General features: G+C 42.7%; 1 protein-coding gene and 1 long non-coding RNA gene across 4 annotated transcripts in view; one reads left to right on the top strand and one right to left on the bottom strand.

Moving 5' to 3' along the window:
- The window catches only part of PPP1R3B (protein phosphatase 1 regulatory subunit 3B), a 12,077-nt gene extending 10,924 nt beyond the window's left edge, over window positions 1-1,153 (top strand). For all 3 annotated transcript variants that reach the window (XM_059882217.1, XM_024986252.2, XM_059882218.1), the window contains exon 2: window positions 1-1,153. This exon is cut by the window's left edge and continues 3,740 nt beyond it. The gene's annotated coding sequence lies outside the window, so the exon portion shown is untranslated.
- Window positions 1,154-53,656: 52,503 nt separating this feature from the next.
- Window positions 53,657-58,128, bottom strand: LOC104976076 (uncharacterized). Its single transcript, XR_009493144.1, has 3 exons — window positions 58,021-58,128; window positions 57,688-57,807; window positions 53,657-57,084 (listed from the first exon to the last, which is right to left on the bottom strand). It is a non-coding gene; the product is annotated as an uncharacterized lncRNA (long non-coding RNA).
- Window positions 58,129-72,089: the final 13,961 nt, after the last annotated feature.

Below are 72,089 nucleotides of genomic sequence, written 5' to 3'. Positions count from 1 at the left end.
AGTGGTGCAGCTGTCCAGGGGCGGGGAGGCAGCTTCATTTCTGTTTCACATTTATTCCCCCATATGTCCTGGGGAGCGTTTGCAAATTAGGTGCAATAAATAAACTAGGTGCTCTAAAGATAGATTTTATACAATAAGCTTTCAGTGTTTCTTGGAAGATGGCAGCATTTGGGCAAGACTGTTTGTTTTTTTCTTCAAGTGTTCTTGTTACAGGTGAAAAACAGTGAAGTTACGTAGTTCTCCAGAGATTAAAATGATTTCAGAGTCAGGGTAGAGTGTATTTTCTAAGATTGAACGGTGGCAAAACATTATTCTTTCAATGTTTTTTCTAAAGATGTAAATTTTAAACTGCTAAAAGAATGTTTTGGGGTTTTGATCTTTGCTTATTATTTGACATTTTTAAAAACAAGCATTACTTGTAGTCACTGGGATACTAAATGACTTCTGTCTATATATACATATGTGTACAAACCCCCCAAAAGTATTGGCTCACTTTTCAGAAGAGCCGTGGGCTAGGGTTTCCCTCTTAATGGACAGTGAGTGAAAACTTCAGTATCCTTCCGTCAAAGCCCTCGACAGGATGTGATTTGCTAGAGAAAGCACCATGGCTTCTGCCCTGGGAGGTCCTGACGTCCTCGTCTTTCCTGAAATGACCACGGACATTGGGGCTAAGATGTTATACTTACAGTGGGATCTCTCAGGTCATCTGAAGACACTTTGCCAGTGTATCTTCACTTCCTGAAGTGGGACACATCTGAACGGGGAGGGACAGACAGCCGTGCGGACGGGCAGCTTTTCCTTGTTAGGGTTGTAAAGCATTGGAGTGCAAGTTGTAAAGCTGTGGATGCTTTTAGTCTTGTTTATCAGTTTCTAAAGTCGGCTGGACCTGTGAGGACTCCAAGAACACAGCTGTGGTGGTGGCAGTCTGCTCTTACTTCTATGTGAATGTAGAACCGGAGACTCAACTTCATTTTCATGCCTAAAAGTGCCTTGTCGAGAAAGTTCCACAGGTTTTTTTTTTAATACATATTTTTGTACAAAAAGGGGAAATGCACTTTAAAAATCACAAGAATGGATGCCTTGTGTGTAGTATAAGAGAGTGGTTTGTTTGGATCTCAAATGCAAAAATGTAATAAAGGTAGAAAACCCAAAATGGAAAGTGTCCTATTTTAAAACTGACTCTCTTACAGTCAGAGGTTGGGGAGGAACATTTTCAATCAGTGTGTTTCCACATATAGAAAGCCAGTTTCCAAAAGGGCTAGGACACAATCAGTGGCTAAGCTGAAAAGCTGGAAGATGCAGAGAAAGGAGTAATTGCTTTTTAAGCTGTTAAAGCAGCCAAGGCTGATTACAACTAAGAAAGTGATTGCCAGGGAAGAGGAACAGGGGCCTGAGTTGTTATAAATCGTTTTTAATGATCTCAGGGTAGATCTCTTCCTACCCTCTCACTTGCTCTTGAAGAGTATTTTTGGTTTAATGTATGCAACAGTGGGAAAACTAATAAGCAGCTATCATAACTTGGAACTGTTTAATCAGACAGACTTTGCAACCAGCAAACCACACAGCTCCTAGTGGGGCCCTGCCTCCAAGGGGTGCAGGACATTCACCCTAAGTAAGAGTTCAGAGATGTTTTATTTCAAAGTTCAGAAGATGGGATGCAGGCGAGGTCAACTGCTGCCAGATGTTTCCTGCCAATCAGTCTCAGCTACAGGGGAAAGGCAGTGGTGTTTCTGCCATAGAAAGAGTATTTTCAGTCTTAGCTCCTGGTCAATAAGTGCCCAAAGCGAGCTACAAGTGTAACCGTCTTTCTCAAGCCTGGCAAACACTGCCCACGTTTTGGCTTTCCAGAAATAAGGGGAAAAAAGAACACTTGTTTTTATGAATGTCGACTTGAGATACAATGTGGTTTTCATAATCATTACATAATTCTCATTTGTGAGATGGACATTCAGGAGATATCTAGAGTAAAAAGAAACAAGGAAAGAAAAAAAAAAAGCCAAACCAGTTTTCTAGAGCAACATCCCCAGAATAGCAAATATCCAGCTCTGTGAATAATTCAATGGAATATTTGTTGCTCATGGGCAAGGCCATTTCTAGGTACTGTTTCTTTTTTTTTTTTACCTTCAGTTTCGGCTGTACCGGATGCAGGGTCCACGTTGCTGCCTGTGGGCTTTCTCTAATCGCAGTGATCCGGGGCTACTCTCTAGTTGCAGAATACGGGCTTCTCACTGCAGTGGCTTCTTTTGTGGAGACTGGGCCCCAGGCAAGCAGGCTTCAGTAGTTGGGAAACATGAACTTAGTTGCTCAGTGGCATCTTCCCGGACCAGGGATCAAACCTGTGTCCCCTGCATTGGTAAGCGGGTTCTTACCCATTGTGCCACCAGGGAGGTCATCTAGGCACTATTTCTACTCAACCCTGTATGAGACAGTCATGTTTTAGGTGAGTCCTCTAGGAGCCGTGGAAACTGGTACTGCCAGGGTATCAGTAGTGGGTAAGCCTGGCGCCTGGCCTTGACCCTGCCGCCCCCTGTCAACTGCTCTACTGAAGGGGTTCTGAGTATTTTTAGCAGGAATAAGGTAACCAGGGGCTCTGGCAGTGCCCTGAGTACTTCTTAGAGTTGGCCAACATGTTTGCTTTTAAAATGCTTCTAAATATAAACTTGTAAGAAGTGCCATGTACACTTTGCATTCTTTGTGAGGATCACAGGAACAAGAGCATTCCAGACGATGGTGTGGTCGGAAAACCATCAGTGTTCACGCTGGAAGGGCTATCTGGGAGCTCTTTTTATGGATTAAGAGACAAAGGCCCTTGGTGTGTTCCCAAGAGTCACAGAGCCGGTTGGTGACAAAGCTGAGTGAACTGCACATGAGAGTCTCTTTTTCTTTTTCCAAGAACTGTCCCCCCAAACTGGAGCCTCTCTCATGGAACCGAGACTAAAATTCTGAAAAGACGTTCCTCGTGCTAGAAAGATGTGATTCCCTGGGGAGGCATGAACACCTGCATCTTTTTTTTTTTTTTGGCTGCACCCCGTGGCTTACAGGATCTTAGTTCTCTGACCAGGGATCGAACCCATGCCCTTCCTGCAGTGGAACCACAGAGTCCTAGCCACTGGACAGCCAGGGAAGGCCCTGAACACAAGGGGCATATGGCAAGGACCATTGACCACGTGGAAGCATGAAGGTCAACATTAAAAGATTTGGGTATCCTAGGGCCTAGCTGGACAGCAGGGTGTGATTGATTGTAGGAAACCGCCAATGGGCCCCATCTACCCACTCATCTAAGGATTCGGAGCCCACACTGCCTTCCACCTGTGGCCCAGGACCCCCTAACCCTCATTTCTTCCCCTGTGACATCACCCATTCCTGGAGAGGAAACAAGTAATCTCAACAGAGGTCTTCGTCCACAAGGGGTTCTCCGGTAGGTGACACTCCCCAGACACTTCCCCAGTATCAGACCCAGTGCCAGACTTGAGTCGAGACAAGGTAGGAAGAGGATGCCTAATACTCAGTCTTCTTTGGAGCCAAAGACAACAATGATCCAGGACCCTGGGCCTCGACGCCAAATGCAAGATCAGGTGGCTAGATCAGGGCTTGGCAGCCTTTTCCCATAAAGGGCCAGATAGTCATTATATTAGGATTTGCACATCATGTTTTCCTATGTCACTATTCTTTAAAAAAAAAAAAAATATATATATATATATATATAATAACCATTCTCAGCTGTGTTCCAAGAGCAAACTGGCCAAGGGCTGTAGTTTGCTGACCCTGGTTGAAGAATCACATAGAGTGAGCCCTCAGAGGAGACTTGTAGCCCCTCAGCTGAGGCCTGGAGTCAACTTTCTAGTTTGTTTGTTTAAACACCATGTAATTTATGGTCTAAACTGGGATGCTTTTCAGAATGAATGGGGGGCTCTGAATGACCCTGGAGAACTCATGGAAACCAGCAGCTGGGCAAGCCCTACTGTGTCAGGCCTGCCAGGCTCACCTATCCTAGACTTGAGGATCTCCTTAGACCTCAAGGAACTCCAAAAGCCCCAGCCATGGAACTTATAGAACTTCCCTGGCTGTCCAGTGATTAAGACTACTTGCTTCCAATGCAGGGGGTACAAGTTCAATCTCTAGTTAGGGAACCAAGATCCTGTATGCCACTAGGTCAAAAATAAATAATAACTAAAAAATTTTAAAAGCCAGGAGAAACTATTTTTTAATGCCTTAAAAAAAAAAAAAAAAAGGCAGAAAAGAATGATTAAAAAAGAGAGAAAACCCCAGTGAGTCATGGGCCAGAATCAACTCTGGCTGGATAGTGCTTTTGGGGAGATGGCTTATATCAGAGTGGTGATTTTGTCTGTGGTTTCGATGTGTTTTTGTTGGTTAGGTTTGTTTCCTAATGGTAGTGTTGATGGCCAAAAGGCCTCTGGAAACTTCAGCCAATTCACTCTTAAAAGCAGAGAATTTAAAAGGAAAGGGGTTATTAATGGTTTGGGCTTACGTCCTACGTCTCTCCACCCCCACCCTGGCGCCCCAAAATAGGGCACGCACAGCCTAGCTCCCCAAGAAAGATGTTCACTGTGGACTGAGACATAGGCTGAGTCTCGCAGTATTCCAAGCCCCAGTCGCCAGAAAGTATTTACCACTGAAGTGCTCCCAGGAATTTTGCAAACCACAGAGTCTCAGCTCATCTAACTCTGGCCCAGCACATTCAAGAGGCCTTAAGCACCACAGAAGACCAAACAAGTAGAAATTTATCTCCAAAATGCTCTGGGTGCAGACTCTGAAGGTCCCCTCTCCCTTGCCAGTGGCCATCTTGGTGATGTGGACACACAGGCTCTTCAAGTTTTGTCACCTCCTGCAGCCAGCAGTCAGCGGCACCCAGTGCTGCAGGAAGGGTGACAATGGGGAGAGGACCCCAGTATGAGTGCTGCGGGGACTGGGAAATGTCTTTATGAAGCCCCGATTCATCCAGCGTGGGCGGGGTTCAGCTTTCCCCAGTTCACTCCTTTTCAGGGAATGTGGACACATCACACGTCACAGCCTGCACTGCAGAAAGAAAACGACCCCCCACCCCCACACCTACTGGGCTCACTCCCAGGGCCATCTCGTTCAGTGCCATCGTAGACATCTTGGTCCCATTTGAATGTGGAATTAGCCAGGTGGCATTTTGCAGATCTTATCACATCATTTTATTATAATTTATTTTAGTATTAATTATTCACCATTCATCAATTGCCTATTGAAACAAACACTGAAATATCTGCCAGATATTTTCACAAATTCTTTTTTGCACACTGCTTTGCACATTCCTCATGCAAGAAGCATTTGTTAGTTTGAATTCTCCAGTCTCCAGTTGCTTTTCTTACCGACTGATCGGTGACCTCACTGTCTTGGGTCCTCCCGTCTTATGTTTCTCGTATGTTACCACTCCAGTATTCTTGCCTGGATAATCCTATGGACAGAGGAGGCTGGCCAGTTACAGTCTGCAGGGTCGCAAAGAGTCAGACAGGACTGAAGTGACTTAGCATGCATGTACATGTTATGTTACTACTACTGCTACTACTCTCTCACACACACACACACACATAGACTGCAAAGAAAAATAAAAATGTATTTTCTCTGCAAGCATCCTTTTGCAACTGGTTTGTTTTCCTACTTTGAAATGTGGAGTCCCTACCCCAGAGTTTCTGCAGGCGGTGTGTTCTGTCCCAGTGTTGCAGAGGCAACACTAAATGCACAACACAGTTGGCAGTGGCTGCAGCAGGAGAGACAGAATGCCGCCAGGCACTGGTGCCTTGCCCCCTACACAAAACCCTCACCGCTATCTGCTAGGCCTCTGCACTCTCTCCCCAGATGGGGGATTTGAGACACTGGGTTCTAACTGCAACTTCAGCCTCAAGGAACGGTGAACCCCTGGCGGTTCAAAGGTTTTATGAAGCATTGTAATCTGTTCTTAAACCAAATTTTACAAGAATCCAATTTGCAAAATAGACAGAGAGGAAGCTGCCCAAGGTAGATACTACAGGAAGGGATCAACAGCCCTCTGCCCCCACCCCAGATTCCTGAGACACTTCCTAAGGGCCCTGAGCTTCTGAAATAGAAGCAAGGACCTTTGCCTTCAAGCCCAGAGTACACTGCCCCTGCTTCCTATGCTAGTGAATGTGGGTCAAGGATACTCTGTAAAATAAAACAAAAGAGAGCTAATAAGCAAACCCTCTATGGAAGGAAAACACAATGATTTAACCTTATATTATGCAAAAGGACTTTGGTTATGTTACGGTTATGTTATCAAGGTTAATTACCATCCATGTTTCACAAAAATCATTGGCTTGTTCACACAGAACCACATCTGACTTGCATATTATTGTACCTGCATGTCTTACACTTAAATACAAAAAAATAAACTGCTCGACATGGCAACTTCTACTCCTTACTGACAGTGCTATGTACAACAAAATGACTGAGTGCTTCTACGGGTAAGATTGTGACCGGGGCCAAGCACTCTGGCAGATATAGAAAGAAAAAGACATCACCGTCACCAAGCTATTTATAATCTCTCCAGTGGTTATTCAAGTCTTTTCCCAAATTGTACATCTTTTTACTCCATTTACTTGTATCAAACTAAGCCCAAAGAGAAGCCTAATGTTTCTTTATTTTAAATTAAGCTTTGTTATTTTGAGATAATTGTAGATTCACATGCAACTTTTAAAAATAATAAAGAGAGCCCATGTACTCCTTACTGAGATTACCCGAATGGGAACATCTGGCAAAACCATAATACAATGTCACACTCAGGATGCTGACATGGGTAAAGGCAGTAGAGAACCTTTCCACCACCACGAGGCTCGCTCATGTCCTTTTAAAGACACAGCCTCTCCTTGCTCTACCTCTCCCTACACTCCCTGCCCCCACCCGCTGAGTCCTTGACCCTGGCAACCACCTCTCTGTTCTCCCTCTCTATAATTGTGTCATTTCGAGAAACGTTATATAAATGGAATCATACAGTATGTAATCTTTGGGAACTGTCTTTTCCCACTCAGCATACTTCCCTAGAGATTCAGCCTACTTGTCCCATGGATCAAAAGTGTTTCTGTCTATTGCTAAGTATTATTCCATGGTATAGATACCCCACAGTTTGGTTAACCATTAATACACCAAAAAGCAATTCCATTGTATCTAATCTGGGGCTATTAGGAATAAAGCAGTTATGAATATTCATATACAGGTTTTTCTGTGAACTTGTTTTCACTGATCTGGGGTGAATGCCCAAGAGTGAAATTACAGGGTCACATGGTAGTCCTGTGTTTATTTTTCTGGATTTTTGTTGTTGTTGTTTTAATTTTTTGGCCACGCAGAGTAGCATGCAAAATCTTAGCTCCCTGACCAGGAATCAAGCCCTTGCCTCTACAGGGGGAAGCACTGGAAGTTCAAAGTCTTAACCACTGGTCTGCCAGGGAAAAGCCCTAGTTTTATAAGAAACTGCCAAACTGTCTTCCAGGTGGCTATGCTATTTTACAATCCACTGGTGATGTATCCCATTTCTCTACATGCTCATCAGGTTCTGGTGGTGTCACTAGTTTGTATTTAGCAATTCTAATAGGTGTATGCTTCTGCGTCACTTCAGTCATGTCCGACTCTGTGCGACCCCATAGATGGGAGCCCAGCAGGCTCCCCCATCCCTGGGATTCTCCAGGCAAGAACACTGGAGTGGGTTGCCATTTCCTTCTCCAATGCATGAAAGTGAAAAGTGAAAGTGAAGTCGCTCAGTCGAGTCTGACTCTTCGTGACCCCATGGACTGCAGCCTACCGGGCTCCTCCGCCCATGGAATTTTCCAGGCAAGAGTACTGGAGTGGGCTGGTGGCTTTAATCTGCATTGCCCTAATGGCTAATTCTATGGAACATCTTTTCATGTGCTTATTTGCCATTATTATCTTCTGTGGCAAAATATCTGTTCATGTCTTTTGCCCATTTTCGAATTAGATTTTTGGGAATTCTTTTAACTGTTGAGTTTTGAGGGTTCTTTTTATATTGTCTATACTAGTCTTTTGTCAGATATGTAGTTTGAAAATATTGTCTCTGATTCTGTAGCTTACCTTTTCACCCTCTTCACATGGACTTTCCCAGAGCAAAATTTTTTACTTTTTATCAGTTTAATTTTTCCCCTTTATGAGATCACGCTTTTAGTGTCAAGTCTAAGAATTCTTTGACTAGCCCTAGAACCCAAAGATTTCCCCCTATTTTCCTTTAAAATTTTATAGTTTCACATTTTAAATTCAAATATTCAATTCACTTTAACTTTTATATGAGAACCTTAGCTCAGAGTTTATTCTTTTTGCCTATAGACATCCATCTGTTTTACCCCCACTGGCTGAAAAAGCCTTCTCTCCTCCATTGAATTAATTTGCCTCTCCATTGAAAAGCAGTTCGGCATATTTGTGTGGTTGATTTCTGGGTTCTCTATTCTGCTCCTTGATGGATATGTCTGTCCCTCCGCCAATACCACACAGCCTTGATCACTAGCTGTATGGTCAGACCTAATACCAGGGAGTGAAACTTCCCACTTTGTTCTTCTTTTTCATGATTATTTTAGCTATTCTAGAAATTTTTTTTGTCATAAAAACTAAAAAATAATCTACAGCAGCAGCTGTAAGTGTCTTTCTATAGTTCTTTCTGTAATTGCAAGCGAATGTACATACACACACACTGAAAAAAAGAGGTTTAGGTTTGAGCATCGGAGAATGGTCTTAGTGTTATCATAAACTACACTTTCAGTTTTCCTCATCAGTTTGCTTGTGTTCTCATTCAGGATGTGTCCATGAATCAAAGTATTTCATAAGGCCCGAGTAAGGCAACTGTAGAACCAGGGGCTGTTAGGAGACCATGAGTTCCAATCTCCAATTTTACAAATGCAGACAATGAGGCCCAGGGAGGTTAGGAGACTTGATGAAAGCTGAACAGAAAGTTCTTGAGGAAACCCAGCCTACCACCAGGGCTCTGACTGCAGTCCTGAGCCTGGATGTCCTGTCACTTGGCTGGTTCTGAACTTGAGAAAGCACAGTTCAGCAGCAGGGCTATTTACCTACCAAGATCAGAAGTCTTTTTTTTTTTTTTATAAAAAATTTTTTTATATTTATAAAGTCTTTTTTCTATATTTATAAAAATAAAGATTTTTAAAATGGTTCACATTTTTAAAATCTTTATTGAATTTGTTACGATATTGCTGCTGCTTCTTTTTTTTTTATGTTTTTGTTTTCTGGCCAAGAGGCATGTGGGATCCTAACTCCATGACCTGGAATTGAACCTGCACTCCCTGCATTAGAAGGTGAACGCTCAGCCACTGGATCACTGTGGAAGTCCCCAGAAGTCATTCTTGCATCATCTTCTGCTGGGCTTTCAATCAGGGGCAGGGAGGGAGGCAAGGAGGAAGACAGGACAAGAAGATGAAATTTTAAAAGCTTGATTTCTGCTTCTGCCTCCCTTAACCAGCTCAGAAGTTTCCAGATTTCAGTCCTTTCTAACATGTGAACAATGGAGGTGACTAGAACATGATAGAAAAATAGACATGCTCCCCCCAGTGTTAGGTCTAACTGGGTGGAGAATGAGGAGAATAACACCTTGATTCATCAGTCACTGCTGCTGCTGCTGCTGCTGCTGCTGCGTCGCTTCAGTCGTGTGCGACTCTGTGCGACGGCAGCCCACCAGGCGCTAGTCAGTCACTAATTACAAGTCACTGTGGGTGATTCCGTAAGTAACCATCCTGTCCCTTGCCCTCAAGGAGCTTACAATCAACTTGAAAGGCTTGCAACTACTAATTGCCCAAGTGACAGGAAATGTGAACTCATAATGAGGTAACTGTCATTACCAATCATGGGAATACATTCATTTTCTGGTGCTTATTTCAGCAGAGGTCAAGGCCACTTTGGGGGCAGAAAATATAACCTCTTGGTGAGAACCACTGAAAAAAATCAGTTGTTTGTTTTTGTCCTTCTTTCATTAGGCACGATACATGTACAGACCAGCCGACAAGCATTCTGTGCTGACAGTCCTGTCCCTGTTATTACAGCCAAGGCCCAGATGCAGCACAGAAGGCACAGGCAGCTGCCTCCTCCCCACCTCCTGGCCATTATTACAGTCCAAAAGTGGACTTAGAGGCACTTGAGACCCTCTAATGTCAACAGTTGTACCATACCCGTGGATGGCCTAGTAGTTTAAATCCTAAAGTGAACAAAAAAGCAACCACTGCAGGTAATTTCCATTTAGCCTTTGCTTACTTTTTCCTTCTAATCTTAATTAGATTTTCTTAAAACAAAAATGTGCTTTTCTTCCCTTCCATCCTTATTCAGTCCAGCAGTCATTGCGTAGACACAAGCAAGGGGTTAACAGGGCCTGGGAAAGGATGGTATTGAAGCAGGGTGACAGGGGCAGCCTGCGCTAGCTAGGAATGACGATCTTTACAAAGACGATCAAGGCATGGCGGAAAGGCAGACTCGTGTTGGCAGGGAGAATGGCTACACACAGGGGATTGAGCAAATAAATATATTAAGGATAAGGGGACCCAGAGAAACAGAAATAAAGATGTAAAGATATGCATGTATTAATACATACAAATGTATGCCTGCATGTGTGTATAAAAATGCATACATTTCCTAGCTCTGTCCTCTGGGATGGCCTGGGAGAAGCAATACCCTGGTAGCATTAGGCACACTCAGCATCGAGATCTTGGCTTCTAAATATCATCCTCCACGAAAAGGACCAAGGTTCCTTAGAGAACTGACTGATTCAAAGCTGGGACAGGGAAAGTACAAGATAAACCAGAAATAGCTTGTTGTGCAGGCAGTGGTCAAGAATGCTGGGCACAAGTCAAAATGACACATAAGACTGTTTCTCAGGGCTCCTTTTGTCAAAATCTAGGTCAATTTGAGCACCAAAATAATTAATGAAAATAATGGATTATAACTCATTGAATAATAGACGATAATGAATAATAACTTATTTGTTTATAAACAGATACACTTACAAATGGGAGATGAGAATTCCTCCCTAAAATACAATGCCTACTAGTAAATGTGTAAGAAGGATGCAATTTAAAAATTACTATTTGGCAAACATCAGGGTAATAAATTTAGGCAAGAAACATCAATGGGAGCTAAAACAAGTATGTGAGAGTGGAATGAGTAATGGGATATTTATATGATAGTATTAATTACAAAAGAAAAACGTAACTTTCCATTGGAGAAATGGGACACACTCTCTTAAATCAAGGGATCAAAAGCTATCACGGGGGCACAAAGTTAATGGGACAATACGAACACAATAGCACTTTCCTGATATTCCTGCTCCAAGGGCATAACCTGGGGCTAATCATGAGGAAACACAGGATAAACCTAAGCTAGGGATCATTCTGGGAAACGTAAACTTCATAAAGGTCAAGGGCATGAAACTCAAGATCTAGACAGACTAGATCATGTGGTCGGGAAATGGCGTGTTTGCTACCAAGCACATCATGAGTGAAATGCGGAAGGGTTTCACTCTGTGTGCAATGTACACAATTCTTTGTTCTAATCTTCCAACTTTTTTGTAAGTTTGCAATTGTTACAAAAAAATTTTTTTTAATTAAGACAGATTAATAGTTATAGGAAAAGAGTGGGATAGACTGGGAGTTTGGGATTAGCAGGTGCAAACTATTACATTTAGAATGGATAAACTATTAGGGTCTACTGTGTAGCACAGGGAACTACATCTAATCTCCTAGGATAAACCATAATGAAAAGGAATGTTTAAAAAAGAATGTATATATGTGTATAACTGAGTCATTTTGCTGTATAGCAGAGAGTGGTACAACATCGTAAATCAACTATACTTCAAGAAAATCTTTAATGACATTAATAGTTATAGATTAGAAACATGACATAAGTGACAGTAATGTGTGTGTCAAAATGCAGTCTGCAGACAGAGCTTGGTCTGTGGATTTCACCACCCACATCAGGAGAAAGGGCTTGCGCCACACTGCATATCAACGCTTCACAAAACATGCTGTGGTTCAGCAGACGGGTTTTTCAAAGCCTGACTTTCTCCATGAAGGAAGTAATACATTGACTTACATTCTGCACCAAGCCCGTCATATCATCGGAGACCGTCACTTATTAATAGAATAGCACTGGTGTAAATGACAATGAAACATGGATTAAAACTGCACAGAGCAGGCTATTGGACTGGAGTTCTCTCCTGTGAGTCACAGTTAAAAATAGTCATAAGCGTATGCTTCTCAAGTGTCCAGTTCAGAACATACTCTTAGAAGCATTTTGGATGAAAGTGGTCATCACCCACAGGACCCAGAGTGAACTGCAAGTACCAACAATCTCATAGACTTTTTCTGTTCAAGATGGTTTCTATCTTGGCGTCTATATGGCCCTCAAAAGACGGGAACACCTTTCCATACTCCCACAAACTCACTGTTAATTCTTACCAAATGAACACTGATCTGATTCTTTTTATGGAGAAGAAAAAATACTAACTGAGGAAACATGTCTAAGTGAATTAACAAAGGAAAAAAAGTTGCATGAAACTTCAAGGAAAACCTCCCCTGTACCTAAAAGAGAGGTCTCCTACAAATATCATGCTTAGCATTTGTGTCTAGAAAACTGGAAAAAAGCATCTGCATTCAATTTTAAAGATTCTTGGTCTTCTACTTGTTAGTAATTCTACTATTTGAACAAAATTTCTACTGGGCGTGTCTCTCTTACATGGCTGGAGACAGTTCTACTTGCTAGTTTAACATTTTGCCTTTTGGGTGGATTCTACTTGCTCATTCCAAAACAGTGAGTTTTTTTTTTTTTTTTAACTTCCTGTGTTTATGCACCAACCCATACTGTTTCACTTCTGTTGCTGAGAACGTGTGTTGCCAGGGTAAATATAATCACCTAACTTCCACATTGCAGTTCAGAGTAGGAGGGACTCCAGTAGCTTGGGGAGTGGCACAGCATGCTGGGTCACATGGCCTTTGGGGCCATCCAAGTCTGCCAGCTGGAGGAACCATCAAAGAACCAGCAGGATATTTGATGCCAGCCCAGCACTGTCAGCAACTGTGGCACATCCAGGAAGAACACAAACACCACTACCTTGACCCAGTAAATCAAAGGTCCTTCCTGCTCCAGCTCCTCTGCAGCATTTGGAGGTGACATCAAACATGGGGCTGTCTGCTCTGCGCTGGTTATTCCCTCCTGGATCACGTTCCTTGTCCTGGTTCTCCAGGAACAATCTCATCAGCACTGCTAAGTCTGAAAATGTGAGCAGCACGCATGCAAACAGAACCCTGGGGATCGTGAGGAACTCTGAAAACCACATCACATCCATGGAAATGTAGTGGCTGCTGGGGTAGTGAGAGCCCTAGGGATGAAGCTATGTCTGAGATACCATTTGATTTCCAAACTTAAAAAACACTGTGTCTTGATGCAGGTTCTCCATCATCTGGCTTCTGCCTACCTCTGAAGCCACATCCCCTGCTACCTACTGACTCAACTCCTGCTGCCTGCTGACTCACCCCCTACCAGTGCCAAGTTGCCTGGTAGTCTCCACATTTCCCACACTATCTCCTACCTCCTAGGTTTGCTCATAAAATTCTTTCTGCCCTATTGGCTAAAGGCCAGTGTTTGGCTTGGAGTCAATACTCAGGATGGGCTGCCCAGGTGGCTCAATGGTAAAGAATTCACCTGAAAATGCAGGAGATTCAGGTCCAATCCATGGGTCAGGAAGATCCCTGAGGAGGAAATGGCAACCCACTCCACTGTCCTTGCCTGGGAAATCCCATGGACAGAAAAGCCTGGTGGCTATAGGGATCGCAAAGAGTTGAATGTGACTGAGCACGCACGCAGGTACGCAGGTACTCAGGATGGTGTTGAACTGAGCTGATGAGACCCCAAGCCCCTTTTCATTCTGTGGACTACACAAGCCGCTGCCGCCTACTTGTCCATTCCTTAAGGTTTCTTGCTGGTCTGTTTTCCCATAAATGAAAGATCTGACACATCTCAGCAATAGGTTAAGCCCATCTCAGAGACATAAATGCTGATCAGAATTTTAACTTGGAGAAAATAACCCTTTGCATCAAATTAACCAACAATACAACATAGCCCATACACACGTCTCAGGTAATGAGGGGAACCGCCTCATCCAAACTAAAGAAAACACCCAGGGTGTGACAATGGCTATTCTTGTGCTGTTGTCATTTTTCAGTCACTGAGTCACATCTGACTCTTTTCAACCCCATGGACAGTAGCACACCAGGCTTTCCTGTCCCTCACTATCTCCTGGAGTCTACCCAAGTTCATGTGCATTGAATCAGTGATGCCATCTAACCATCTCATCCTCTGTTGCCCTCTTCTCCTTTTGCCTTCAATCTTTCCCGGCATCGGGGTCTTTTCCAATGAGTCTTTGGAAGGACTGCTGCTGAACCTGAAGCTCCAATACTTTGGCCATCTGATGTGAACAGCCAACTGTGCTAACAAAGCACTAATCCTCATGATTCTCAGTTGCTATGGTAATTGTCTCTGTTGCTGTAACTCCCATGGGTGAAGATATTTGACAAGATGCTGTCATTTCCCATCATTCAGTTCTGTTCAGTCACTCAGTCGTATCCAACTCTTTGCAACCCCATGGACTGCAGCACTCCAGGCTTCCCTGTCCATCACCAACTCCCAGAGCTTGCTCAAACTCATGTTCATCAAGTCAGTGATGAAATCCAACCACCTCATCCTCTGTCATCCCCTTCATTAAGGCAACCTTATAATTTTTCACCCAAACTAGGACATTCCTGAAGGTCAGAGGATTAATATTAATAATAATTTCAATACATATATAAGTAGGACATTTCTGGGAATTTGGGATACACTGCCACACTACCCATCAGGCTTCATGGTATCCCACACAAAGAGTCCCTCAGTGATGTTTGCTGACTGAATGGACTTTAGTTTTTCCTCCTCAGTTTCAGTGTGAGATCCTTAAGTGCAAAGGTGATGTCTAATGCGCCTCCGATATTACTCATAATGTTGGAATTATAAGAACTGTTCAACAATAGCTGTTGACTGACTTACGGTGAGACATGCTTCCCAAGTGAAAATTCCCAGTGGGTAGCTGAAAATACAAGAATAGGACTCTGCTGATAATATTCTGAAGGAGATCAGCCCTGGGATTTCTTTGGAAGGACAGGTGCTAAATCTGAAACTCCACTACTTTGGCCACTTCATGTGAAGTGTTGACTCATTGGAAAAGACTCTGATGCTGGGAGGGATTGGGGGCAAGAGGAGAAGGGGATGACAGAGGATGAGATGGCTGGATGGCATCACTGACTCGATGGACGTGAGTCTGAGTGAACTCCGGGAGTTGGTGCTGGACAGGGAGGCCTGGCGTGCTGCAATTCATGGGGTTGCAAAGAGTTGAACACGACTGAGCGACTGATCTGATCTGATCTGATCTGATAATATTTTAAGGCTAGAATGTTTGCGTGGCTCTTTAGTATAGAGAGAGCTTCCCTGATAGCTCAGTTGGTAAAGAATCTGCCTGCAATATAGGAGATCCTGGTTCGAATCCTGGGTTGGGAAGATCCCTAGGAGAAGGGAAAGACTACCCACTCCAGTATTCTGGCCTGGAGAATTCCATGGATTGTGCAGTCCTTGGGGTCTCAAAGAGTTGGACAGGACTGAACCACTTTCACTTCACTTTAGCATAGAGAAGATGTGTTAGCTAGAAATAAAAACTCTCCCACCAAGGAAAACTCAAGTCAATGATGAGACCTGAAAGACTTCTCTAGAAGGATGAAACCCACCTGTCTTCAGCTGACCTAGAACACGACAAAAACACTAACTGTCGTGCTTTATGAAGTGGGAGAAGGGGAAGAGTGGAGCTTGGAGATGAATTTGTTCAGAGGGAAAAAGTAATGAAATAAATAATTTTAAGCAACACCAACTTTGATAATGATAACTGAAAAGAGTAATAGTAAAAAGACAGACTTACACTGTTGAAATAGAAAAGGACCTTGGCTCTCTCTGACTCTTATGGCCCCATTTCACAGCTGAGAAAATTAAGGCCCAGAAAAGTAAAATGGCATCTGGTTACCTTGTCCCCTTCTGGGAAATTCTTGCCATGAGAATTTGACAGTATTTAATTATTCACCGTGGTTGCTTCAGCAGTCTTGGGAAAGCTTAAGTCTTCCTTCTAAGGCAAGAATATTTTCCCTCTTTAGATAAGGAAGTGGAAACTTTTCAAAAGTTTTGCCAAGATAAGAGCCTTCTCTTCTAATTTGGTGACTTCAGTCCACAGATTAGAAACTATGGATAAGAGCCTAGAAGTGGCAAAGAGGTGAAGACGGAAAGGCAAATAGAAGTCATCAGCAAAGTGGCAACACCTGGCCCCTCACGTGGGCCCAGCCGGTCCTTGCCGGCTTTGGCACACAAACTGTGAAGTGTCAGCCTCTGATTTAGACAGCCCCAGAGTGAACTGGACAGTTTGGTCTCCGAGCAAATGGAGGCCATAAATTGATGACAAACCAGAGAGTCCTATTCAAATACTGTTACCATTTTAAGCAGTGACCAGAAATGTCACCCTTGTAAGGTCACTTTCTTTTTCTGAGATTCTTGCAATATTTCAAGGGTCTTCAAAGTGAAGTCAAAGTGAAAGTCGCTCAGTCGTATCCGACTCTTTGTGACCCCGTGGACTATACAGTCCATGGAATTCTCCAGGCCAGAATACTGGAGTGGGTAGCCTTCCCCTTCTCCAGAGGATCGTCCCAATCCAGGGATCAAACCCAGGTCTCCCGCATTGCAGGCAGATTCTTACCAGCTGAGCCACAAGGGAAGCCCACTGTCACAAAATTGTGAGAGGCAACACCTTGGTACCTATCATTCACACATGGACCACTGAAAGATTGAATTCACTTCCTACAGCTATGCAGTGAGTCAAAAGGAAAGTTTATGCTCCTCCTATGAGAACCATTTCTGGAAAGATAAGGATGGTGAAGGTCTCCACCAGCTCTGACCCAAACTGTCATTTTCAAAAAGACTGTCTGCACACCAAGTCTGCAGAGGAATAGTCTTCTATTCCATTTTTTCCGTCCAAACAGGATGATTTTTCTAGCATGATTATTTCTTTTAAAGGCAATGCAGAGACTTCCCTGGTTGTCCAGTGGCTAAGACTCCATGCTCCCAGTGCAGGGGGCCCAGATTTGATCTCTGGTCAGGAACTCGATTCCACAAGCTGCAACCAAGAGTTTGCTTGCCGTAACTAAAGATTCAACATGTTGAGACTAAATATCCTGCAAGCCACAACTAAGACCCCGGTGCAGCCAAATAAAAAAATAATTTTTTTAATGCAATGTGGGGGTGAGGAAGGGACAAGGTGGGCCCTACTGATTCCAGAAACTGACAAAATTCTGGTGCCAGGGAGTCATTTCAATCAAGACTTGAATTCCAAAATGGATTAAAGATCTAAACATAAGACCAGAAACTATAAAACTCCTAGAGGAGAACATAGGCAAAACACTCTCCAACATACATCACAGCAGGATCCTCTATGACCCACCTCCCAGAATGTTGGAAATAAAAGCAAAAATAAACAAATGGGACCTAATTAAACTTAAAAGCTTATGCACAACAAAGGAAACTATAAGCAAAGTGAAAAGACAGCCTTCAGAATGGGAGAAAATAATAGCAAATGAAGCAGCTGACAAACAACTAATCTCAAAAATATACAAGCAACTCCTACAGCTCAACTCCAGAAAAATAAATGACCCAATCAAAAAATGGGCCAAAGAACTAAATAGACATTTCTCCAAAGAAGACATACAGATGGCTAACAAACACATGAAAAGATGCTCAACATCACTCATTATCAGAGAAATGCAAATCAAAACCACTATGAGGTACCATTTCATGCCAGTCAGAATGGCTGCAATCTAAAAGTCTACAAGCAATAAATGCTGGAGAGGGTGTGGAGAAAAGGGAACCCTCTTACACTGTTGGTGGGAATGCAAACTAGTACAGCCACTATGGAGAACAGTGTGGAGATTCCTTAAAAAACTGGAAACAGAACTGCCTTATGACCCAGCAATCCCACTGCTGGGCATACACACTGAGGAAACCAGAATTGAAAGAGACATGTGTACCCCAATGTTCATCACAGCACTGTTTATAATAGCCAGGACATGGAAGCAACCTAGATGTCCATCAGCAGATGAATGGATAAGAAAGCTGTGGTACATATACACAATGGAGTATTACTCAGCCATTAAAAAGAATACATTTGAATCAGTTCTAATGAGGTGGATGAAACTGGAGCCTATTATACAGAGTGAAGTAAGCCAGAAAGAAAAACACCAATACAGTATACTAACACATATATATGGAATTTAGAAAGATGGTAACAATAACCCTGTATACAAGACAGCAAAAGAGACACTGATGTATAGAACAGTCTTTTGGACTCTGTGGGAGAGGGAGAGGGTGGGATGATTTGGGAGAATGGCATTGAAATATGTATAATATCATATATGAAATGAGTCACCAGTCCAGGTTCGATGCACGATACTGGATGCTTGGGGCTGGTGCACTGGGATGACCCAGAGGGATGGTATGGGGAGGGAGGAGGGAGGAGGATTCAGGATGGGGAACACATGTATACCTGTGGCGGATTCATTTCGATATATGGCAAAACCAATACAATATTGTAAAGTTTAAAAATTAAATAAAAAAGACTTGAATTCCTTAATTTACCTAATGAACACATGTAGATTGGTGGATTCCTCAGAGAACAGGCCCCACATCCAGCCTACTGTGCTGTGAGTCTAGGGCTGGACATGGTGACTGATATGCAGGCGTAGAAACTGAGCCCCACGAAGTGACTGGAAATGTAAACAACCTTTCCTCCCATCCTGAGCAGATTAAGCAGATAGCTTTTCTTCTGTTAGGTGGAAAGCTCAACCACTCAGCTCTAGAGCACAGACCACGAAGATGGATGACTGCTGCACCCTCAAGTTTGGTTCATTTATAAGAATTAGAGCCCTAAAAGCCAAAAGTGACCCAGCCAGGATCTTAGCACACCCAAGAAATGACAGATAGGCCAACAGCACTGAGTGGAACATGACAGATGCTGCAGGGAGGCGGGCTATAGATGGAGTCAGAGATTGAAGAACACTATGTTAAGAATGAGAGATCCTCGTTCTATTATTTGAGTTAAGTTATTGGAAGATATATGGGGATTAAAGATATCAAGGACAGTTACCATGGATACTACCAAATTTATGGTCAACAGGTAAAACTTTGCCAAGAGACTTCTTTCTAGTTCTTGGCCACCAAAAATAAACCTGAGAATTAGGCAAAGTAGTTTTGGAAAAGACCTCAGAGTTCCTCCAGACTTACTGATGAGGAAGTAGAGGTAAAAGTTTAAAAAAAAAAAGGCAAGATGAGTTGCTCAACCTCACACCAGAAGTAGGCAACAATGACGGCTATAGTCAGATTCCTTGACTCTCAGATGAAAGCAATCTTCACCATCCAGAGGGGACTCCTGGCACTGCAGGGGCCACTTGGACCTAGATAACTCTAGGTAACTCTCCCTACATAGGAATGAGACACGGGAATCAGAAAGGTAAATATTCAGGGTATATATTTACATGGTCATGTTTTGTCTACAGGGAAGGAGAAGTAAAACCCATATCCACCCTATGCTTATAAGAAAAGAGACCTTAAAGATCCAGACTTTAGTATTTTTTCCATACACTTTCAGCTATGTGTGTGTGTGTGTGTGTGCGCGCGCACGTGTGTGCTTAGTCACTCAGTCATGTCTGACTCCTTGTGACCTCATGGACTGTAGCCCCCTAGGACTGTAGCCCCCTAGGCTCCTCTGTCCATGGGGATTTTCTAGGCAAAAATACTGGAGTGGGTTGCCATGCCCTCCTCTCCAACTGTGTGACTGGGAGACAAATTACTTGATCATTTTAGGTCTCACTAACTCACTTGCATAATGAGAATAATAACTGTACCTAATTGAAAGGTTTTGGAGAGGGCTAAATGAGATAATGCTTATGCAACATTTAGCACTGTGCCTGGCAAAGAACATATGAGCTGTCATTATTACAGGCAGACCTCATTTTATTTTGCTCCACTTCATTGTACTTTCCAGCTATTGCACTTTTTATAAATTGAAGTTCTGTGGCAGCCCCGCATTGAGCAAGTCTATAGGTGCCATTTTTCCAATGGCGTGTGCCCATTTTGTGTGTCTGTATCACATTTTGGTCATTCTTCCAATCTTTCAAACTTTTTCATTATTACCGTATTTCTTATGATTTGTTATCAGTCATACTATTCATACTACTATGACTCACTGAAAGTTCAGATGGTGGTTGGCATTTTTTAGCAATAACATATTTTTTAATTAATGTACATATGTTTCTTTAGATGTAATGCTGTATGTGTGTGTGTGTGTGTGTGTGTGTGTGTGTGTGTGTGTGTGTGTATGTTTCTGTGTTGGTCGCTCAGTCATGTCCAACTTTTGCAACCCAGTGGACTGCAGCCCACCAGGCTCCCCTGTCCATGGAATTCTCCAAGCAAGAACACTGGAGTGGGTTGCTGTTTCCTTCTCCAGACATAATGCTGCTGCTAAGTCGCTTCAGTCGTGTCCGACACTATGCGGCCCCATAGACGGCAGCCCACCAGGCTCCCCCATCCCTGGGATTCTCCAGGCAAGAACACTGGAGTGGGTTGCCATTTCCTTCTCCAATGCATGAAAGTGAAAAGTGAAAGTGAAGTTGCTCAGTCGTGTCTTACTCTTAGCGACCCCATGGACTGCAGCCTAGCAGGCTCCTCCATCCATGGGATTTTCTAGGCAAGAGTAGTGGAGTGGGGTGCCATTGCCTTCTCCGGATGTAATGCTACTGCATGCTTAATGGACTACAGTATAACATAAACATAATCTTTATACCCACAAGCTAAAATATTAGTGTGACTCACTTTATTATGATATTTATTCTACTTAAGTGGTCTGGAACCCAACCCACAACATCTCTGAGGTATGCCTGTAGAAAACAGTAGGCCTAAATCCAACTGTAGGAAAAAATATATTAAATACTAGTGGAATACACATACCAATTAAAAAGTAGGACTTGTCATAATGGATTAAAAAAAGAAAGCAACACTGTCTACTAGAGATGCACAGTAGATATAAAGAGAGATGGGTTGTGACCAAATGTAAAGTAAAATGATGAAAATAGGTACACCATTCAAAAAGAAAGCATACTAAGGCCAAGTTGCAGTAACATCAGATCAAGTTGACTTCATAATGATAGAAGTATCAATTTATTAGGAAGACATAACAATTATACATGTGTATGCACCTAATGGTGAGCGACTTCACTTTCACTTTTCCCTTTCATGCATTGGAGAAGGAAATGGCAACCCACTCCAGCACTCTTGCCTGGAGAATCCCAGGGATGGAGGAGCCTGATGGGCTGCCGTCTGTGGGGTCTCGCAGAGTTGGACACGACTGACACGACTTAGCAGCAGCAGCAGCAGTGGCTCAGTGGTAAAGAATCTGCCTGCAAAGCAGGAGGCCCAGGTTTGATCCCTGGGTTGGGAAGAGCATGGCAACCCACGCCAGTGCTCTTGCCTGGAAAATGGGACAGAGGAGCCTGGCGGGCTGCCGTCCACAAGATCGCACAGAGTCGGACACGACTGAGTAAGCAGCAGCAGCACCATGCACCTAGTAACAAGAGCTTCCAAACATACAAAATGAAGGAGATGTGACATTTTATTGTCTCTCATTTTATTATGAGAAAAAAGGTGATAGGAAGTGTTGATGGCAGGTGGAGGGGGACACCGTGTTTAGGTAAGCACAGGGGAAAGCCTGGCTCATTTCCTATAAGCATTAGGAACAATTCCTATGTTCTTAGCCTCTCTTTGATATGATTTTCACAGCAACCTGGGCATCATGTAGAAATATTTCACTGGAGTATGAGAATAATTGTATATATTGGTAACTAGTAATTTTATGACTTTGGAATCAACAGACTTTCTTGAGATCTTTGAGAACTTGCTCTGTGCCTGCCAATTGTGCTGCATACTACAAACTCTCTGACTTCAAAAAGCTTAAAATACATTTCAGGAGATAAGTAGGAAAGACAAAAAAGCAATTCCTAACAATACAAGGCATAACTGAAGTTTCAAATAACCAGTGCAGATATACAGTAACCTATGTAAAAGGGTATTCAAGAACAGGAAGAATTTGGAAAGAAATAAGTAAGGGATTCAAGGGGAGCGTGTGTTGTAAGCAAAGTTTCAGAAGCAATGATCCTGACTCCCCAGGAAACAAAAATCGTATCAGACTGGCTGGAAGAGAGCTTCGTCTAATAACCCTGCCCTCCAGATGAACGAAACAGATCAAGACAGCAGTTATTGTTGGCCCTGTCTTTTGCCATTCAAAAAACAATGCACACGTTTGGATTAAAACTCTGCAAACAATGGTCAGGGAGTGTGGGCCAGATGTACCCTGCAGGAGGTGGGAAGAAAGCAGAAATCCCTCCTCATTTCATGCGGGGAAGATATGTTTTTTTATGCCAAGCAGAGCCCCTCAAATGGTGTGAGAAAGCCAAGGTCTCTGTGGTTGGTGTGATGGATTACCCAGGCAGGGGAGGACAGAGGCACTCTTAACTTCTCTCTGAAACAAAGGAGAATGATTTGCCCCCAAGAAGAAGCAGGCCAGGGATAAGGATTTAGTGGCGATTTAAGGACGTAAATGAATAATATCACCCTGAGCCATCCTCTGGAGTTCATTCTCTTACTTGAGGTTCCCTCGGCATTTCTGTACACCCCTGGCCTCTCCAGAAGGCACTTGCTTAGGTAACATCTCGGGATTTTCCTTCTCATTCTTTCGGGTATGGATGCCTCACCACTGCATGGTGACTAGCTGCACAAAGTCAGGGGCTGCTTCCTCTTCCCCTTCAGGTGTCCCTAAGGTGTGAGACCCTGCAGTGCCATGGACTAGTGCATGAAAGTGGAAGTGTTAATCACTCAGTCCTGTCTGACTCTTTGCAACCCCACAGACTGTAGGCCACCAGGCTCCTCTGTCCATGGGATTTTCCAGGCAAGAATACTAGAGTGGGTTGCCATCCCCTTCCCCAAGGGGATCTTCTCGACCCAGGGATCGAACCGGGGTCTCTCTTATTGCAGGCAGATTCTTTACTGTCTGAGCCACCAGGGAATTCCTGAATGAATGCATAGTTAATGCCAATTAATGAATCTGGAGAGAATTGCCTACCCTGCAGTTTTTACTACCCGGCCTGCACGTGTAGGCAGACTGGTTATGGGCTGAGATAACCCACTGGTCAAATGGGGCTCTCAGAGAGGTGTCTGCTGATAAACTGGCCCCTGCTGTTTTGTTCAGTGTCTGACTCTGAAAGCACAACCGCTTCCTCCTATCTCACTACAGAAATTCCATGGTGCAAGAGAACGGGTCTAGCCTTGAGGCCCAGCTCTAAAAAAGGTAAATAGCAGCACCAGAGGAGGTTATAGGTCAAAGTGTTACAAACCTGGGTTCTTGGATTCTTTAACCAATAGAAATGGATAAGAGGCCAGATGAGGAATTGAGGCAAGGCTTTATTGGGTCTCAGGAGGGAGAGAAAACAAGTAACAGATTCCTTTGTTCACTCCCTAGGCAGAGGCTGAGCATGTTCCTTAAATGGGCCGAGTAGGGGCTGGGTTGGTGGCTCTGGCCAGAGGAGGGGCTTAGGCGGTCTGCTGTTTGGGGCCAGAGTGAGGCACTCCGCCTGTGGCAAAGGTCATGAGGAAGGAGGCTAGACATATGCAAAGGCGAGGTTGAGCCTCAGGAGTCCCCCTGGAAATCCTCGAGCATCTACCCCCATAACCAGAGCCTGCCTGCTTTACTACTTGTGCTCCCACCTACACCTCTGACTTTAAGGGGGGCTGTCCCCCACCACCTCTTTCGGAGAAGGAGTTAACCTAGAGCTCCAGTTAATAAAAACTCCTGGGCGTGACAAGAGTGTTTTAACCTACAAACTCCTCTGAAGGTTCTCTGGCCTGCCTGACAGGCTTGTCCGGCCACATGTGATTGCTCACAGCCTCCCAACGGTGAGAGGCACGAGATGCTTTAAACCTTCTAAAAACAGGTTCCTTAGAAAAGTTAGAAAACTATTAGTATAAGTATAATGGGCTGATTAGAAATTGTATTGGTGAAGGGTTTTTCATTTGTTGAGCCAATGTTTGTTGCTAAGTCTCCACATCCCCTGCCCTTACACACGTTAATGAATATATAGAAGAAATAAGTATTAACCTTTGATATTAATCACGTTAGACCTTAGGCTAAGTAAATTCTTTCCTTAACTAAAACCCACTACACCCTCACCCTATAGGAATGTAACTTTATTTGGGTGGCGTCTGTTTTCAGAATAATCACCCCTGGAGAAATAAGTGTCCTGGTTGACTGACCACTGTCACAAGGAGAAGGTCATAAATTGTCAGCAGGCCCCCTGGCCAGAAGATGATGTAACACCCCTAAGACCTCTGTATACATTTGTATGAAGCACCTGACTTTGATAAAAGCCAGGACTGCTGACCCCACGTGACTTTTGCATAACATCTCAGTGTATAAAAGCAGACCATGGAAAATAAAGAATTGGGATCAGTTTCTCGAAATACTGGTCTCCCCATGTCGCTGTCTCTCTCACTCTGGCTGAGTCTCCATCTGGAGCGCGGAACCCGCCATGCTTACTAATTAAGCCTGGGCTTCTAAGATCTGACCGGGGAGGCCTCAGTGTCTCCTCTCCTCCGGGAGAACGGAAGGATGCCTGTGGCCTACGTAAGTGGTGCAAGCTTCTTGTCTTGAAGTTTTATTGGTCTCCCGCGTAAACCAAGCTACTCAGCCTCTTTTCTCCACTGAATTTTCCTACTGAGCTATTCTCATTCTATTACTCTTTACATCTCTAATCAATATCTAATTGAAGCTATTGTATCCTGATCTTTGCCGACGCTGTCCCCGCTTTGAATACCCTGGATCAGCTGGGGCTGGACCCCGGCAGTCTGCCCACCTCCTTGGTGGTGCAGCGTACAGGGTTCATGGGCAGTACCCTGCTTTTGTTCCTGACACTTCAGATATGGCAGTAGAATTTGGGTCTTTTTGTATCTTATTTTTCATAATTTGCCCCAACTTTGCATGCATACAGTTATTTTTATTCCCTTATAGTTTCTTTGCATTCTGTTGCTGAAGGAGACATTTGTCCAGGTACAAGTACTGCAGTAAAGGGTCCCTGGTTCCAGTCTGTCTCAAAAACATTCAGTTCAATTCAGTCGCTCAGTCATCTCTGACTCTTTGCGACCCCTGGACTACAGCTTGCCAGGCCTCCCTATCCATCACCAACTCCTGGTATTTACTCAAACTCATGTCCACTGAGTTGGTGATGCCATCCAACCATCTCATCTTCTGTCATCCCCTTCTCCTCCCATCTTCAATCTTTCCCAGCATCAGGGCCTTTTCAAATGAGTCAGTTCTCATCAGGTGGCCAAAGTACTGGAGTTTCAGCTTTAGCATCATTCCTTCCAAAGAACACCCAGGGCTGATCTCCTTTAGGATGGACTGGTTGGATCTCCTTGCAGTCCAAGGGACTCTCGAGAGTCTTCTCCAACACCACAGTTCAAAAGCAACAATTCCTCAAATCTTCAAATTGATTCAAAGAATTGACACAGTCCAAATCAATTAGATTTGGACTGTGTCAATTCTTCAAAAGCATTAGTATGTAAAAAAGAAATCACCATGCAAGGAAAGGTAGCTAAGCAAAAAATATTCATTTAACTATGCAACTTTCAAAAGATTAGTTCTAATCTATCATTTGAACATGACAGCTACAGTAATGATTGTCTACATACAAAAGCACCAAGCTAGGGGCTGGTATTGTTGTTTAGTTGCTAAGTCATGTCTGATTCTTTTGCAGCCGCATGGACTGTAACCCACCAGGCTCCTCTGTCCATGGGATTTTCCAGGCAAGAATACTGAAGTGTGTTGCCATTTCCTTCTCCAGGGGATCTTCCTGACCCAGGGGTCAAACCCACATCTCCTCCATTGGCAGGAGGATTCTTTGTCACTGAGCCACCAGGGAAGCCCTAGAGGGGTTGGTATAGGACGCTGCTAAAAACTCAACACTGGACTTTGGAAACAGAGTAGAATTGGCCTTCTAGGCCTGGCCATACGTCAGACTAAGAAAGTTTTAACAAAAGTGTGTTTAAATGCATAGGTGAGCTCCCAAGAAAGAGTGAAATTCTCATTGCCCAAAAATGCAGTGGAAAATTAAAAACAAAACCAGAAAACATGAGCGAATAACATTGTCCCTTCTCTAGGGGAGAGACTGGAAGAACGAGCATAATATGACATGGTGATCCAGGGCAGGGCTTCTCAAACGGTAATGTGCACATGAATCACCTGCGATCTTGTTAAAATGAAAATTCAGACTCTACAAATCTGGCTGATGCTGAGATTCTGTGTTTCTAATGACCTCCAAAATACTGCTGGAGGTCCCTGTGCAGCACCGGGTTTTAAAGTAAACATTTAGCTTGTGTATTTGTGTACTAGATCTCAACTAGGCTTTGTGCCTGATAGAGATATGGAGCTGGGAACTTAAATTCCTGCATTAAGATGGGACCCTAATAGAGCGCCCTCCTCGGGTAAAAGACTGGAAAACTCTACCCATCAGTACCACAATATTGTGAGAATGTTTTTCTGTTTCTGGCTGGACTCTGGGTGGGGAAATAAAGTCTCCCCAGAAAAACAGGAACTCTAGCCTGTGTCTTACATGGATGAGGGATTCAGATTTATCTGTATAACCTGCTGCTGCTGCTGCTGCTAAGTCGCTTCAGTCATGTTCGACTCTGTGCAACCCCATAGACGGCAGCCCACCAGGCCCCCCCATCCCTGGGATTCTCCAGGCAAGAACACTGGAGTGGGTTGCCATTTCCTTCTCCAATGCATGAAAAGTGAAAAGTGAAAGTGAAGTCGCTCAGTCGTGTCCGACTCTTAGCGACCCCATGGTCTGCAGCCTACCAGGCTCCTCCATCCACGGGATTTTCCAGGCAAGAGTACTGGAGTTGGGTGCCATTGCCTTCTCTGCTGTATAACCTAGAAGAGCCTAAATTCAGGAATTAATGTAAAAACATAGTCCTGGGCCAATGATACCCAGAGTCTTCAGCAGAAACAGAGCAACCATGAAAGAGATGTTCTCAAAATCCATGCCACAATAGCTTTTCACAATCTTCATCAGAAATTAAAAAATTTTAAAACACATAAGGAAACAACCCACCAATTTTGAGAATGAGAAAACAAAATGGAGAATTAGGTGTTACAGAATAGAACAGCAATCTGAAAGAGAATCTAAAAGAAATATCTAAAGTGACTAAATACAGACCCCTCCCTAAAATGCCAAAGCTCCAAGAAAATATTAGGCATTAAAAAAAACGGGAAAATATTTGAAATTTTTTTCTTAAAAGGAACAAATGTCAATATTAAGATTAAAATGCAATGTACAGTTTAACTGAAGATTAGCAAAACTGAAGAGAGACTATGTGAATTGTAAAATAGGTTGCTACAATTTGTAACTGGGAAATAGATACACACAGATTAGCTACTATGAAGCCAGAGATAAAGAGGTAGAAACTATTAGAGTGTTACAAGAAATAAGAGAAAAGAAGGACCAACATTTCATTTAAGTTTTGAGAGAATAGATAAGGATTCATATTTGAAGATATGAAGGCATCAGTCTCAAACAGAACAGAGGAAAATAAACCTACACCAACCAAGATGACTTAGGGTGAAGCTACAGAACACACACACACACACACACACACAATTTTTAAAAACTTAAGCACAGCTGAAGGAAGAAGTGAAAGAGGAAAAGAAAAACCAGAGGGAAGAGAAGAAAAACAATGAGAGAGAAAGACAGATATGCAAAGGACGACAATTAGCCTGGTAAAAAGCTGTTCCCTGGCTGCAGAAGATGCTGGAGGACGGCGGAATATTGCCACATGCCCCAGGACCATTCTTTTAATCTAGAATCTATACAGGGCTAAGGCACCAAACAAAAGTAGGGATGAAATAAAGATGTAGAAATAAAGACTGGAAGACTATAGCTAATCATGGCCCCTCAAGGAAAAGGGCGAATTTTGAGAAGGAGATTAAACCCAAACGGAAGAAGTTAAGTCCAAACAGAGCTGAAATCTGAATCAATGACAACATAACAACGGGTGGGTGAGATATGGGTAAGGGGAGTCCGGGGGCATTTCTGGGGAAAGAAATTGCCGAAATGCACCCAGTAAAGATTAGAAAAAGCAGATACTATCTCCCCTTTCTCTGTTCTTTCTTTTTTTTCAGTCTTCTTTTCACTACCTGTCATTATACACTTTGTTTCTTCACTTTCTCTCCTACTAGAATCTAAACTCCCCGAAGGTGGGGACTTTATATCATCCCCTAGCACAGAACTGATGCTCATGTTTTACTGAGAACAAGATAAAGAATCAGGTTGTGCAGAAAGCCTCCAAATGTGTGGGGCCGAGACTGTCTTCTTTCAGGAACAGGCGGAATGGGGTCAAGATGTAACCAGCATTTCTGAACATCTCTCAGGTTCTGGGCTCCACACGACTCCCATCTTCTCGTTGTACGTGGACTGTGAGATAACAAAAACCATATGCCGGTGAGGGGCTTCCCAGGTGGCGCTAGTGGAAAAGAGCCTGCCTGACAATGCGGGAGACTTAAGAGAAGCAGGTTCAACCCCTGGGTCGGGAAGATCCCTTAGAGGGGGAAATGAAACCCACTCCAGTATAGGGTCGCATAGAACTGGACACGCCTGAAGTGACTTGGGACACACACACACACACACACACACACACACACACACACACACACACATGCCGGTGAGCAAAACTAACTGGTCTTTCATTCTGATTTAAAACCCAAGCTGAGCATTTTTTATCTGCGTTTAGTGTTTATAGACATTTCTGCCTGTTTCCAAGGGAGACACAGGCTGTGATCTTACATCCAATGTAATATCCTGTCTGACTGAGGCAGTAAAGATCCTGTTTTGTATTCTGGGGGAAGCTTTCACACTCTGGATATAGCCACACTCAATACCACCCAGTGACCCAGTAATTCTAGTTCTCAAACGCCTACCTGTGTAGACCCCAGGCCACAGGAACCCTGAAATTCCGGTTCTAACAATGAATCACTGGAAATCAAGAGGCCCCATCTTGAGCTCACAGGCAGCCCTGCCTCCTTGTCCACAGGCTTCCCGTTCTTTGTGCTCTCAGCTGCACCTAAGGACACCCTCCTTAGGCCCCTTGAGGTCTGCTGTTGGGTGTGACAGCCAGAGAGACTCTCCAGTTCTAACCACCACCCCGACCCCACCCTCAGCAATAGCCCTACAGCCCATGTGAGGGGCACACTGACCAGACAGCTGCTCTGATGAACAGGGTCGGACACTGCGTCCTCACTTGAGTCCTGACAGCAGGGGATGACCCCGTAAACACAGCCGAGGGCAAAGAGCAAGAACACATTCCCTTCCTCCATCACGGCAAACAGCTATGCACCTGTTCTTCGAACACCTTCAAGAACAGGTGCAGTAGCTGCCACACAGAAAAGTCACTAGTTAGCCATCTATAGATAAGAGGACGAGGAATAATCCTGAGAAGCACACAAAGCGTGGCCAGTGCTGTCGCAACCCCCAACACGCTGTCTCCTTTCCAGTGGAATCACATTTGCTGCCCCTCTCGTGCCTTTTCCAGGACCTGCAATCTCACCTCCTCCACTTGCTTCCTTCCTAGAACAGAAACAAGCTGAAAATCAAACAAGCAATTTGCTCTTCAGCATCTTCTTTCTCTGTTTTCTCACCTTCCTTGAGCCCCTGTCAAAGTGTTTCTTGCTTCTAAACATCTAATTGCTCTCCTGACAACCCCCAAAACAGCCCAACATCATATGTTAAGGGTTCTTTCTCAGTCCTTCTAAAATTTCAATGGATAAGTCTTTTCTCCTAGATAGTAAGCTCCATTGGAGAAGGAAATGGCAACCCATCCCAGTATTTTTGCCTGGAGAATCCCATGGACAGAAGAGCCTGGCAGGCCACAGTCCATGGGGTGGCAAAGAGTCAAACACGACTAAGTGACTAACATACACACACAGTAAGCTCCATGAGTAGAAGGAGTACTAGTTCCATGCTGACTTGCCTTGCTGACCCAGAGCATTGTCCACGTTCGATGCCCAATAATTGCTAGAAGGAAGGGAGGCTGGTTTGGAAAATGATATCATTGCATATAGCATTCTTTCCGAGGAGTGAATCTCTGACCTTATGAACCTTGGAGAATTTTTAAGGGATCTGGTTTCAGACCCACTTGGAGAATGTCAAGGCAATGTGATTTCAAGACTGTCAGCCCACGGTCCCTAGGTTGATCAAGCTGGCTGAGCTAGACCCCCCTTTCCTCTCTCACTGAGTGTATTCAAGAAGTGGTTCTGCTGTCACTTGGGGCCACCTGTTCTTGCCCACAGTTCACCAGTCCGCTAATGGAGGTCACAAGAGATGCTACCAGATTCAGAGAAAAGGGGAATGCCAGCTTGCACCTTCTTCCACATTCTGAAGAAGATGGGAAGTTAGAAAGTAGCTCATGTTTTCTCAACACCGACTAGAGTAAGTAGGTAAAGACACAGACTCCAATTCTGATGAGCTTTCACTCTCATTTTGCAAGATTAAAACCACAAAATAATTTATGAACCATGCAGACAACTTGTAACCAGCACAGTAATCACTACAGATGGTAGAGAGCAGGGTTGACAGGACAGTTAGGGAGAGCTTTGTGGAGGGAGTGGGGTTGGGCACTTGTTCCTGTATTCCATGGACTCTGGTGGCAATTTCCAGTCTCTGACCCTACATAAAGCCACTAAGCAGACTCTTCCAGGGATCGTTTAGAAGGTCCTAAAGGAGGGAAGGATGTTACAAACACTACAGACACTTTCTATGTCCCTTCAAAGGTCCAGGGGATGGGGAAGGGGCACCTGCCATGCTGTTCAATGGAGAAGAGGGGCCAGTCTCTCCTACGATGTGGAGACCTGGGCTTTCTGCACACAAGAGACAGAGCAGGAGGGCCGCCTGTGATGAGAACTGATTTCTTCCTGAACCCAGCCATCCGTGTTTTGGGTGATGGTTTCCCTCTAAACGAGAACTCCCCTGGTATGAAAGCAGAGCTGGTAGGCGCACCCGGTCTGCGGGCTGGGCTGGAGTTTGCACACACACGGGAAAGGGACTGACACGTGAGGATGCCTCTGGTGATAGCGAAGGTTATATTTAGTCCGGAGCTCGAGTAAACACGGGGCCGCCTGCAATATGTATGAAGGGAGCTCCAGGAACAAACACAACTGCGGGGCAGTGAACATAAAAGAGCAAAGTGCAGGACTGGAAAGAATAAACACACGTGGGCTCCAGCCCCTAGATACGATGGGGCAGGTGGGGCCCGTCACTGACGGCAGGGTTGGCAGAAATGAGGGTGACTGCAGGAGGCCCCTTTTCATTGTCTAGTGCTCAAACCGTGAGAAAGGATCTCCCAGAAGGTGCCTTCACAAAGCACCCGCATCGCAGCTCGTTTACCTCTCAAGGGCAGCCGGGACTTAAGGAACAGCCTCTAAATCCCAGAAAAGTCACATCACCAGGCCCCAGTGCCTTCATCTATAAAATGAGGGTGTTGAGTCACACAATACCACCAATTGCCGGCCAGCTTCAGGATTTTTCCAGCACACCTTGCTAAATGCCTGGAAACAACTTATTTATGTTCCAAACATAACGAGATCCAATTGTTATCTTGATCACATCCACTAAGAGATCAGTTGAGCAAAGAGCACACTTTTTTTTTTAAAGGACTGGAGTTGATCCACTTTAAAGTTTAACAGCCCAAGTGCTAGAGGGAAATTTGACATTGTGTAGCAGGACTACATGGGGCTGGCAGCCAACACAGAACATTTGAACAAATTAGAAAAAATGAGCCCCCTCCAGGTAGGCAGAGTTTTGAGGGCCTCCCAGATGGTAAGGGGCAGGCCAGCTGCACTTGTTTGCTCCGCATCCCATCCCTTACACACCACACACACGTGTGTGCATACACACATCCTGGCTGGCACTTCAGTCCTGGCAGAATCTGTGCTGTCTTCTCCAGCAATCGAGCAGCGGGCTGCCACTAACACACGAAAGTCAGGAAGGGTATGTTTGGATTCCTGATCCTTTTCCCTGCAATGATTGTATCGTGTCCATCTCCACTGTAGCAGTCTTCTAGGAATCTTCTGCTTTCTTCTTCACACACCAAGCTTTCTCTCTGATGTATGTAATTACTGGGGTAACACACAAATCACAACACATTGCAGGTTTTTTATTCATTACTCGAAACTGTAAACTTCTTAAAGGCAAGGAGGGACAGAGTTAATCTGTATAAAATTCTTGATCCATACATAGTGGGTATTCAGTAAATATTGTTGAATGAATAAATGAACGACTAAATGAATGAAAAACAGTCTCATGGTGGTTCTGAACTGTTTTTGAATCACGGAGTTTTCTGAAATCTGATAGAAGCCAGGGACATTTCCCCAAAATGCACAGGTATAAACATACACAATTTTGCCTGTTGTTTGGGAGGATCACCACTCTCAAGCAGAAAAGGCTTTAGATTTTAAGCCAGGATGAAAATTGTGAGTCCTTTCTAAAAAAAAAAAAATGAAATGGAAAATTAAACTAGAATCTGACACTCATTGAGAACCTAAGGCTTTGACTTGTAATTGTCTTTAATCCTCAAAACAAACCATTGAAATAGTCATGATGATCTCTATTCTCTACAGGTGAGGAAAATTAGGTTTAAGTAGCTTCTCCGCTATACAAATCAGACCCAGTATTCAATCCAAGTCTGTTTTATTCCCAAACTCGTGTTCTCTTGACTCTATCATCTGCCTCCAAATATCACAGACTCTCAGGATTCCTGATACAATTTCCATCTATTGTGTTTTGATGGATGAAGCCCTCTAAAAAACTATGATCTAAACTGAGTAAAAAAGACATACATTTTATATGTAGTCATATACTTGGATTCGACACGATAAATGATCTCTACGGAGTTCTAGAATAATCCATAAAAATGAATTCTAAGTGTATCTTGCACATTGTATTAATATTTTGCTTGGATTTTTAGACTAATGGTTAAAACAAAATGAAACCAGTGTCTTAACTAAAGAGAACCTCTCTTGTAGGCACAGAATGTTCTGCTTCCTACACCCCTCCCCCCACCCCCAGTCTGAGAAGAAAGCAAAGCATAAGACAAGTGTCTTGACTTTAGCATCTGCTGGCTTAGTCTTACACTGTGGTTATAAACACAAACTTGAGAGTCAGAAAGACCTAGGTTTAGGTTCTGCCAGGTGGCCCTAATGGTAAAGAACCTGCCTGCCAATGCAGGAGACACGAGACCTGGGTTCGATTCCTGGACTGGGAGGATCCCCCGGAGGAAGGCATGACAGCCCCCTCCAGGATTCTTGCCTGGAGAATCCCACGGACAGAGGAGCCTGGCGGGCTGCAGTCCATAGTGTTACATAGAGTCAGACACGACTGAAGCGACTTACTATGCACACACTTTGTTAGTAGGTCAGAGACCTCGGGCAAGTTATTCAATTTCAGAAAGTCTCAGGTGCTTCTTCTATACATGAGGCTAAATCATAGTGCCTACCTCACTACCTCGGAAGGTTTGTTGGAGGGATTAAGAAATAAGGTGCTTAAAAATTCTTAGCACAATGCCTGGAGAAGGAAATGACAACCCACTCCAGTATTCTTGCCAGGGACAGAGGAGCCTAGTGGGCTGCTGTCTACGGGGTTGCACAGAGTTGGACACGACTGAAGTGACTTAGCAGCGGCGGCGGCGGCAGCAGCAGCAGCAGCAGCAATGCAATGCCTAGACTATGGGAAACAAACACTAAACGTTAGTGATTCTTTTCCTTTGTCGCCATCTTCGTCTATGTCCGCATTATCCTACAGTAATCTTACATGAACAGAATTATGGCCTGGAGGTCCAAAAGACCTGGCAGTTCTTTAAAAAACCAAACATAAATTTACCACATGACTGAGAAATTTCACTCCTAGGTGTCTACTCAAAGGAGATGAAAATGTATGTCTACATAAATACTAGTATTTATGGTTCAGAGTAACATTATTTATAAGAGCCAAAAAATGGGAATAAGCCAAAGGTCCATCAACAGGTCAACGGATAAGCTAACTGGTATATCATGTAATGGAATACTGCTCAGCAGTAAAGAAGGATGAATGATCAATATGTGACACAATACAGATGACTCTCAAAATCAGTATGCTGCAAGACTTCCATGGTAGTCCAGTGGCTAAGACTCTGCACTCCCAAAGCAGGGGTCCCAGGTTCAATCCTTGGTCAGGGGACTAGATCCCACATGCCGCAACTAAAAAGATCCTGTGTGCGAAACTAAGACCTGGCACAGACTAGAAAAAAAAAGTAAATAAATATGCTTTTTAAGTATGCTGAAAGAAGCCACATGCAAAAATATATACTATAGGAGTATTTATTGAAAATTCTAGAAAATGCAAGCTAATTGGCACTTGAAGCAAGGGCTAAGGGAAGGAGAGAGGACAAGAAAACTTTGGGGGGCATAAATATGCTCACTATATTGTGATGATGATTTTCTGGGTACACACATATGTCAAAACTCAGCAAGGTATATATTTTAAATATGTGCAGCTTATTGCCAATTATACCTCAATGAAGCTATTTAAAAATGTTTTAAAGTCCCCTACAATGGCTTTCATTGCTTTCCTAATGAAATCCATGCTCTTTACTGTGTATTCAGTCCAGTTCAGTTCAGTTGCTCAGTCATGTCCGACTCTTTGTGACCCCGTGAATCACAGCACGCCAGGCCTCCCTGTCTATTACCAACTCACAGAGTTCACCCAAACTCATGTCCATCACGTCAATGATGCCATACAGCCATCTCATCTTCTGTCGTCCCTCTCTCCTCCTGCCCACAATCCCTCCCAGCATCAGAGTCTTTTCCAATGAGTCAACTCTCTGCATGAGGTGGCCAAAGTGCTGGAGTTTCAGCCTCAGCATCAGTCCTTCCAATGAACACCCAGGACTGGTCTCCTTTAGAATGGACTGGTTGGATCTCCTTGCAGTCCAAGGGACTCCCAAGAGTCTTCTCCAACACCACAGTTCAAAAGCATCAATTCTTCAGTACTCAGCTTTCTTCACAGTCCAACTTTCACATCCATACATGACTACTGGAAAAACCATAGCCTTGACTAGACAGACCTTTGTTGGCAAAGTAATGTCTCTGTTTTTGAATATGCTATCTAGGTTGGTCATAATTTTCCTTCCAAGGAGTAAGCATCTTTTAATTTCATGGCTGCAATCACCATCTGCAGTGATTTTGGAGCCCCCAAAAATAAAGTCTCTCACTGCTTCCATTATTTCCTCAATCTATTTGCCATGAAATGATGGGACCAGATGTCATGATCTTCGTTTTCTGAATGTTGAGCTTTAAGCCAACTTTTTCACTCTCCACTTTCACTTTCATCAAGAGGCTTTTGAGTTCCTCTTCCCTTTCTGCCATAAGGGTGGTGTCATCTGCATATCTGAGGTTATTGATATTTCTCCTGGCAATCTTGATTCCAGCTTGTGCTTCTTCCAGCCCAACGTTTCTCATGATGTACTCTGCATAGAAGTTAAATAAGCAGGGTGACAATATACAGCCTTGACGTACTCCTTTTCCTATTTGGAACGAGTCTGTTGTTCCATGTCCAGTTCTAACTGTTTCTTCCTGACCTGCATATAGGTTTCTCAAGAGGAGTATTAGGTATTGCTTATTTCTTCTCTCTTTTTTTGAAATCTCCCTTCTTGCTTACTAAATGTAAGAAAGAATTTCTTCTGGGGAGAGGCCAGTTGTGTTTGGTTCACCATTGGATTCCTCAGGTCCCCATACAGTGCCTGCTCCAAAGGCAAACTGTTTACAAGTGAAGAAGGAACGGAAAATCATTAAAGGCCAAAAGTGACGGCCGCTTAGTCACGTCCGATTCTCTGCAACCCCATGGACTGTAGCCTGCCAGGCTCCTCTGTCCAGGGAATTCTCCAGGCAGAACACTGGAGTGGATTGTCATTTCCTTCTCGAAAAGGTCAAAAAGTAATATGGAAAATATGTATTCTACTCTACTCTACTCTAGTATACTATACTCTACCAGTGGAGGGAGAAAGAGCCGTGTGATTGAATTGTCATAAAAGATTTCACGTGTAGAGAAAGCATGAAGTGTCCTCAAGGACGAGAAGGTGTAAACAGTAAGCGAGGAAAAAGGTACCTCCAGGGGGAGCGACAGATGGAGCCAAGGCACAGACGTGATGGGGCCACAGGTAGGAACAGGAGGCTTGTCTAGATTGGGGCCACCCTAATTCCCATCCCAAAGGCGGTATTCAGGACATGCAGGATGGACTGGTGAGACCGAAGGAAACAGACTGCAGGCCTCAGACGGAGAATGGCAACAGAGGGGAAGTGACAGGCACTTCAAGGACAAAATGCACAGGGCTTTGGATTCACTCAGGGGTCTTCTCACAGTGAAATGCATGACCCAAAGTCAAGATGCTGGACTGCACTTCCCAGGCTGGCCCCAGACCTCCACATCCTCTTCCTTATAGTAACGTTTGGCATGATACAGCGTGCTACTGTCCAAGTGTGTACATATGTGTTCTCCTGGCATTGCCACCTCCTTCCACGTGGGTAATGCCCTTTACCCCATGGAAAAATGTGGCAATTGTCTTGGGGGTACTTGGCCCTGGTTTAGGGCTTGAGAAAAGGCCAGTCCCTTAACTAAGAACCAGGTGCAGCTGTCTTTAGATGCCCTTGTTCTGATGTCCCACTTTCCCCCTCCTCTAAGGTCCTGTGAGCTGGGGCTAGATCTGTAATCCCACATCTCTTTCTCAACTCAGCAGGAAGGACTTAAAGGTCCTGGCTTTGTTGTAAAGGGTAAAGAGAGGAAGCAAAGCAACTGCAAAGGTACTGTTTACTTTTCATTCAATGCCAAAGCCAAACAGAACGTGTTTGCTCTCTGCTGAACGCCGAGGAATGGAGAGTTTGTATTTGAAGCTCATGAATGGGACAGAGTAAATGTTCCCGGAGCCTCACGTCCGCAGCAGTGCGTTCAGATTGTGCTCCAAGTTTACCAAGTACTTTCACAGACATTATCTCATCTGATCCCCAGGTCCACCCTATGGGGATGCTTGTGGTTCCCATATCAGAGATGACCCAGTGCCCTGGAGCTGGAGGCAGGGTCTCAATGGGTGTTTCTTTAATGAAGTTACTAAGGCCAAGTGACATGCCCCGGGTCACAGAGCTGGATTAAGCCATGCTGTCTCCCTGCCCCCTAGTGATGGTCCTTAAACACAGATTGAAGCTCTACTGTAAACATCTATTCCCTAGATTGGGGTGACTCTTGGCCACAGGCCCTGTATTACCAATGCTGACATTCCTCGCCAACACACAGAAAGATAATAATAACAAGAGGTACCAATTACTGAACACCTAGAATGTTTTCATTCAGCATGTGATTTAATCTTCACAACAACACTCAGGAGTAGGTTACATCATCTTCTTTGCAGATGATAAAGTAAGACCCAAAAGGTAAAGTCAATTTCCCAAAGTCACTAGCTGTTCCAAGAGCCAGTAAGAAAGACTTGGGATGATCTTCTAGCTCTAGGGCCTGTCTTCTTTCCATTATGCCATAATGGCTTTTAACCTTCAAATTATCTCTGGGTTCTTCCTACCACTCACCTCCCCTTTTCAAATACCCTCATACCCTGCCCAACACCCTCATAATGCATATACACACCAGCCAGAAGGAAATAACACCTTAAAAAAAAAAAAAAAAACAGGAAAAATCTTCTGAACCTTAATGTTTGGTTGAGTCTTTAAATTCAGCAAAGCACTTCAGGATTTCCTGTCTCGGAACGGACTGCTGCTGTTAAACATTAAGGAAGGGCCAGTCTTGTATGAGATGAAATACCTAGTAATCCCCACAGCAATGAACCCCAGCAGGAACGTACATTGTAAAACAGACCAAATAATGAGAAACACATTTCTGTTCCTGCCAAGCACAAAGAGAGAGGAGAAAAGAAGATGTGGTCTTTATTCTGAGCAGTTGGGTTGCTGGAAAGGCATCGTCTGTCAAAACACCGGACAGAAAGAATGAGCAAAGGCAAGTTCCCCTTGTGGTCAGAGCTACCAGGTAGGGTAGATGGTTGAAGGGGTTTTGCTTCATCAAAGAGGTTCACAGACAGAAGTCTAAGAGATGCAGTACATACAGCAACTGCAGGGGGAGAAATTGCTAGGCAAACTATCAAGTCTTAAGTCCTGCAGAGAGGGCTCTGGGCTGTTGCCCAAGGGAGGGTGAGATCCCCCGCTGTTGGAGACTCTGCCAGACGCCTGGATTCCTTACAAAAGAGTCTACAGTGACCCTCAGTGTCCATAATGTAACAGGCTATTGTTGCTGGAATTGGAGCTTATTATCTCAGTTAATTTTTCCATTTTCCTCAATGCTTTGTTTGCTATTTGTAAAATTCTTCAGCAAAACTTTTAGATCGCTAATGACTGCTATTGTGATGGTGATTATTAAACAATTAATTTATAATAATTATTAATAACTGTGGAAGCTAGCAGATAGGTGTGTGGGGTACCTAAGTTCTTTGAAGGTTTTTTTTTTTTTTCTGTATTTGAATAATAAGTAACATTTAAAGTGCATTAACACTCTCTCTTAAAAATCAGAACTACCTCTGTTTTTGAAAAAATATTTGTGAAGTCTCTTATTATATGGGTGCTGTGCCTTCTCACTTGGTATTCTCATATCTGTACCCGGGGGCTTCACAGATGGCTCAGTGGTAAAAAGCCCGCCTGCCAATGCCGGAAATGTAAGAGACACGAGTTTGATCCCCGGATGGGGAAGATTTGCTGGAGGATGGCGTGGCATCCCACTCCAGTATTCTTGCCTGGAGAATCTCATGGACAGAGGAGCCACGTGTGTTATAGGCCATGGGGTCACAAAGAGTCGGACATGACTGAGTGACTGAGGACACAGAGCGCTATTTGTAATCCTACACTCATCCACTGTTTTCTGGTGGATTAGGCTGTCTAGAATACTTGAGGACTTATGTTCTGTTTCCTTAGATGTGTATTTTGCTCTCTTGAACAGACGTGATGCTTTCCTGACCCCTGGTAAGAAGTTAATCTAGATTAGTTCTCTGAAGGACTGGTACCAGGAAACATGTAACAGCTACTCTGCACCCATCAGCTTCTCCATGAAGGACTTCAAAGAACAGATGAGATCAGGCCTCATCAGAACTGGCAGGATATTATCACAGCATTTCCGTTGTTACCCATGGGCGCCTTGCTGTGAGGAGGCCAACCAGAAAAGCCATAAAAGGTTTTTCCCAGTCACCACAAGGCTGTAGAAAGTTTTAAGTTCTAGATGAGCCATCTCTATCATTTACCTGACCCAGAGCATGAGCACCTGCTCTGACGATACATGATCGCCCAAGTTGAAACTAAACTCGTGTGGAATAAATAAAACTTCTAAACCAAAATGAAGAAGTAAATGACACTATCAACTGTGAAAAACGGGAGAAATTCTGTGAAATCATAAACAACATCTCGTAAGCTTTTTAACTGGCCCATGTGCTAGTTATGCGTGCATATGTGGCTATAATTATTGCCAAAAAAACATAGAAATACATGAGAAATCAAATTTGAAAGGCAATGCCACAATGTATGTTTGCACAGCTATGCCACAAATGTATGTAGTGCACACCAAGTTCAACGTATCAGCAGGCTTGGTTCCTTCTATGCTGTGATGGGGGCTGGGGACTCTTCCATGCTTCTCTCCAGCTTCTGGTGATTTGCTGGCTTTTCTTTTTCTTTTTTTTTACATTCTTTGGCTTGTAGATTCATTACCGTAATCTCTTCCTTCATGTTCACATAATGTTTTATCTCTGTGTGCCTGTCTCCAAATACCTCCTTTTTATGAGAACACCAGTCATACCGGATTAAGGGCTCACTCTACTCCAGGATGAGCTCATCTTAACTAATTCCATCTGAACAACCCTATTCTATCCACATCCTGAGGTACTAGAGGCTAGGACTTCAACATATGATTTTTAGGGGACACAATTCAACGTATAACAGAGACTGATGTGTGCATACATGTGTGTATGTATAATATTTTTTGAAGGGAGATAAGCATAGTGAAGGCCAGTTTGGCCTGCCCTGGACCCTGATTGGGTGATGGAGTTTTTCTTGAAGTCTTCCTACAGCATTACTGTGCATTTAAGCCACCCAGGCTGTGCTATTTTTGTTACAGTGGCCCTAGCAATTGAATACAAAGTACGTCTATAAATATATATTATATATCTCACCAGGAATCAAGAATTCAAATTAGGAGGAAGTAAAACTTTGAACTAATTCTAGATCACTGCCCATAGCCCTGCTTCCTCAAGGTTGCTGGCACTATCCACTTACAACCTTCATGTTTATCCAAATAAAGTGGTAAGTGAGTGAAGGACTGAAGGGAGAAACATTGTTCATTTGATGCCACGTGATCTTCAGTTGAGCCTCCTATCTGTTTGTCCATGGCAAGAGGAAACTGGAGTAACTAACATCAGTATCTATTTGACCAATTAACCAGTCTGTGGATATAAATAGGATATTTGTTTGTTGTAGCCCAGACTCAAGTGAACCTGACAACTGGTGTAGACAAGAAGATTCTAAAGAGAATGAGAAGTCAATGCCCTTCCAACTCCTCTCCCATAAGGGTTCTCACAAGACCATGGGAATCTCATGGTGAAAACACATACACACATTCCAATATAAGTGGGAAAAACTCTTTCCAACATCAGAAATGAACACTTTTGTTACTAGGTCTTTTTAGGAATATCCAGAAACGTCTGTCTCTTTAAAATGTGTGTGTGTGTATTCTGAAATACTGTTGCACTGGACTGTCAAATGTACGTTTATCATTTTGGGGAACTTGGAGAGTTTGTTCCTAAGTGCTGTCATATACAAACCAGACAAATATTTTCCCCTGGGATTATTTTGAAAAATCTCATAACATTAGACCTTGACCTAAGAACCAGTGTCAAATTTGTTTTCCCTGATGGATTCATTTCTAGAAAGGCAAAGTTCATACTGCAGCATTTGGCACTCACATGCAAAATAAGAGGAAGTTTTTTACTTGAGTACAAGACCAGCAAATAATAACAAGAATTTTCTAGTGTGTGTTGATTTGGAGGAATGATGGAGAAGGGCTGGGGAAGAGATAGATTTTCTGTGTTTTCTAGAACAAAAGCATATTGGCCTACAGCGTTGTTTTAAACTTACACATGACAGGAATAGGGGAACATATCTGTAAATATCATGGGCTTCCCAGGTGGTGCAGTGGTAAAGAATCCACCGGCCAATGCAGGAGATGGAGGAGACAGGAAGACTCCCTGGACTAGGAAATGGCAACCCACTCCAGTATTCTTGCCTGGAAAATCCCATGGACAGAGGAGCCAGGTGGGCTACATCCATGGGGTCGCAAAGAGTCAGACACAACTGAGCGCGCGCGCACACACACACACACACACACACAAATATAAAAACCCTTGCTTTAAAAAAAAAATTTATTATTTTAAGAAGACCGTTTGTGCTCTTTGTTGAATTCGAGCTTGAATGCAATTTTTAGCTTCATAAATACAGAGTATAAGAAAGCAATAGGACACATTATTAAAAAAAATTAGAAAACACAAAATAAAAATTACTCTTAATTTCATCACCCAGAAAGAGTTTGGAATATTTCCTTTCTATGTTACCCTTACCTCATTCCTCTCAAACTGCAATTATACTGAAAAGTTAGTTTTCTTATCTGTGTCTTTCTTCCACTCATTGTTGCTTTGGAATCATTTTCCTTTTTTTTTTTAATTTATTTTTTAGTGAAGGATAATTGCTTTACAGGATTTTGTTGTTTTCTGTCAAACCTCAACATGATTCGGCCATAGGTATACATATATCCCCTCCCTTTTGAACCTCCCTCCCATCTTCCTCCCCATCCCACCCCTCTAGATTGATACAGAGCCACGTTTGAGTTTCCTGAGCCATACAGCAAATTCCTGTTGGCTATCTATTTTACATATGGTAATTTAAGTTTCCATGTTACTCTTTCCATACATCTCACCCTCTCCTCCCCTCTCCCATGTCCATAAGTCTGTTCTCTATGTCTGTTTCTCCATTGCTGCCCTGTAAATAAATTATTCAGTACCATTTTTCTAGATTCTGTATTTGTGCATTAGAATATGATATTTATCTTTCTCTTTCTGACTCACTTCACTCTGTGTAATAGGCTCTAGATTCATCCACCTCATTAGAACTGACTCAAATGTGTTCCTTTTTATGACAGAGTAATATTCCATTGTGTATATGTACCACAACTTTATCCATTCATCTGTCAATGGACATCTAGGTTGCTTCCATATTCTAGCTATTGTAAATAGCACTGCAATGAACAATGGGATACATGTGTCTCTTTCAATTTTGGTTTCCTCAGGGTATATGCCTAGGAGTAGGATTGCTGGGTCATATGGTGGTTTTATTCCTAGTTTTTAAGGAATCTCCATACTGTCTTCCATAGTGATTGTATCAATTTACATTCTCACCAAAAGTGCAAGAGTGTTCCCTGTTCTCCACACCCTTTCCAGAATTTATTGTTTGTAGACTTTCTGATGAGGGCCATTCTGACTGGTCTGAGGTGATAGCTCATTGTAGTTTTGATTTGCATTTGTCTAATAATGAGTGATATTGAACATCTTTTCATGTGTTTGTTAGCATATGTATGCCTTCTTTGGAGAAATGTCTGTTTAGGTCTTTTTCCCACTTTTTGATTGGGTTGTTTGTTTTTCTGGTATTGAGTTGCATGAGCTGCTTGTATATTTTGGAGATTAATCCTTTGTCAGTTGTTTCATTTGCTATTATTTTCTCCCATTCTGAGGGTTTTATTTTCACTTTGCTTATAGTTTCCTTTGCTGTGCAAAAGCTTTTAAGTTTAATCAGGTCCCACTTGTTTACTTTTGTTTTTATTTCCATTACTCTAGAAGGTGGGTAATAGGGGATCTTGCTTTGATTTATATCGTTGCGTGTTCTGCCTATGTTTTCCTCTAAGAGTTTTATAGTTTCTGGTCTTATAGTTAGGTCTTTAATCCATTTTGAGATTATCTTTGTGTATGGTGTTAGGAAGTGTCCTGATATCATTCTTTTACATGTAGTTGTCCAGTTTTTCCAGCACCATTTACTGAAGAGTCTGTCTTTGCCCCATTGTATATTCTTGCCTCCTTTGTCAAAAATAAGGTACTTGTAGGTGTATGGGTTTATTTCTGAGCTTTCTATCTTGTTCCATTGGTCTATATTTCTGTTTTTGTGCCAGTACCATACTGTCTTGATGACTATAGCTTTGTAGTATAATCTGAAGTCAGGAAGCTTGATTCCTCTAGCTCCATTCTTCTTTCTCAAGACTGCCAAGGTTATTTGGGGTCTTTTGTGTTTCCAAATGAATTTTGAAATATTTTTGTTATAGTTCTGAAAAATGCCATTGGTAATTTGATAGGGATCACATTGAATCTGTAGATTGCATTTTGTAGTATAGTCATTTTCACAATATTGATTCTTCCTACCCAGGAGCATGGAATATCTCTCCATCTGTTTATGTCATCTTTGATTTCTTTCATTAGTGTCTTATAATTTTCTGTGTACAGTTCTTTCATCTCCTTAGGTAAGTTTATTTCTAGATATTTAATTCTTTTTGTTGCAATGGTGAATGGGATTGATTCTTTAATTGCTCTTTCTGGTTTTTCATTGTTAGTATATAGAAATGCAAGTGATTTCTGTGTATTTATTTTGTATCCTGAAACTTTGCTAAATTCACTGATTAGCTCTAGTAATTTTCTGATACTATCTTTAGGGTTTTCTATGTACAGTATCATGTCATCTGAAAACAATGAGAGCTTTACTTCTTCTTTTTTTGATCTGGATTCCTTTTATTTCTTTTTCTTCTGTGATTGCTGTAGCTAGGACTTCCAGAACTATGTTGGACAATAGTGGTGAAAGTCGACATTCTGGTTTTGTTCCTGATCTTCGGGGGAAATGCTTTCAGTTTTTCACCATTGAGAATAATGTTTGCTGTAGGTTTATCATATATGGACTTTACTATATTGAGGTAGATTCCTTCTATGCCCATTTTTTGAAGAGTTTTAATCATAAATAGGTGTTGAATTTTGTCAAAGGCTTTTTCTGCATCTATAGAGATGATCATATGGTTTTTATCTTTTGATTTGTTAATATGGTGTATCACATTGATTGATTTGCATATATTGAAGAATCCTTGCATTCCTGAAATAAACCCAACTTGATCATGGTGTATGAGCTTTTTGAAGTGTTGCTGAATTCTGTTTGCTAAAATTTTGTTGAGGATTTTTGCATCTATGTTCATCAGTGATATTGGCCTGTAGTTTTCTTTTTTTGTGTTGTCTTTGTCTGGTTTTGTATCAGGGTGATGGTGGCCTTGTAGAATGAATTTAGAAGTGTTCCTTCATCTGCAATTTTTTGAAAGAGTTTTAGAAGGATAGGCATTAGCTCTTCTCTAAATGTTTGCTAGAATTCTCCTGTGAAGCCATCTGGTCCTGGGTTTTTGGTTTTTTGGGAGATTTTTTTATCACAGCTTCAACTTCATTGCTTGTGATTGGGTTGTTCATAATTTCTGTTTCTTCCTGGTTCAGTCTTGGAAGATTAAACTTTTCTAAGAATCTGTCCATTTCTTCCAGGTTATTTATTTTATTGCCATATAGTTGTTTGTAATAGTCTCCTATAAGCTAAGCTAAGTCACTTCAGTCGTGTCCGACTCTGTGCAACCCCATAGACGGCAGCCCACTAGGCTCTGCTGTCCCTGGGATTCACCAGGCAAGAATACTGGAGTGGGTTGCCATTTCCTTCTCCAATGCATGAAAGAGAAAAGTGAAAGTGAAGTCGCTCAGTCGCATCCGACTCTTAGCGACCCCGTGGACTGCAGCCTACCAGGCTACTCTGTCCATGGATTTTCCAGGCAAGAGTACTCCTATAATCCTTTGTATTTCTGCATTGTCTGTTGTAAACTCTTTTTCTTTCTAATTTTGTTGACTTGATTCTTCTCTCTTTTTTTCTCGATGAGTCTGGCTAAGGGTTTGTCAATTTTGTTTATCTTCTCAAATAACCAACTTTTAGTTTTGTTAATCTTTACTATTGTTTCTTTCATTTTCCCCCCATTTATTTCTGCTTCGATCTTTATGCAGCAAAAGTTCTAAAGAGGGAAGTTTATAGCAATACAATCCTACCTCAAGAAACAAGAAAAACATCGAATAGACAACCTAAGTTTACACCTAAACCAACTGGAAAAAGAAGAAGAAAAAAAAACAAAATTAGTAGGAAAGAAATCATAAAAATCATAAAGAAATTGAAAAAACCCTTGGTTTTGATGGCTTCCCTTGTGGCTCAGCTGGTAAAGAGTCTGCCTTCAATGTGGGAGACCTGGGTTCGATCCTGGGTTGGGAAGATCCCTTGGAGAAGGGAAAGGCTACCCACTCAAGTATTCTGGCATGGAGAATTCCATGGACTGTATAGTCCATAGGGTCGCAAAGAGTCAGGCACAACTGAGCAAGTTTCACTCACTCACTCACTCATAGGTTTTGAGTTGTCGTGTTCTCATAGTCATTTGTTTCTAGCAAATTTTTTTATTCCCCTTTTGATTTCTTCAGTAACCTACTGGTTATTTAGAAATGTGTTGTTTAATCTTGATGTGTTTGTGTTTCTTACAGGTTTTTTCTTGTAATTGATATCTAATTTCATAGCGTTGTGGTTGAAGAGGCGTGATATGATTTCAATTTTCTTAAATTTACTGAGGTTTGACTTGTGACCCAAGATGTGATCTATCCTGGAGCATTTCCATGTGCACTTGAAAAGAAGGTGTATTTTGCATTTGGATGCAATGTCCTGAAGATATCAATGAGATCCATCTCGTCTAATGTATCATTTCAGACTTGTGTTTCCTTTTTAATTTTCTGTTTTGATTATCTCTCCATTGGTGTGAGTGGGGTGTTAAAGTCTCCTACCATTATTGTGTTACTGTCAATTTCTCCTTTTATATCTGTTAGTGTTTGTCTTATGTATTGAGGTGCTCCTATGTTGGGTGCATAGTTATTTACAATCATTATGTCTTCCGCTTAGATTGATCCTTGATTATTATGTAGTGTCCTTCCTTATCTCTTGTAATCTTCTTTATTTAAGGTTTATTTTGTCTGATATGAGGATTGCTACTCCACCTTTCTTTTGCTTTCCATTTGCACGGAATATATTTTTCCATCCTCTCACTTTCAGTCTCTATCTGTCTTAAGGTCTGAAGTGGGTTTCTTGTAGACAGCATACATATGGGTCTTGTTTTTGTATCTATTCAGCCAGTTTGTGTCTTTTGGTCAGAGCATTTAATCCATTTACATTTAAAGTAATTATTGGTATATATCCCTAAGAAAGGCAATGCCAAAGAATGCTCAAACTACCGCACAATTGCACTCATCTCACACACTAGCAAAGTAATGCTCAAGATTCTCCAAACCAGGCTTCAATAATACATGAACTATGAACCATATTGTTCAAGCTGGTTTTAAAAAGGCAGAGGAACCAGAGATCAAATTGCCAACATCTGCTGGATCATGGAAAAAGCAAGAGAGTTCCAGAAAAACATCTATTTCTGCTTTATTGACTATGCCAAAGCCTTTGACTGTGTGGATCACAATAAACTGTGGAAAATTCTGGAAGAGATGGGAATACCAGACCACCTGACCTGCCTCTTGAGAAACCTGTATGCAGGTCAGAAAGCAATAGTTAGAACTGGACATGGAACAACAGACTGGTTCCAAGTAGGAAAAGGAGTACGTCAAAGCTGTATATTGTCACCCTGCTTATTTAACTTCTATGCAGAGTACATCATGAGAAACGCTGGACTGGAAGAAGCACAAGCTGGAATAAAGATTGCCGGGAGAAACATCAATAACCTCAGATATGCAGATGACACTCCAAGGCTCAGGGCTTGATGTATGGTCAGAAACGAAGATTCCACAAATAGTTTGTTATGGCATTAAGTGAGATTAAAACAAATATCCAAAAACAAGAAACCAAAGATGAACCCCAGACAAATGACAGTTACAAAATCAGGCAAATAATAATTAAAATAATAGAATATACACATATACATATACACACATGAGCAAAGTTAAAACAGTCCAACAGAAATAAAGTACAATTGATTGATCCAGAGAACAAAGGAAAGAAAAAATTATATTTACCTGTTAAGAACAAAACTAACTAAAGCACAAACTGGAAAACAAAACTAAAGAAGTGTGCCAAGTAGGGAATAAAGTAATGAAAACAAAACTAACAAATATGTTGAGAGGAAAGAAAAAAAAATAGATATGCAAAGTTAAATAGAAGTGGATAAAGAAGATTTATATACATTAAAGATTAACTGCAAGGGCAAAAAAGCAGTAGGAAAGGCAAACAAAGGAATAAATGTAGAAAAAATATAATAGGTTTAAAAAAATTAAAAGTTAAAATTATGAAAAAAAAAAAAGGAAGAAGAAACAGAAAAGAATAAAAAGGAAAATTCCACAGAACTGCAAAGGCCCAATGCCGAGACAGCATGGTTTATAACAACAATAAGAAGTGTGACTGAATGTACACCCATAAGCAAAATCAAAACAGTCCAACAAAAATAAAGTACAATAGATTGACCCAGCGAACACAGGAAACCAAAAATGATGTCTACCAGAACAATACTAACTAAAGCACAAATTGGAAAACAAAACTAAAGCAAGGTGCCAATTGGGGAATAAAGCAATGAAAATAAAACTAACAAATATGTTGAGACAAAAGGAAAGAAAGAAAAGAAAGAATAGCTATGCAAAGTTAAATAGAGGTAGATAAAGAAGATTTATATATATATATTAAAGATTAACTGCAAGGGGAAAAGAACAGTAGGAAAAGCAAATAAAGGAATAAGTGTATAAAAAATAATAATAGGTTTATAAAATTTTAAAAACAAATTTAAAAAACTCCCCAGAACTGCAAAAGCCCAACATAGAGGTAGAGGTTTATAACAATAGTAAAAAATGTGACTGAGGAAAAAAGAAGAACAAAGAGCTCAAAAGCTTAATTAGACTCATAGTGCCAATAAAATTGACAACTACAGCAGAACGGGGAGAAAAAAGGAAAAAAAAAATTCCAAAAGAATCTACAGAACAAGTCAAAACATAAGAATAACAAATGTTTTTCTTGAGTCACTGCTTTCAGAGTCCTTTCCCTCGCTGGGAGTCACAGTTCACTTCAGCTCCCTAGGATGCCCTCCAACATTGTGCTGGTCTCTGGACTTGCTGTGGGGGCAGCTCAGATTCTAATCTGCTCCTACTCCTGTGTGTTCTTGCCTCCAATGTCCACAGCTATCAGAGCTAGTGTGTTTTCTTTTGTGGGAGCTCTCACTGTCCTTTTATATATTCCATAGACACAGAGTCTGCCTAGTTGATTGTGTGGATTTAATCTGCAGCTTGTACAGCTGGTGGGAGGGTTTTGGGTCTTCTTCCTTAGTCACACTGCCCCTGGGTTTCAACTGTGGTTTTATTTCCACCTCTGCATATCGGTCATCCACTGGGGTTTGCTCCTGAGGCTGCCCTGGAGGACTTGGATTTGCCCCAGTGAGGGCCAGGTGTGGAGGTGGTGCAGCTGCTTGGGTGGCAGGGGTTCTAGCAGCACCAGGTACTCAGGGGAGTTGGCAGGGCTAGGGCAGCAGGAAATATGCTCTAGAAGGGTATGACAACCAGTATTGGCCAATACGCTCCAGTATTCTCACCTGGAGAAGACAGAGAAGCCTAGCAGGTCACAGTCCACAGGGTTGCAAAGAGTCAGACACTACCAAAGCAACCCTGCGTGAAGAGGCGCAAGACATTTTTTTTTTTTTTTGCCTGTGGCAGCTCTGCCCCAGTGAGAGTTGAGCGTGAAGGTGGTGCAGCACTTGGCTTGCAGGGACCCTGGCAGTGCCAAGTATGCAGGGACACGGACTGCCTCCACCGCAGGAGTTATGGCCCTATTAGAATCTTTTTTTGAGCCTCTTGTAGCTGGCGATCAGAAGGCCTCTTTGGCCAGTCTTTCTCCATAGCTCTGTCTGTTCAGGCACTTAGCAGGCTTCCTTGCCTGGGGTCCTTCTCTGTTGTTCGGTGCATCAGGCACATAGAGGGGCCCCTGGCTGGGGTCCAACTCTGTAGACAGTGCGCCAGGCCTTTGCTGGGCCAGCCTCTCTATTATTCCGCTGCCAATGCTGGCATGTGGGGGGAGAGAGGCTATGGTGATGGACCCACTCCCTATGCGTGACTCAGCAGTATCGCCTTGCTTCCATGGCTGCCTGGCTTTCCTTCACAGGCATTTCCCACCACAATCTCCTCTTTCACATCCCCTCAATTCTTCCCTCCGCAGTCAGCAGCAGCCCTCACCCAGGGACTGCTTCACAATCCCTAAACTCCAGGTCCCAGCCACTGCATCGTCTGCGGTATGTATGGCTGCGGCAAGGGCTGTCAGATTCTCATTCCATTTAAGCTGCCACAGATGAGCTATTTCACTCTCAGCCTTAAATGTTTCTCCTCTGACTCAGACAACTGCCCTGATGTGGGGACTGGAGCCCTGCTTCAGCTCCCCCGCCCGCCGAGGGAAGGTCCAGTCCCACTCACACTGCTGTTTTGCCCCCTAGCTCCTTCACCCTACCGAGTTTTGCGTGGGTCTACATGTTCTTTTCTGCAGGTCAGGCACTCCTGTCCGCTCTCAGCTGGTGTTTTGCATGCACTTCTGTGTCTGAAGGTGTATTGCTGATGTATCTGTGGAGAGAGATGTCCTCCACAACAACCTACTCCTCCACCTTCTTGTTCTCTCTGGAATCATTTTCTTATTTCACCCCTTTCTTTTCTAAAGCACAATCTATAACTGATCTGCAGAGGATGAGTCTGAGATGAAAGCATTCAAGCTCAGTCACTCAGTCGTGTCCCAGTCTTTGTGGCCCCATGAACTGTAGGCCACGGGATTTCCCAGGCAAGAATACTAGAATGGGTTGCCATTTTCTTCTCCAATGAGTTGAGAGACCTCCTTCTTATTTCAGCTCTTTTGCACTATTTAAACCTTTAAACAATATGCATGTATTACTTGTGTTTCTTTTTAAACTTATTTTTAACTGCAGGATAATTGTTTTACAATATTATGTTGGTTTCTGCCATATATCAATATGAATCAGCCATGGGAACACATAAGTCCCCCCCTCTTGAACCTCCCTCCCACCTTCCATCCCATGCCACCCTCTAGGTTGTCACAGAGCAATTACTTTTCAACTTAGAAAACAAATACATCTAAAGCATCACCTTCACTGGAAGTCTGATTCCATCATATAGAAGTACTTGAACGTGTTTTGATATTTCCCATCCTTGATCATGTCTGTATTTTCTCAATATTTTACTATAATACATAAAGCTACAGTGAGTATCCTTAACATACCACTCTATATCACCAATGGGATAGTTCCTCTGGCTGGATTCCTAGAACTAGCATTATTGGACCAATGAATGAGGACTTTTAAAGGTGTTTATATTTGTGCACATTTCTTTCTAATATACGGTATCGGTATGCCCCTCCCATCAGCAAAGTACACCTGCGATCACCTCACATGTCCTCTCATTACTCCACCTTCTACCTTTTCTCTCTCTCTAAATAAAAGGAGGATGGAGCAGTTGAGTTCCTGAGTAATTGGGTCAAGCAAGTATCTTGGGTCCTTGGATTAGGTTTGCTTGCAATTGCGATTTTTATTACCCACTCTTGAGTGGACACGGACATCTATGTGTTGCACACGTACACGTGGAACAGATGGGAAAGGTGATGCAGAGTGAGACATGTGCCAACTCAAAAAAACAAAAAATGCAAGCTGTGATCTCATCTTGCTGCCAGTCACCCTTCATCTGAAAGCAGCACTCCCTCTTTTCCATCCATCAGTCATGTCAGGAGGCGTTCTCCAGGGTAACTGCAGGGACTCTGCCTTGCTGCTCATATTCACGTCCTCCTCCTCTGGAACTTATTTGCATTCCCACCAGCAAAATCCACCTGAGCCCATCTCACCACACCTCTTATTTCTTCACCCCAAAGCTAAGTGGCCTCTCCTGCCTAATCCCCTTCTTCTTCCTAGGGGTGTAAAATAAACAACAAAAACCCAAGGGATTACTTTAGTCACTGAACCTTGTCATTTTGTGCTGCCAGTGAAGACGAGGTGGGGAGAACAATAAATGATGGGGGCTCTCAGGAAGACTGAGATAAGTACTCAGAGAAGAAGGAAAAAATCAGAACTTTCCTAGGCTCTTAAAGTAGAACCAAGCATCCCCACCCAGAGCCAATGGGACCCCTGAGTTTCATTCTCACAGGGAAACACATACTCGCTGTGAATGTCACAACACCTGGGGGGCCAGCAAAGCGCCAGCAGTCCACGGAAGAGGCTTTACAACCCCCTGCCTCAGCCTTTGTCCAATGACTCTGAAGTTCTGTGGAATAAGATCCAGGCCCCATGCTGGAGGCCACGTGAGTGCTGGAAGATGAGAATCACTTCTGAGTCTCCTGGATCCATCGCACTCTCCTTCCTTATGGTTTTCAGGCAACAAAGGAACAACCAGTCAGGGAAACTTGGAGGACAAGGAAAAAAGTGAGAATGGGGTGGGAATGGTGAAGTTCGCATTAGACATTTGAGGAAACTGAGATGTGCTGATATTAAGGAACCTGCCAAATGGCATACGGTTAGGAAAGGGTTCCACTCCACGTTCTGACCCTGTGGGCCAGGAAACAATGTAGGTTTGCACTTCAGAGGAGAAGACAGCAGGAATGCTGTGAATCCCCCAAGAACCTGGTCAGGGAATGGGTTCAGTCTGTTTTGTGGAGGTGCTCAGCCACTCACATCACCGACAGAGCACCCCAGTACCCTAAGATCCACAAGGGATGATGTGAATGTGAGTGATGAGAGTCCCTGAGATTACCCAGGAGGACATACCCTGACTCAGCTGGTGCAAAAAGTGTGCTCCTTTCCAATAACAGATGACAGGCAGCAAGATGAGCCCACAGTGTCCATCTGCAGAACTGGCACTGGGCCCGCTCTGCAACATCTCACCCACCACCTTCAAATGTGTGCGTGGAAAACACACAGAGAGAGGTAGTCAAGGCTGATCATCCAGCAGTTACTCCAACTTCCACTTTCATCACATGTCAGGTTTCCTTTCCACACCAGCAGGGGTTTGCCGGTCCCCATTCCTGATCCCTTTCCTCTTTCACTTTCATAAAAAGGATGTTGACAGCTTTAATGGAATGGGCACAATTGAGCTAATGGGATCCAATGAGTGCAACTTCAGCAACATTCATTAGTTCAATCTTTAATAACGACTGAAGTGGGAAATTCAAAGTCATCCAAGTCACTGAATGAGAAATCTGGCCTGAATTATTCAGATAACACTTGGTTTCATTTTACTCACAGAGGCCCAAGGCACAGACCACATGCGTGGATTAATACAGTCAGAAAAGAGAAGGAGTCTCCTGAAATGGGTTCTGCTTTCTTGTGCTGTCAGACAGCCTCTTCCGGGCCTTCCCTGGCATTATAGTGGTTTAAGAGTCCATGCTGCCACTGCAAGGGACAGGGGTTTGATCCCTGGCCAGGGGAGTAAAATCCTGCACACTGCATAATACAGCTAAGGAAGAAAGGAAGAAAGCCTCTTCTGAGTCCTGGCCCCATCCTGCTGAGCTCACAGTCTCTCCCAGCCAGGAGAGCCAGTGCTCCAGCAACAGTTTCTTAAATAAACTATCAAGAGACCGCATCCCATGGAGTGAGTCAGAAGATGCGCTCTGCGTACTTGCATGAGCACCAGGCACTCTTCTCCAGTCAGACAGGAACAGGATGGCCAACTTGCCCCAGCTTGCCTGGGACTTCCGCAGTTTACTGCTGAAAGTCTCACACCCTGAGAGACCTCTCAGCCCCAGGCGCACCGAGATGCTTGGTCATCTGGGCCAGGAAATGAGGGAGGTGCAATGAGTCCTCCAGCGTCTTCCCCTTTACTGCTCTACAACAGCACAACAGTAGAGCAAGGTGTACACTTACGGGACCTGCTGCTCCCATCAGGCTGCATGGCGAGGGCATTTATGTCAACTGGGACAGAGGGCAGTGTCCAAACATATCCATTTAAATGTTGTGTTACTTCTCTGAACTGAGATGTGTGCGTGTGTGTATGCCTTGTGCCTCTGTGCCATTAACATGCACACACAAATATGTGTGAAGAAAATTTTTAAATAAAGATGAAACATAAAGGCATAAAAAGTATGTAAAATCCTACTATCCAGCATTCACCATTTTGAGAATTTTTATATGTGCCCTTATAGATTATAATGTAGGTATATAGATAGGTATTAAAAACAATAAGTATGTTCCAGAAAAAAAAATGGTAATAAAAAAATGATGCTTTGAAGTTGTTCTGTCAACACTATAAGTATGTATCCACATCAACAAGTATAGTTTTACAGCCTCATTTTACATGACCACCTGTATCCGCAATATGTATACACCACAGATTACTCAATCACATTGATTATGTAGGACATTAAGGCTGCTTTCAATTTTTCTTTGTGATATACAGTACTTGTTGCTTGGTCATCGAGCACTTCCTGTTTTATTTTCTTAGAATAAATTATTGAAAGTGGAACTGGTGAGTCAAAAAGATTGCTTTGGTTTTAACTCCTCTGATGTATACTATAAACACATTTCCCAGGAAAGTTACCACACTAGCAGTGTATAAATATGGCTCTTTCCCTCTTACTTGGAAACCTAGTATTTGAAAATGTGTGGCTTATAAGAAGTTTGAGGGTTATAAGAAAGTGAGCTCAATGTCTGGTCTTTCCAGGACAGAGAGGACTCCCTCTAACTTTTATTGACTCAACATTTAGCATCATTCGAAATCATAGGTCAGGAAATTTTCTCTGTAAAGGGTCAGGTTACAAGTATTTTAAGCTTCATGGGCCATATGGCCTTAAGCCTGTCATTGTAGCACAAAAGTAGAGACAATACATAGGTGATTCTGACTGTGTTCCAATAAAACTTTATTCACGAAAACAGGTGGTGGGTGGGATTTGGTCCACATGCTGCCCTGGCTGACCCCAGATTTAAATCATCTAGAGCTTGTGAAAACACAGATTTCTGGATTCCACCAACACCCACTCCTCATTCTCCTAGGGAATCACTAGGTCTTGAGAGTAGACCCAAGCATTTGAATTCACAAGTCTTTAAGTAATCGTGTTGCTGCTGTTTGGGGGCCAAGCTCCGAGCACCTCTGCTCTCAATTTAGTTCAATTCAGTTCAGTCGCTCAGTCGTGTCCAACTCTTTGTGACCCCATGAATTCCAGCACGCCAGGCCTCCCTGTCCATCACTAACTCCCAGAGTTCACCCAAATTCTTGTCCATCGAGTCGGTGATGCCATCCAGCCATCTCATCCTCTGTCATCCCCTTCTCCTCCTGCCCCCAATCCTTCCCAGCATCAGGGTCTTTTCCAATGAGTCAACTCTTCACATGAGGTGGCCAAAGTGTTGGAGTTTCAGCTTTAGCATCAGTCCTTCCAAAGAACACCCAGGACTGATCTCCTTAAGAATGGAGCAGTCCAAGGGACTCTCAAGAGTCTTCCCCAACACCACAGTTCAAAAGCATCAATTCTTCAGTGCTCAGCTTTCTTCACAGTCCAACTTTCACACCCATACATGACCACTGGAAAAACCATAGCCTTGACTAGACGGACCTTTGTTGGAAAAGTAATGTCTCTGATTTTGAATATGCTATCTAGGTTGGTCATAACTTTCCTTCCAAGGAGAAAGCATCTTTTAATTTCATGGCTGCAATCACCATCTGCAGTGATTTTGGAGCCCCCCAAAATAAAGTCTGACACTGTTTCCACTGTTTCCCCATCTATTTCCCATGAAGTGATGGGACCAGATGCCATGATCTTCGTTTTCTGAATGTTGAGCTTTAAGCCAACTTTTTCACTCTCTACTTTCATTTTCATCAAGAGGCTTTTTAGTTCCTCTTCCCTTTCTGCCATAAGGGTGGTGTCATCTGCATGTCTGAGGTTATTGATATTTCTCCCAGCAATCTTGATTCCAGCTTGTGTTCCTTCCAGTCCAGCGTTTCTCATGATGTACTCTGCATAGAAGTTAAATAAGCATGGTGACAATATACAGCTTTGACGTACTCCTTTTCCTACTTGGAACCAGTCTGTTGTTCCACGTCCAGTTCTAACTGTTGCTTTCTGACCTGTATACAGGTTTCTCAAGAGGCAGGTCAGGTGGTCTGGTATTCCCATCTCTTCCAGAATTTTCCACAGTTTATTGTGATCCACAGTCAAAGGCTTTGGCATAGTCAATAAAGCAGAAATAGATGTTTTTCTGGAACTCTCTTGCTTTTTCCATGATCCAGCGGATGTTGGCAATTTGATCTCTGGTTCCTCTGCCTTTTCTAAAACCAGCTTGAACATCTCGAAGTTCATGGTTCACGTATTGCTGAAGCCTGGCTTGGAGAATTTTGAGCATTACTTTACTAGCGTGTGAGATGAGTGCAATTGTGCGGTAGTTTGAGCTTTCTTTGGCATTGCCTTTCTTTGGGATTGAAATGAAAATTGACGTTTTCCAGTGCTGTGGCCACTGCTGAGTTTTCCAGATTTGCTGGCATATTGAGTGCAGCACTTTCACAGCATCGTCTTCCAGGATTTGAAATAGCTCAACTGGAATTCCATCACCTCCACTAGCTTTGTTCATAGTGATGCTTTCTAAGGCCCACTTGACTTCACATTCCAAGATGTTTGGCTCTAGGTGAGTGATCACACCATCCTGATTATCTGGGTCGTGAAGATCCTTTTTGTACAGTTCTTCTGTGTATTCTTGACATCTCTTCTTAATATCTTGTGCTTCTGTTAGGTCCATACCATTTCTGTCCTTTATCGAGCCCATCTTTGCATGAAATGTTCCTTGGTATCTCTAATTTTCTTGAAGAGATCTCTAGTCTTTCCCATTGTGTTGTTTCCTCTATTTGTTTACATTGATCGCTGAGGAAGGCTTTCTTATCTCTGCTTGCTATTCTTTGGAACTCTGCTCTAGGCAGCCCCAAAAGCCTGAAGAGATCAGTACATTGTTAAACTCGCAGGAACCATCACATTTTTCTTCTAGGAGACTTAAATGCTTTGTGTGCCTCTCCTCTCTTGCCTCTTGGAAGGTTGCGTCAGTCAAGGTAGCAAGTTAAGGTCAATGTAATCCTCTCTAGCCAGTTTATGAGGGAAGGATGTACTTAGGTATATTAGAGTATTCAGACTCTTTGCAAAAGCTGGAGCAATTGTTCTCAGATCAGCTCCCAGAGTGACACTGCAGAGTGAGCCCAATGATGCATACCTACCACCCCTCCTGAATCCTCCCATAACCCAAGTCCCAGCCAAAGTCTTACGCCAGGTGGGGTTTTCAAGTCCCATGTATGGGCCATGGGGCAAGGGAGGCTAGAAAGAATAGATTTAGCAATTTGATATTGGGAAGGCTAACAGCTATAGAACTATGAAAACATGGAGCAATGTTTAGCAGATTTGGAGGAAGCGCTATCCATACAATTCCATTCCTGGGAAAGAAAAGGCACAGTGAGGAACAGAAAGGTATAAATAAAGCAATAAAGCTTCAGCTCTCTAGAATTTACTTCAAATTAGCAGGGCTGGGATGGACAGAATATGTGGGCTATAGATGAGGCAGTGTAGATTATGAGTTGATGACTGTTGAGATGGGTGAACATGGAGGTTTATTGTTCTTTCTTCTTTACCATCTGTTTAGAATTTTTCATAATAAAAAATAAAATTTAAAAAGGCATCAAAAGAAAGAGTTAAGTAATGATTTCTGAACCCTCAAAGGCAGGATCTTTCCAAGAAGCCTGTACACCGTAATGAAGGACCTTCAGATGGGAGTTATTTTCATCGCACAATCATTGTTTTCACAACATTCCCAAAGGGAAAAAACAGGTGACTTTTCCAGTGAAAGTAGGCCAAGATGAGGCACTACTAAGGGATAATCATCATGTTTGCTTCACTGGACAAATACACCATGACAACTTGCTACATCAATGGGGCAAAATGAGATCAAAATGACTGGGCTACTACACAAGATCTCAAGCAAATAAAAATGCATTTTTATTTTTGGGTTTCTGACAAATAGTGAATATCATTTTTATTTTAGTATATGGGTGTCCCATGCAATATTCGGGCCATGCTTATACTAAAAATGCATTTGTTGTTCATCTGAAATTCAAATTTAATTGGTATCCCATAATTTATCCAGCAACTCTAGTTCTATGGCCTGTAAAATTTAGGAGAGTCCATCCTCCCCACCCTTCTCCAACTCATGGCACACCTCACTTCCCCCACAGACTTACCAGACAGGAGTCCCATAATTACAGCTCTCTGGGTAGTTCACCGTCAACTTGCCTTATTTTCCTAGAATGGTATTCTTCCCCCTCCTTGACAGGTTCAGACTGTCAGCCTGACCTCTGGCCCTTGAAGAGAAGTAGAGAGAGAGAGTAGCTATTTCCCTAAAAGCCATATTCAGCTGCCCTCCCCTCACTCAAGTTCCCTTCAATATTCTCCCACCATGGCTGAAAAGACCCCTGAGATGTATAGGTCATTCCTGACCCTACATCTTTCATCCACACAGATGGACTCTGCAGAACCCAAGCTCCAAAGCAAATAGAGAAAGAATGATTTCATACTGCAAGGGAGGAGCCATCTCTTCATCCAGCTTAACTCTGTCTCAGTTTGTCTCAGCCAGTCTGATTGTTAATGCTCAGGTAATCAAGTCTCTGATTGTTAATGTTCAGGTAAGCGAGTTTTTATAGAGGGACGTTGCTTTTGTCCCGTCTCGCCTATTGGTCATTTGACAACCCATTAGCATCTCACTGGCGGTGAGCCAGAGGAAGGAAGTGACAAAATATCATGAGTCAACATGTTACTTGCCAGAAGTTCTGGTAAAATGAGTTAAAGAATTTCAAAGGAAGATGACTACGGAGAAAATAGGAGTTTTAGATTACTGGAGTTTCCCTTCTCCTGCCCCATTCAACCAGAGACAAACCAAGAGTCAAGTCTCATAGCTGAACCTCTCCTGATGGAAGTTCTACACAGAGACTAAATTCCCTCTGCTGGAATCATGGGAAATATTTACCATTCATGACTTTTACTTTGAGGTTAAACAAATTTGAGTGCTCTGATGGGAGAAATACAGTGATTATAAAAGCCAGCAGCAAAGGACTTCCCTGCTGGTCCAGTAGTTAAGACTCTGCTTCCACTGCAGAGGGTGCAGGTTTTATCCCTGTTTGGGGAACTAAGATCTCCCCTGTAGCATGGCGTGGCCAAAATAATAATAATAAAAATACTATTTTTTTTAAGCTGGTGATAGGATCCAGATGGACTACGAGGAAGGCAGAATTCTTCAAGAGATTAGAACAGCCTCTGCTCAGAAAAACAATATGAAAGGCTATGTTTTGTTACAAAAGAGTAGGTGCTTTCAGTGGATGGGAGGTCCCAGCACAGAAAAATTAAACCGCTTGCTTTGCACAGAATAGGATAATTATTATTCATATTTTAGAGTTCCCCTTAGGTGGGGAAGACAGGGTTTCAGTTGGTCATGGAAGGGAAGAGAGAGGTGAAGAAGTGGGAGACAGAGGGGAAGGGTTATCCAAGAAAATGCATCAGCAGGCATAGCCATAGAGAAAATGATGGCCAGGGAGTAAATGCCCATGCCAGGGGTGGCTGAGGGATTCCAGGACAGATCAGGGCTACCTAGCATAAAGAAATCCTTTGTTACGAAAAATGTCAAGCACATACAAAAGTAGGCAGGCTAATATAATGAGCCTCCATGGACCATACCCAATTTTAACAATTAACTCACAGTTAGCCTTGTTTAATCTAAAGTGCCCCGCCCACTCACACAAAGTGCCACGCCCACTCACACGAAGCGCCACGCCCACATCCTCCTCCATCAGTTACTTTGAAGGACGCTCCAGACATCCTATTTCCTGGGTAAACCTTTTAGTACAGCATTCGAATTTAAGTAGTAGCCTTTCCTGAGCTGTGCTGCTGTCTCCCTAAACTAGCCACTATCTTCCTTAAAAGCCTATATAAAAGAAAGACACATCCCTACCTGCATCCTTTACTCTCAAAACTCTACTCCAGCACCACTGCACTTCCGAGACTAGATGTGTGGTAGTTCACCCACATGAAGCAATTCTGTGACACCAGCTGGGGGTCCTACGATATAATTCCAGTCTGACACCATCTATCCAGGGAGAACGTCAGACCTCAGGCAGGTTAGGGACTCGGACCCACGAGGCTGTCCCACTCAGATGGGATGCCAATTCCATGCCAATCACAAGTCCAGGTTGTCACCTGTAGCTCTGACCTACTGTCTGTAAACCAGAGGTTCCCATAACCCGTTCTCCTTGGGTTCAATTGATTTGCTAGAGTGGCTCTTGTAACTCAAGAAAACAGTTTACTTACTAGATTTCTGGGTTATTTATAAAAGGATGTAATTCAGGATCAGCCAGATGGAAGGGATGCATGGGGTCAGATGTGTGGGAAAGGGCACAGAGCTTCTGTCTTCCTGGCAGGCGCATTGCCTTCCTAGCAATGCCATGGGTTCACCTACCCGGAAGCTGTTGGAACCCTATCCTTTGGGGGTTTACAGAGGCTTCATTATGAAGGCATGGTTAAAGCATTGGCCATTGGTGACTGAACCAGAGGTCAGGGGATGGACTAAGTTCCAACCCTCTAATCATGTGCTGAGCTCTCCTGGCCAGTAGCCCCCAGCCCTAGGGTCTTCCCAAAAGTAACTTCTTTGCCATAAACTCAGATGGGGCTGATACATAAAAATTCATATTCAAAGGCAAGTCAAGGAAAATTTAAACATGATTTTTCTCTGCCCTTTGGCCTCCTCTCTTCCCTCTACCGAGCACTGTGTGTCTACATTATGCATGGACCAAACCTCCCCATCGGCAGAAATACCTGCTCAACCATAAAGAGCAATATTTTCCCAGCATCAAGACAACTCCTTAAGAGATAACATTCCTTCTTAATCTTATAAGGGGCCACAATGACCCATGGCCCACTACTCACATCGTATGCTCAGAGATGGATTGTGTAAACTGTCCATAATATGTCATTTAACATTCAGTCCTCTGTCTCAAAAACTTACATAACTACATTTTAACCTCTGATGGGTGGAACAGACCTCAGAGCTTTCTGAAAGACTCCTTGCTAGGTTATAATCCTCTATTTGGTGTGAATAAAATTTTCTGTTTCTTTCTTAGATTGACTGGTTACTTTTTTTTTTTGTCCACAGGGTTGAAAGGGGCTTGTTATGACTAACGAGAGACAACTTTATCACTCTTACCACATAGAAAATTCCAAACATTTTAGGAGTGCTGAGCAAGAAACTGGGATGAAAATATGTATGTCATTTTTAAAAACAAATTTGTAACTCCTGTGTTTTCGATTAATGCAAGATTTTTTTTTTAATGTGGACCATTTTCCAAGTCTTTATTGAATGTGTTACAATATTGCTTCTGTTTTAAATTTTCATTTTTTTTGACCTGAGGCATGTGGGATCTTAGGTCCCTAACCAGGGATCAAACCTTGCACTGGAAAGTGAAATCTTAACCAATGGACTGCCAGGGAAGTCCCTGTATTTCTTATTATAAATCACAATATTACCTGTTACCTGCAGGAGCCTAGATAGTGATGTTTTGGGGAAGGGGAAAAATGAAAAAGAGGCAACGTTCCAGTGGGGTTATGCTCTCAGACTGAAATAAGGTGACAGCAAGGGTGATGAGGGGAACAGGAACCCACAGAAACCTACAGGAAGGTCAGGGCAGGGTGTGGGACTTTCCGCAACATGCTTACTAAGTGATGATCCAAGCCCTGCTCTCAGGACATTCGATGAAAGTTCATACCAGAGAATTCCTGGAGACTAACACGGCATATCCACACTGGTGACAGACTATCCGGGTTATACGTTCATTTAACTTTAGCAAGTTCCTCTTTTTCACTAGCTAATTCTGTGTACATTTCAAATGACAGTCCCAAGCAACATTTTGCATTATTCAAAATAGCTTAAAGAAACCAAGAACCTTTAGAGCTGTTTCTCTCTCTATCTCTTTAGAACAATGAATTGTTTAGGGAAAATAAAAACAGTCTATAGCTGAATTCACACTGATGTTTCCAGAAAAAAATGGTCATGGGGACTCAAGTGCCTGGTTCCGTTCTCTGGACAAAAGGGTTAACCTCGCCCTTCAGTACTTTATCACCTGTTCTCTACACCTGGATAGTTCCACCCTTTCATCAAAGGTCTGTTGTCAGCGATTTTCAAAGAAAAAAACCATCTCATGTCGTTTCTTTCCTGAATTAAAATTCCGTCATAACTCTTTTTCTCCCCTCCCGATGAGTTTTTCTGACACCCATGAAGAATTTCCCCTTCAAAGCCCTGTCTTCTTACCTCCATCACTTAAAACTCCACTTGACACCTGCCTTCCAGGGGAGACAACACCCTTTACAGTTCAAAATCTTGCCAGTTGAGTCTTTAATTTTTTTTAATCCCTGATAAGATCTTTGCTCACTCAGCACAATATATATATAGTTTGCTCACCCATCCTTTCCTCTGTGAATTAAGGTTTGTGTACCTGCTAATGATCCCATAACGCCCCATCCCTGGAGGACAAGGGCCCCACAAAGAAAGGATAATCCGCTCCCATGGAGGGCTTGTCAGTAGCTGATTCAGCATGTCTGGGGTGGACCTGAGAATCTGCATTTATATGCAAAGACAAAAGATGAACACGACTTATCTGGCTTTGAGAAGATTGCTGTCTGATGGATAAATCCTTCCTTTCATCTGAGCAGCATTTTAGATTTGAAAATTGCTCTCAACCTTAAGAGATTTTTTTTTTTTTTAAACTAGCCCTCACTACAATCCTAGGAGAGAAGTAGATTCCGGATTGAAAGTCACAAAACCTGCATTTGAATTTCAGCTCTACCAAATATTAGCTCTGTGACTTTGGACAAGTTACTTAAACTCTCAAAGCCTGAGTCATCTGCAAAATATGAATAAAATCCTCCCGGGTAGATAATACCCATGTTTGTGAAAATACTTTGTGTCTGCAAAGTGCTGTTCAAATATATGATAGTAGAAAAGAAGACAGCTTAGGGTCAGCGTGAGAAAGACAGCCAGAGTACTGTGAGGACAGAGAGGAGGAAGATACATTCAGCTGGCATGAGAAAGGATTGAATGAGGGGAGCTTTGTGAAAAACAGGCAGTGAGTTCAGTGGGGAAGGGAGATGAAGCCTGGAAAATGCATGACATACAAAAAGATAAAGGGTATGGGGAGATGATGAATATAGTGATGCAGGTGGAGAAGGATTTTAAAGTCACATTACTGTGGGCTTTGAGTACCAAGCAAAAAAGCTTGAACATGATTTGGTAGGTAATGGGCAGTCAATGAAAGGTTCTGATCACAACTCAACATGTTCAGAAGATAATGAACATTGGTCTGTTGACTAAGAGATGGAAGGGGAGGGCCGTGGAGGCGGAGAGCAGGAGAGAATGGGACACACTGAGACTGTAGCATTGACATACGTGCACTATCATGTGCAAAACACACAGCTAGTGAGAAGCAGCTGTATAGCACAGGGGGCTCAGCTCGGTGCTCTGTGATGACTAGAGGGGCGGGGTGAAGCGGAGGAGGGCTCAAGAGGGAGGAGATACATGTACACTTATGGCCGATTTACGTTCTTGTATGGCAGGAACCAACACAACACTGTAAAGCAATTTCCTCCAACTAAAAATAATTTTTTAAAAAAGAGTCAATTTTCCTTAACAAGTCTTCTCCCTCCCCAACCCCTAGATCTTTATCCACCTCCCCATATCCCATCACCATAGCCTTAGAGTAAATCCCAACCCTTCGAATGATCACCATTTCCCCCAGAGAGCCCCTTGGAAACGCCGGGCAGCTCTGTCTTCTGGAGTGTTACAGAGAACACACGCTCCCTCTTCCTCCTCTCTTTCCTGGCCACCCTCTTGTCCTTATTCATGCTTCTCTTCTTATTGCCAAGCCCTCTTGGATTTTTCAGCCATTTCTCATTTGGGAGGCTTTCTCTGCCATTCTGGTTACCCTCCTCTGGGTATCATTTTTTTTTTTTTTCTTCCTTAGAAAGATAAGCACACAGCATTACCAAAGACACTTGGGAAATTTAAGCAAACAACCTCTTGATGTTTGGATAAGAACTTAATTCCCTGGCCCACCTCTTTTCTTTACTGGGTAACTTTACTGGGAATACTTGAGAAAAGGTCAAGTTCAAGGTCCAGGTGAGTTCTTACTGATCTGTGTTGTCACTGATCCCCTGAGCCTTGATGGTAGTTAATTAAATGCATCTCACTCTGACCTGGGTTTGCTGAATCCTCCGTGGGGCACATTCTTTCCTTTTACAGAAGCCAGCCTTGAAATTCACACCCTCTCTGTTGTCCCCTAAATGAGCCTGACTTGCTTGCATTTCCTCCTTAAATTTTTCTTTATGCTTTTCACATAATGATTGTTAAGTTCTAGACAATCATTACAATGCTTTCTTTACTTCCATTTTCCCAAGCCTGAAGGGTGAGCCTGTCCATGGCTGATGTGTGGACATCTTGGGGATCTCTTGTGGCCTCACTAGGCTCACTAAAAGTCTCCTTAGCAGCAACAGAAGAGAAATGCACAGTTAATAAATTCCCACTTATCCTAATAGCAAGGCCAGTGTGGTTTCAGGTCAAGATCACATTCAATCATGCATACAAATGAATCCTATCACCTAATATTTATATGGAGGCTCTCAGGAGTTCAAAATACCTCTAGACTAATGAATAATCATTTCATTATTATTGTACAAAGAATTCCTCGGTAGCTCCTCCTCACTCACCAAACCCCCCAAACATTTTCCAACACGTCATTCTCATTTCCTCAAACTACATAGCAAGTGTAGCTGAGTCAAAAATAAGGACAGATTGGATTTTCACTTTGTGTGGAAACTCATTTCCTTTGCTTACAGAAGTGAAAGGTCTGTCTGAGCTCAGTGGAGGAAACGAGATGTTTTGATTTGATAAAGATGTTTCTTTCATGTTGCTCGGTGAGGAGGCATACTCAGATTCATTTGGAGAACAATTTTTATTGACTGTGACTCATTATAAAGAATGTCATGTGCTGGCATTTCATCATGAAGCAGGGAATCTTTGCCTTATAGGGCCTTTGGCTCAGATATGATTCAGGAATGGAAAAATGGCTTTCGTGGGAAATCTACTAACTCAGCTGGGACCAGATGAATGCAAGTGAAAGTATGGCACTCCCTACCACTCTTTTATGCTACCTCCTGAGGTGCTGGAGGAGAAGATATTATTCTTATGCCTCTGAAATTAAGAACACAAGCAAATGCTGATTTTCCCTTAAAAGGGCTGAAATAACCCCAAAGGACTACGCTGTCTATTCATTAAAGTTTCAGGAATTTTTTTTTAAGGGAGGTAGGTATTACAGGATGTATCCATCTATATATAAGTGTGGGCACTTTAAGAATAAATCACATGTAGGGCTTCCCTGGTGGTCAGTGGTTAGGAATCTGCCTGCCAATGCGTGGAACACGGGTTCGATCCTGGCCCAGGAAGATCCCACATGCCAAGAGGGAACTCTGCTTGTGTGCAGCAACTATTGAAGCTCACGTGCCCGAGCCCAGGCTGCACAACAAGAGAAGCCATTGCAACGAGAAGCCCTGAACAACAAGTAGAGAAAGCCCTTGCACAGTAATAAAGATCCAGTGCAGCCAAAAACAAATAAATCTAAAAAACGAAATAGTGAACTTGTTGATTAAAGATAAATAAAAACAAAGCACAGCATTGACTGTGCTGGAATTATATAAGACACTATATGGTTTGAATATTTCATGAAATGAACTATTAATAAGTGAAAGACCCTAAAAGTTTTACTGGCTAGATAAAGTTTTGTACCAGTCTCTACAGCCCTGATTACATCAGAGGGAGAACAGTTGAAGTATGGTAAAGCCTGTTGAAGAAGCAGGAGGCTTATTCTAAAACCACAAACTTTTCGCACCAGAAGAATATAATTATTCAGTGACATTTTTAGAAGCCTAACTCATGTGTCTTCAAGACAAAATTGAATACAGAATGGTTTAGAGACTTGTAGTTGTGAAAATAAAAGTTGAAGTAGAAAGCCAAAAGAAAATCATCAGAAATCTTCTACACAGAAATGGTAAATGACTGGTTACACTGATCTCCTCCATGTTGCTTTCTAACATGCCTTCCTCTCCACCTAAACGTCCCCACATATACCTTCTTCCATGCTCACTCTTCTTGGAAGTGTTCAGGACCATAAATGTAGCTATTTTAGTAAGAGAGTGGATAATCTCCTTCGATACACAAGAAGTCTCAGTTTAGACAGTATATCTGACTTACATCTTTGGGGTGATATGGCAGATTAATGTTACTAGAAGGTGGTTAACAGCCTTCAGGGAAGATAAATAATGTTGATTCACTCTTCTTACAAAACTAAGGACAAAGCCGTGATAAACTTCATGGCTGAGAAGACAACCAATATTCAAACGGACTGACAGCAAAAGACAGAAGAAGGATGATGCATTTGTTCCCTGATGAATGTGGTGGATACAGGTGAACATTGTAAAGGCAAACAGAGTAGAGTCAGTTCAGTTCAGTTCAGTTGCTCAGTCGTGTCCGACTCTTCGCAACCCCATGAATCGCAGCATGCCAGGCCTCCCTGTCCATCACCAACTCCCGGAGTTCACTCAGACTCACGTCCATCGAGTCAGTGATGCCATCCAGCCATCTCATCCTCTGGCGTCCCCTTCTCCTCCTGCCCCCAATCCCTCCCAGCATCAGAGTCTTTTCCAATGAGTCAACTCTTCGCATGAGGTGGCCAAAGTACTGGAGTTTCAGCTTTAGCATCATCCCTTCCAAAGAAATCCCAGGGCTGATCTCCTTCAGAATGGACTGGTTGGATCTCCTTGCAGTCCAAGGGACTCTCAAGAGTCTTCTCCAGCACCACAGTTCAAAAGCGTCAATTCTTCTGCATTCAGCTTTCTTCACAGTCCAACTCTCACATCCATACATGACCACTGGAAAAACCATAGCCTTGACTAGACAGACCTTTGTTGGCAAAGTAATGTCTCTGCTTTTCAATATGCTGTCTGGGTTGGTCATAACTTTTCTTCCAAGGAGTAAGCGTCTTTTAATTTCATGGCTGCGGTCACCATCTGCAGTGATTTTGGAGCCCAAAAAAAACAAAGTCTGACACTGTTTCCCCATCTATTTCCCATGAAGTGATGGGACCAGATGCCATGATCTTCGTTTTCTGAATGTTGAGCTTTAAGCCAACTTTTTCACTCTCCACTTTCACTTTCATCAAGAGGCTTTTGAGTTCCTCTTCACTTTCTGCCATAAGGTTTCTTTCTGCATATCTCAGGTTATTGATATTTCTCCTGGCAATCTTGATTCCAGCTAGAAGGTGGATGTAAATTAGAGAAAACCAGAGAGGGAAGGTACAAGGAAAAGCTAGTCGACGACATGTTTCTGTACTTCACAAGAGGCTAAACGAGGAATCCTGCAGTGCGATCTCCATGGAAAGACTTCAGGCTGGGAGGTTCTCCAAATGCTGGGTCAAGATGTTCAGTTCACCTGAGAACACTTTGTGTCTGACCCTCGCCCTTAACTGCTCTGTGGCGCCACTTTTAGATCACTGTGTTCCCCAGTGGCCGGGCTCCAACTGAAGGGGAGAGCACGTGTCAAAGTCTGGTGAAGAACTGATCAAAAAATGGTGGAGATTTATAGCAAAGTGCTGATTCATGAGAGCATTAGAGATTTTAAAAAAGAAGAAAGGAAAGGAAATCAGTGCTTGTTTAGGCCTGCAGCAGGTGGAAACTAGAGAAGAGACAGTAAAGGGATGTCACACTTCTTCAGGTGATGAAAGTGTCCTAGAATTGACTGTGGTGATGGTTACACATATCTGAATGTACACTTTAAATGAGTGAATTATATGGTATGTGAATTACATATCAATAAAGCTGCTTTTAAAGCCTATAAGAAATTAGATAGATGGTCAATATGGTATGTGAATCAGCCTTGACACAGCATCCTTCCAGGGCTAGAAGTTAAAAACCTGGGCAAAACTGATCCTGAAAGTGGAAAGTATTATCAATGCTTAAAGAACCACAGGGAAACTCAGAATCATTATATTCCATCTTTCTCACCTCTTAGGGGAATTCTATCTCTGTGTCATTGTCTTGCATGTGTGCTCAGTTGCGTCTGCCTCTGCAACCTCATGGATTGTAGCCCACCAGGCTCCTCTGTTCATGGAACTTTCCAGGCAGGAATACTGGAGTGGGTTACCATTTCCTTTTCCAAGGGATCGTCCTGACCCAGGACTCAAAGCCGCAACTCTTGCATTGGCAAGTGGGATCTTTACCACCAAGCTACCTGGGAAGCCCTCTGTCATTGTCTAGATACCGCTGTTTCCAAAGTTGAATTACCTTGCTCTGTTGGAGCCTACAGACTATGGGTGTGATGAACGTGTCACAGTTCAAACACTTGAAAAGAAGGTACCAGCCAGAGAATGCCCCAATGGGAGCAGTTTCCACATCTCCCTGCAGAATGGGCGTCCAATTAAAGGAGTCATTACACTGTCTTATCTGGAGAAAGTATTTCTCAGATGAATGAATTGGAACTGAAACCCCGTAAAGATTCTTTATTCCTTTGCATAATTAAGACATCATTTACAGGTCTTGGACTTCTTGGGTATCCCCCAAAGTTCCTCATGTATGGCTGGCATTCCTAGAAACTTAATAAATATTTTCTGCTTTTAATTAGATTGAATTCCAAAGAAGGAGCTTTAAAGGTTAGGCATTTTATAATGGGTGAACATTCTACTTCCAAATGTAATAGCTAGAATATAAACCCTAGAAAAAGGAAAGTATTCACTAAACACCAAATCTCCTTTGAGAAATGATTGCATCAAGTTTACTGGTTAGCATTTGTTTTATTAAAATGCTTAAGAAAAACTGACCTAGCAGATACCTATAATATGAAATCTTCAGCTCTGAATAATATATTACATACTGCGTAACTATTAGAACTTTTCCTTGTGAGTCCAATAATCTTAGCAACAGCTCCCTTTCCAAACATGCCAAGAAGATATGTTGCTTTTGGTTACAGACACTGGAAAATCAACAGACCAAAACACCCAGAAGAACCAAGTAGAGAGAAGACTGACTCAGGTCATCCTGTAGCCTCTGAGGAGCTGAGGATGGCCACAGACTGTGATGGCCTCGAAAACTTCTCCGTTCACTTTCAGACCACCACCAGATCATTCCCACCTGGCCCTCCATATGTGTAGTCTGCCAACATGCTGAGGAGAAGGGGGATTTAAACTAAAGTCAGTCCCAACAGTTCCCAGAACCACAGTTTAAAAAGAAAGAAATTAACTTTGAACCATACCCTTGAGACTAGAGCCAGATCCTTTTAGATAACAAGTGTTCTCTTCTGTGTGCGTTTACAAGAGCGAAATGCATTAGTTAAGAGGGTTAATTGGTCCTTTATAGCAGGGAATTCTTGAGGATATTCATTATGAATGCCCTGTGGGTGAATAAATGGTTGAGAAGAGAACCAATCAATTTCTTCCTCTCCGTCCATACTGGTTGCTCTGAACACCGCCAATGTCTCATCAATTACCGTCATCTGTCGGCATCTGTGGGGGATTGGTTCCAGGACCTACCCCTGCTTTCCCATTAAGGATACCAAAATCCAAGGATGTTCAAGTCCCTTATATAAAATGACAGTATTTGTGTACAACCTATGCATGTCCTTCCGGGCACTTTAAATAAATGCTAGATTACTTATAATACTTAACATAATATAAATACTATGGAAAAAGTTGTAAATGTGAAGTAAAGTCTATCTAAATAGTTTCTGGCATGCAAATTCAACTTTGATGTTTGGAAATTTCTAGATTTTTAAAAAGTATACATTTTCAATTTGAGGTTGGTTGAATCTGAGAATGTGGAACCAGTGGATACAGAGAGCCCGGCTACCTAACTAGGTATCTTTACAGTATTTTAAATGCTGAGTAAAACCATTATTAGTGTCCTCTGCACTCCCATCTTGAGTATAACAAATCGTTATGATTGCATAATTTGGTTATACTCCTTAAAATGTTGTCAAACATGTTTGATCTTCATAACTGAGAGAAGCTATATAGTAATATTTAATTTACTCAGCATTCCCAGGGAAGATTAAATGAATTTTCTTGACCACTAAAGTTTATCCCTTTATATTACCATAATCAAGAAAAAAAAGCATAACCAGTTTGAACAAAAATCTCTCTAAAACACATTGAAACAAACAAATATAAACTAAAATGAGAATAATAAGAATTCTTTTTTAGTTTTTTGTCTAGGATATCATCAAGAGTTTTCCACTGAGTTACAAAACCCAAGTTCTGACAGGTTACAAGGAAAAGGATCCTACTGAACATCACTGATGAGTTGTGAACTTTGACATTTTAGGGGAGGTTATATGACAATATGGATCCAAATCTTGTGAATGTTCAACTCACTGACCCCACAATCCCTTTAGTCTTTTAATAATATTTGCTGCTGCTGCTAAGTCACTTCAGTCGTGTCCGACTCTGTGAGACCCCAGAGATGGCAGCCCACCAGGTTCCCCCTTCCCTGGGATTCTCCAGGCAAGGACACTGGAGTGGATTGCCATTTCCTTCTCCAATGCATGAAAGTGAAAAGTAAAAGTGAAGTCGCTCAGTCGTGTCCAACTCTTAGCAACCCCATGGACTGCAGCCCACCAGGCTCCTCCGTCCATGGGATTTTCCAAGCAAGAGTACTGGAGTGGGGTGCCATTGCCTTCTCCAATAATATTTGAGTGAATATTAAATACAACACAATTGAGGTACACTGATGACCAACATAGGTGAGCTCCCTGCTCTCAGGAAGCTTACATGTTCATGAAGAGAGAGCGAGACAATTTATAAGCACACAGATGGACAGAGGAAATAAATTCAGACTCTGGTAACTCCTGGCAAGAGAAGGATAAGCAAGGGAGGAACTTGCTTCTGTCGGTGCCAAGAAAGACCCTGCAGCAGAAGGACTGGTGTCCTGGCGATGCCCAGCCGCCCTCTCACCGTGAAGAAGACAGCCTTGGCACTTCCCTGGTAGTCCAGGGGTTAACACCCTGTGTTTCCAATGCAAGGGGTTCAGGGAGCTGAGATCCCACACGCTGCATGGCAATACATAAATAAATAAATCATCATCGCAGATCACAGAAAGCAAGGAAGGAAAAGAAAAAAGAAGAAGAGAGCCCTAACTCAAAAAGAAAACGTAAAACTAGACCCACATTTCCTGGCCATCCTGAAGAGCAGGCTGGCATGCGAGATGTAATGGAAGTCGTTTGCTGGAACTTCTAGAAATCCTTCTTCATAAGTAAGACAATGTCAGGTCAATCATGTAAAAAAAGACTTCAGAGATATCGGGGGTGGGGATGGGGAGGGGGTTGGAAAACTGGATTTGGAAAGAAATACATGGATGGAAAGAGAAAAGCAATTTTGATTTCACTCCAGCTCTGAAAATACATGCCCTCTGCTTCTCCTCCTTATTTAGCTGTAAAGCTTTAAGTGAAATAGTTCAAGGTTTGGTAGAAAGTTCTTGCTTGGGGGAGGGATGTTATATCATGTAGAGGTGGTGTAACGCTGTGTGGTAACACATGTAGAAACATTACACAATACAGGAGAGAAGTAGACTGAGATGGAAAGAACACTGGACCAGGAGTCCATTGACCTGGCTTCCAGTCCTGGTTCTGCTCTAATAAGCTGTGTGATCTTGGCGATCAACCACAGCCAGCTTCCTCAACTGAAAATGAGGAAACTGGACTCACTCATCTATAAGGCCTGTGTAAGGCCTTGTCCACATATCTTTTTCACTTCCTTCTACTATTAATGTCACACCCACCCACCCACACACCCACACGTACATAAACACATAGGTTAAAGGTTAAATCTTACTATGATCTTTATCATGAATGGATCAACAGAGAGGAAAAATTACAATCACGAGGGAATTCTCTGGTGGTTCAGTGACAGGATTCTGTCCTTTCACTGCTGAGGCCCCAGGCTCAATCCTTGGCTGGGGAACTAATATATCACAAGCCATGAGATACGGCCAAAAAAAAAAAAAATTATAATCATGAAATGATGGTTACTTATGTCCAGAAAACTTAATTTAGATCTTAGGATGATGAAAAAATGTGTCCATGCTCTCTGATATAAATCATAGCAAGATCCTCTATGACCCACCTCCCAGAGTAATGGAAATAAAAGCAAAAATAAACAAATGGAAACTAATTAAACTTAAAAGTTTTTGCACAATGAAGGAAACTATAAGCAAGGTGAAAAGACAGCTTTCAGAATGGGAGAAAATAATAGCAAACGAAGCACTCACAAAGAGTTAATCTCAAAAATATACAAGCAGATCATGCAGCTCAATATCAGAAAAATAAACAACCCAATCAAAAAATGAGCCAAAGAAGTAGAGACATTTCTCCAAAGAAGACATACAGATGGCTAACAAGCACATGAAAAGATGCGCAACATCACTCATTATCAGAGAAATGCAAATCAAAACCACTATGAGGTACCATTTCACGCCAGTCAGAATGGCTGCTATCCAAAAGTCTACAAACAAT

This window comes from Bos taurus, chromosome 27 (genome assembly GCF_002263795.3).
Source record: "Bos taurus isolate L1 Dominette 01449 registration number 42190680 breed Hereford chromosome 27, ARS-UCD2.0, whole genome shotgun sequence".
In the NCBI taxonomy this organism is placed as follows: domain Eukaryota; kingdom Metazoa; phylum Chordata; class Mammalia; order Artiodactyla; family Bovidae; genus Bos; species Bos taurus.
Note: the sequence above shows the minus strand (reverse complement) of the source record. Positions and strands in the feature narration are given on the sequence as shown.